Here is a 72,089-nt window from a genome sequence, read left to right as displayed (position 1 = left end):
GAAAGTTGAAAATATCAAAGCAACAGAAAACCAAATTTTTTCCTAGGGAAAGAATTTGGTTGTCCGTTTCTGTTGCTTTGGTATTTTCAGCGCTGTGGTGGAAAGTTACAGGTTGGGTTCAGGTAAGTGTGGGATTGAGTGTGGGTTAGGGTAGTTAGGGTTAGGGTGCGGGTTAGGTATGTGTGCGATTGTGTGGACGTGAGGGTTAGGTATGTGTGTGATTGTGTGGACATGAGGGTTAGGGCGGATTAGGTGAATTAGGGTTAGGACGCGGGTCAGGTATGTGTGCGATAGTGACAGACCTTAGGATTAGGGTTTGGGTTAAGATAAATGGATAGTGGTGTGTGTATAGTTTAGTGTAGGGTTAGGTGTAAGATTTTAGGTGTATGTGTGTCGATTGCTGTTTGTTTGGTGTGCTTGTGTTGTGTGTATGTGTTTTGGAACAAAAAATGTTTTCCCTAGGAAAAAAATTCACTGTTCTGTATGTTCGATGTTTTTAACTTTCGCATAATAGGGTTCGCTATTAGAACATTCAAAGTTTTCAAACTTCGATGTTCTAATATAGACCCATCATCCAAGCTAACCCAGCAGTAACATTTGATATTAACTTAAGAGGTCTCTCAGAGAGAGACTGTGTGGATTTTGTATTTGTCTTTGGATCTGACAACATCCACTCATCATAATCAACATCTGCACTTGCCTTGCTAATAGTAAGTAACTAGGGTACAGTAATTTCTTTTAGATATAGATAGGAATATACTAAAGATTTGTTTAGATATTTTCTGTATTTATCTGAGACTGTCCTGAAATGTTGTTTTAAAATATTTCCTGTGATTCTGAACTCTTTAGTTACTGTATTGATTGAGTATTGTCGTTTTCTTTTATTATTATTAAATATATTTAAAACTTTTAATTGTGGCTGGTTTGTTTAGAGATATTTAAGCTCTTATTGTATTTGCATATGTATTTGGTGACACTGTACACGCCACTCCTAAATAGCCTTGGTCATGGTCACACTTACCATTTGGATAATAGTAACATTATACAGTTGGATTGGTCACCCATTGTAAGGCCCTAAGAGTAGCTGATAGGTAGGGGTTGGTGGCAGTGATATCTACCTTATAGTCTGGACAGAAGGTGGCATAGCTAGTAAACCTGTTCCAGCCTTTCCCATGAGTGTCTGTGTGTTTGTATATAAATCAGATTTCAAAGTGTGTGTGTGTGTGTGTGTGTGTGTGTGTGTATGTGTGTGTGTGTGTGTGTGTGTGTGTGTGTGTGTGTGTGTGTGTGTGTGTGTGTGTGTGTGTGTCAGCTATTTGGGCAGGGACATGAAGCACTGGTTGAACAGAGATGGTGCTGGAGGTCTTGGCTTGACCCCTCAGCTGAGATCTTAACCCTATAACTGTGCCAGTGGGGAGTCTTACTGGGGATCTGGAGAAAGAGGGAGAAACCAGCCCCAGACTGACTGTGATCTTTGTGTACTTTTAAGGGAAATTATACTATGTGTGTACTTGTCATCCTCCCATTGTGTACATCCCTCACTGTTGCCAGTGGTGAGGCTTGAGGATCCTTGATTAATGAGCCAGTGCAGGGGCGTCACACCAGGTATGGTGGAAGCCAAGTTCAAAGTGTGCCGTATAGAAAGAGAGGTGTTAAAACAAGTAGAAAAAAATAGAGGCCATAGAAAATGGCCTATACCCTCTAGAAAGGGACAGATGAAGGCTTTCATTGGACCAGCTGGGTACAACAAAAAGTTTATGCCTTATTTTGTGACTATTGTTTGCCCTTTGACAGATCTCACAAGAGGAAAACTCTTATCAAGATGCAGTGGTCTATTGCTACAGACAGAGTGTTTAATAAGAAGGCTCTTATTGTATGAATCTGTCATAATAACTACTGATTTTGCTAACTAATTTACCTTCCCTGCAGATATGTCAAAGATACATTTGAGGGTGGTGCCGTATCAAGAAATTGAGGGTATGGACCACCTGGGTAGGGTCTATATTAAATCATGCTTAGAAAAGCGAACACTGATTTAGCGACCCCATCTAAGCAAAAGCTTACAATCCAGAACACTCAGAACAGCGATTTTTTTCCCAGGGAAAAAAAATTGCTGTTCCAAAAAAGATCTTTAAAACATTACATAAAGTGGGGGGCTTTGCCCCCCACACCCCCCTACTTAAATATACCAACTCTGAGATCACACTTCAGTGACGAAAATGGCAAAATAACAAAGGCGGCCAAGTGATTTCTTTCCCAGGGAAAGAATTTGCTTATATGCCATTTTGGTATTTTGTTGTTTCGCACTTTCATGTTCGATCAAGACGCATTCTTTCGAATGCGTCTTCGATCATGTAATAGGGAGCCTCTGGGTACCATACCAGCAGGAAGCTGGCCAGTCCCAAAGGGTAAAAAAGTGGTCTTTGTATACCTTGCAAAGCTGTATTTTAGGCAGACACATTAATTTGGTAACAGATGATGTTTCTTTGCAATGGCTTAGTAATGCAAACTTCTGATGATGGCTACTAGCAGTCTGACTCTTTCATTGTACAGCAACCCACAGCCCCAGTGTAGACAACAAAAATGCTGATGGGTTATCCAAGTCATACAACTCATCATTCTGGGTCCAACATTTCTGGATTTGTGCAAGGAGAGGAGTACTTGTAACACACTGAATGGAAATATGTGAGGTGTCTTTAAATGTATCACAATATAGAGAGTGGAAATATTCTCACAACAGTTAGCAAGATATCAAGATGTTAATGAATATTAAGGCTGAGTATAAGGAGGTTGCTTGAAAGCAGCAAATCTCTTGACCTGGAAGATTATGTGAGGAATACCATGGAATGGGAAAACCCAGTTGGGGCTAAACTGCAGAGTACACCACATGAAGGTAATTGTAAGCGAAGCTATACGCTGGGGCTGGAGAGGCCTGCAGCCTTGGACATTTGTTTATAATGCAGCCTATATCCAAAGGGGCTGAGTAGAACTGAAATCTTGGCTAAAGGATTTTGCAGTACTACATATTTTGTTTAGATCTGCAAAACTAAGTGGTTTGGGCATTTTTAAAAATAAACTTGTATTTTTAAATAAGTCATAGCTCTTGTGTTTATTTGGCATTACAACTTATATACAAGAATAATTTACTGAAATTTAATTAGTGATCCAATATGTTGATGTGATTAGTGTGGTATCTGAGTTTAATGGTGCTAAGTTTACTGGCACTTGTTAAATAGGAAGATAAAAGTGGGATAGAGGATTGTTTTCTGTGGACAGAAAAAGCACTTTGATGAAGATATCTTGCGTAAACATTAAAGATAATTGAGCAGTAACTTCTTGAGCTGTGCTTAAACCAGCTTACACTCTCTTCAGGCTGTTGGGGGTAGGCATTGAGTGCCCTGCTTCTGGTCTATGCCCAGGAAGCCATAAGGCAAAGACTTTATTTTTCAGTGTGGTTGCTGCATTTAAAGTTTGAAATTGTACCTTTTGCTGGAATTTTTTTTGTGCTTAGGTTAGTTTGTTGTTCTGTGCACCAGGGCAGCAGGGGTTCAGACAGCTACAAGTACATTTCTAAAGTAGGAAAGTGCATACTCAGTCAGGGTATGTTAGTTATGGTGCCTTTGATCAGTGTTGATGTGGTTATTAATAGAGCTTAGCTTAAAAAGATAATTATGGAAATTAATTTCATAGGCTAATAAAGAGTTTGAGCTTAATAAAATAAAGATGAAAGATCAAATTTAGAAAGTAATAGTTTGGTGGGGAGCCATTGGGCTTTCTGCACATTACCTTTAGTGTATGTTTCAAAAGCAAACTAATTGATTAGCTTTTGCCTTATAAACAGCGGCAAAGTAGCACAGTCTGTTTCACCACTTATACCTTGTACACAAGTAGAAGGATTCTGTTATGACTGAAAAAGGCTAACAGTCACATCCTGCGTACCTGATTGGTTTACAGTGGGTCTATATTATATCCTCGAAAAGGCGTTCCATCGAATGCCTCTTCATCAACCCTTAAACAGCAAAAGCAGAAAACTCAGAACGTTCACATCAGTGATTTCTTTCCCTGGGAAAAAAAATTGCTTGGCCATCCCTGTTAGTTTGCCATTTTCCCCATTATAGTGTGATCTCGGAGTTGGTATATTTAGTTAGGAGGGTGTGGGGTGCACATCCTCCGACATTGGGGGGTGTGGAGGGTGAAGTCCCCCACTTTGTTATGTTTGTACTGATGTTTTTATTTTGAGGGCAAGTGATTTCTTTCCCGGGGAAAGAAATTGCTGATGTGAATGTTTGGCATTTTCTGCTTTCTCTGTTTAAGGTTCGATCTTTGAGGATATAATATAGACCCGTTTACAATCACTCTGCTTTTTGATCATTCCTTTAGCTTGATCAGAATTATGCATTTTTTAAAATGTACCATTATCCTTGCATTTTTACCTGATGCATCATTAATATATGTTTAAATTATCATTTTGATGTTTAACTAACTCTTCTTCTCTGGAGCACTGTATTGCCTTTTCTAAAGTCAGATTAACTTCAAGGTGTAACGTCAACATTGGACAGCCTAGTCACAATTCTGTCACTTATTTCTTTATTTTTTGTTCCATTAAAGCCACAGTTTTCTGCCATTTCATAAAGTTATCTCACAAATGGTTTACAAAAACAAACAATGGAACAAACTCCCACTTGAAATCAGATCCCTTACACATCCTAAACAATTTACATCAGCCACAAAAGAGTACTTTAAAAGGCACTGGACCTGCAGCTGTTCTCGGCCTCCCTGAATATATCTGGGCTAACAAGCTAGGCATCATTGACTTCTCTCCTTACGTTTCCCTGTCACAATCATCCTCCATCCTTTCTAATCTATTCCCTCCTTTGACCTCTAGCGACCTCTTCAGTCTCTTTGCCTTTCCTTAGCTGCGAACTCCTTTTATGATACTGGTCCGGTTCATGTATCACATAACAGCTAGTCTATACTTTAAACTACCAATGCTTTCCATGTAACTTTGTAGGCATCGTTATGTGTAATTGGTATCACGGTGCCCTTGTCATTTTCTTTGTACCTTTGTCTTTTAAGCATTATGTACCACTGTATGCGTTCATAAACTACCTTGGAATTGTAAAATCCTTTGTATTATCTGGAATTTTAGCTCAGTCAGACACTCTCAGTTAACAAATGTAAAAAAAATAATAATAATAAACAAATAAATAAATAACAAATAAAACCAAACTTCTTCTGTTCCTTCCAAAGTCTCTCACTCATCACAAATCCACCTTTACCATTCCCTCTCTTGATAACACAATCATTAAAGTAGAATTCCACACAAAGCTCCTTGATTCTGTTATAGATCAATTAAAATTTAACCTTCACGTTCAACAGTGCATCAAAAAAAATAACTGATCAAAAATTGGGTTTACTTTATAGGAACAAAATATTCCTTACTTCAGAATCTAAACTTTCTCTGGCTCAGGCATTCCTCCTACCCAGCCTACTCTATACCTCTCCAATCTTGACAAACTTGCAATCCACTTTAATTGCTAAGCTGAAACAAACCTATAACAACATTTCAAAATTTGCCACTAATCAGCCTCACACCTGTCACCATTGCCTTGCACTAAAGAAACTGCAGTGGCTAGAATTTTACTTTCACAGCCACACATAACTCACTCAATACTTAATGAACTCACTGCCCGCCCCTCACTCTTTACTTTTGTGTCGTACTACATCCCAAACCATTCACTCTGAAGCTCTGACCATCTACTAAATATTTACAAGCCCAATAAAGCTACTGGCAAACTTTTATACAGATACTCTGTTTCTAAAGCCAGGAACAAGCCCCCTATTAACATAAGATCCATCACACACATAAGTTGATTCAAAAAAGAGCTAAACAATTCTTACCTGACTCATGGATCTGCCCCTGTCAGGAACGTACATGAACCTTCTACCCCTTCTTTATTTCTAATAATTTGTTTACTTTTTTACTTTTGTTACAGCGCTCACTCTTATGAATTCTCAACTTGGGGATATCTCTGAATCACTCAAGTGATACATCTATCTGTACTTCAATTTTAAATTTGATACTCTGTTTCAACTTATTTAATATTTGATGTTTCTAGTTTGCATGTCTTTCATACTGTGTCATAACTTAAGCTCTTTAGTTATGTTTCATGTTTCCTATTTTCTTAGTACGTGCCATTTTATGTAACAACTTATCTATGTTTATAAAATGTCACCATCTTCTCACTGTTTATTTTTAGTTTTGCTTTTATTGCACTAGAGCTTTTCTCCTCAGGTCTCCACTGAAAATGGGCTTTTAGCTCAATTGGACCAACCTGGTTAACAAATGTCAAATAAAATAAATAAATGTTTCCACACATTCAGCCTTTGCTTGTATGCAACTGTGGAAGCAGGCCCTTTCATGTATTGCATTCCTTTTTGGTGCAATGTTTTCACTGAGTTTGCCAATTAGAGACTTAGATATAGCATTGTGTCCCTTTGCAAATGAGAAGGAACTGTACGTATCCTCCTGTTCAAGACCCACAGCACACAATAAGGTATTTACCTGGATTTCCATTTCTTCACCTAACTTACTTGTCAAATGAAATTGTGTGTCTCCAGGCTGGTCAGCCAATAAGTTCTTGAGAAGGCAAATAACTGTGGTGTTTTAAACATTTTGATTGTTAAAGAAATTCATTTTTTTCTGGGCTAAATGGTTTAAATTCAATAAAATCAGAATTTTATGAGGAAAAAAACATTTATTTTTATTAAAAACGATTAATCTCAGAATTTGTGGATTCAGCCAAGATGGTGTTGCAAGTTTTCAAAAATGATAAGGCATTTCTTGAGTTTTCCTTTATCATATAGATTGTATTTCTGAAACCATGTCAGGAAATGCACCAATGGTTTCAAGGTCATATTTGTTGGACAAGTTAGAAATGCCAGCATACTCTGTCACACAAATTAAACACATAACTTGTATACATAATAACATAACAGCTTAGCATATGTCAACACTTCAGCAACTTAACTCAACTGGCAATAGGTTAGAAATTGCAATGAATTATGGGATACATCCAATCTTAAAAGAGCAACAACACATACTAGTTTTAAATGGCTATGGTTCTGATACACATAAACAATATCTAAGGACACTTTAGCAGCTATATTCCACTTATTCTCAGAATAGTTCATTTGTTGCTGAGATGTAGGGATTCTATCATTACATCATCCAAGTTTTCTATCAATAGCATAGAACCTGAATTTGTGGGCCCCAAAACATTGCAAAATAAACTGTTTCAAAATAAATAAATAACATTTTTTGAAACTCACTGCAATGTCATTATATCATTTTTTGCAGGGAAGTTTATGCTGTGTAGCTCCCCATCCCGTCCCCTTACATATTCTAATTTCAGAATGTTGAACCTTGAAGTAAGGGAAACATGTTGAAGTGCTATAACCCCAGGCTTTGCATATGTTCCATCCCTTTTGGACCTGTTGCTGCACTATTCAGAAGACAACTACAAAAAATGGACAAAATTGATTATGAAGACAAAATGAATGAGCTTTTGGGGATCAAAAGAAATACAACAGAGTTTTGATAAATGAGATTAATTTGGCATATAAAAGGTGGATTTGGCCATTAGTGACTTATTACAGGAATGCTTTTTATGTTTTTTTTTTGTCATGAAAGCGTGGGTTTTTAATCTGAGTTGAGCCTGTGGTGTCCTTTTTGGTGCTTTATTTTCATATTTTGGTTTATTGGTAAAGCTGAGCACATTACACCTTTTTGTTTTCAAGTTTTGGCTTATTTATGGAGGATATGGATGAGCAGGCAGCAGGAATGGCTTTTCAGGCTAATAATGGATGGGAGATCGCAGATATACCCCCAGGGATTACCTCAGTGTCACTGCTCAACAGAGGCACAGCAAAATAATGGGTATAGTTCCCCATACTAAAGGGGTGGCGTAAGCCACAAAACTATGGGCTAGGTTTGTAAATGCCCTCGGGCAGATAGCCTAGTATGAACCTATGAACCTATGAACCTAAAGAAAATATTGTTGATCTCTGAAACATATATATAATGAGAGAGAGAGAGAGAGAGAGAGCATTTATTTATTTATTCCATTTGTTAGCCAGTTAAATCCACTGGACAGAAGTGGTGGGTGGCTATAGTCACTGATTAGGTAACTATACCAGCATTACACAGGGCAGGAACAAGAAGTGGTGGGTGGCTATAGTCACTGATTAGGTAACTATACCAGCATTACACGGGGCAGAAACAGGAGGAAGAAATCAAACTGTGCTGTAGACAGCAGCAAGGATCTCCCTAACAACACAGGACCTTATCTCAAGGATCTCCCTAACAACACAGGACCTTATCTCAAGGATCTCCCTAACAACACAGGACCTTATCTCAAGGATCTCCCTAACAACACAGGACCTTATCTCAAGGATCTCCCTAACAACACAGGACCTTATCTCAAGGATCTCCCTAACAACACAGCACCTTATCTCAAGGATCTCCCTAACAACACAGCACCTTATCTCAAGGATCTCCCTAACAACACAGCATCTTATCTCAAGGATCTCCCTAACAACACAGGACCTTATCTCAAGGATCTCCCTAACAACACAGGACCTTATCTCAAGGATCTCCCTAACAACACAGCACCTTATCTCAAGGATCTCCCTAACAACACATGACCTTATCTCAAGGATCTCCCTAACAACACAGGACCTTATCTCAAGGATCTCCCTAACAACACAGCATCTTATCTCAAGGATCTCCCTAACAACACAGGACCTTATCTCAAGGATCTCCCTAACAACACAGGACCTTATCTCAAGGATCTCCCTAACAACACAGGACCTTATCTCAAGGATCTCCCTAACAACACAGCACCTTATCTCAAGGATCTCCCTAACAACACAGGACCTTATCTCAAGGATCTCCCTAACAACACAGGACCTTATCTCAAGGATCTCCCTAACAACACAGGACCTTATCTCAAGGATCTCCCTAACAACACAGGACCTTATCTCAAGGATCTCCCTAACAACACAGCACCTTATCTCAAGGATCTCCCTAACAACACAGCATCTTATCTCAAGGATCTCCCTAACAACACAGCACCTTATCTCAAGGATCTCCCTAACAACACAGCATCTTATCTCAAGGATCTCCCTAACAACACAGGACCTTATCTCAAGGATCTCCTAACAACACAGGACCTTATCTCAAGGATCTCCCTAACAACACAGGACCTTATCTCAAGGATCTCCCTAACAACACAGCACCTTATCTCAAGGATCTCCCTAACAACACAGGACCTTATCTCAAGGATCTCCCTAACAACACAGGACCTTATCTCAAGGATCTCCCTAACAACACAGGACCTTATCTCAAGGATCTCCCTAACAACACAGGACCTTATCTCAAGGATCTCCCTAACAACACAGCACCTTATCTCAAGGATCTCTCTAACAACACAGCATCTTATCTCAAGGATCTCTCTAACAACACAGCACCTTATCTCAAGGATCTCTCTAACAACACATGACCTTATCTCAAGGATCTCCCTAACAACACAGGACCTTATCTCAAGGATCTCCCTAACAACACAGCACCTTATCTCAAGGATCTCCCTAACAACACAGGACCTTATCTTCTGTGTTAACTGCAAGATCAAAGGACCAGATTCATATCTGATTTTTTGAGTTCCCATTTTTTCATTTTCTCATTAGAAATATCAATTTTTATGTTCCTTTCTTCAATAATAACAATTCTGTAAACAGCATGGAGTACTCCATGGTCTTCATAGCATTTACAGGAAACCTTTGTAATACACTATTTTTAAGAGTAACAGGAACACAGGAACATGCCTAGTGAAGATGTCACAGGGACTATATGTTACTTAGCCATATATACCTTTAAGCTGATGCACTTAAAAGTTCTAGCCACTGTTTACAGGGATCAAATTGTGCATACGTCAAAAATTGTGCAGGGCCATACATGATGGCATAAACTTGTTTCTACTCATTAATTATCAAGCCTGAAAGGTAGACAAAGTGATATGTTACTTGAACTGTGAAGATAGTTTATTCCACAGGATAGAAATTAATTGAGATAGAAGCCAATCCTTTCACTGAGTCTTTTGTTGTAGATTTAGCTCCTTTGTGCAAATGTTTGAAAGGCCTCGGGTTTTACTTAGAAATAATAGGTCAAAAAGCATTGGATATTTTATGGATACTGAGTATATGGACAGCTGTGCTAATATACAGGGATAGCTGGAGAAATAAAATACTTTAATTTCCTTGGTTAAAAATTGTTGGGGCATCTCCAATTGATCAATATGCTTGGATTAGTATAGAAAAAAGAGGCACTATAGTCAATGATGGGTTTAATATATGCTTGGATTAGCACATACCAAAGGGGCACTGTAGTCAGTGATGGGTTTTATATATGCTTAATTAGCACATACCAAAGGGGCACTGTAGTCAGTGAAGGGTTTGATATATGCTTGGATTAGTACAGACCAAAGGGGCACTGTAGTCAGTGATGGGTTTGATATATGCTTGGATTAGTACAGATCAAAGAGGCACTGCAGTCAGTGATTGGTTTGAAAAATTCTTGGATTAAAACAGACCAAAGAGGCATTGTAGTCAGTGATGGGTTTAATATTTGCTTGGATTAGTACAGATCAAAGGGGCACTGTAGTCTGTGATGGGCTTCATGTATTCTTTAATTAGTGCAGACCTAAGGGGCACTGTAGTCAGTGATGGGTTTGATGTATGCTTGGATTAGTACAGACCAATGGGGCACAGTAGTCAGTGATGGGTTGGATAAATGCTTGGATTAGTATAGACCAAAGGGGCACAGTAGTGAGTGATGGGTTGGATAAATGCTTGGATTAGTATAGACCAAAGGGGCACTGTAGTTAGTGATTGGTGTGATATATGCTTGCATTAGTACAGACCAAAGGGGCACTGTAGTCAGTGATTGTTTTGAAAAATGCTTGGATTAATACAGACCAAATGGGCACTGTAGTCAGTGATGGGTTTGGAAAATGCTTGGATTAATACAGACCAAACCGGCACTGTAGACATTGATGGGTTTAATATATGCTTGGATTACTACAGAACAAAGAGGCACTGTAGTCAGTGATGGGGTTGATATATGCTTGGATTAGTAGTAAAGAAAAATGCTGTAGAACCCACCACGTTGGAAAAATCAGTCAAAGTACATAGCATAAATCCACAATGCAGTTTATTTAACGATAAACCAGGATGAGCGCTTTCGCGTACTATTATCGTACGCTTCTTCAGATCAAAGTTTAAAATAAAGGCTTCCCTTTTTATACTAATACAAACAGATCTATTATTCAATTAGCCATTTAATCATTCAGATAATCCTCTAAGCTGACCATTACCTTAAAGGCACATACCCACTCTCTAACTACGTTACGTGTCTTTCACATATGGCTACAAATAAAATATTATATTACATTAGCAGCCAATGTCAAAACCTGACATGTGAGCATCCCGATATTACAAAAAATTTATTACAACACTTCTTAAACTCCAAAACAAATAATACAAATACAACTTCCAGTTGAGGGATGAAGTTGGGTAGCTGTTGCAGAAAATACAAACTAAAACTACATGGCTAATGTAGAAAATACAAATCTAGCTCTTTACTGTACTTTGACTGATTTTTCCAACGTGGTGGGTTCTACAGCATTTTTCTTTACTGCTTTTCCTGTTGTTCGCTAGTAGACCTTTAGAGCGTGTGGCATCTGTTTGGATTATGCTTGGATTAGTACAGACGAAATAGCCACTATAGTCAGTAATGAGTTTGTTGTATTCTTGGATAAGTACAAGCCAAAGATGCACTGTAGTCAGTGATGGCTTTGATATATGCTTTCATTAGTTCAGACCAAATGGGAACTATAGTCAGTCATGGGTTTGATGTATTCTTTAATTAGTTCAGACCAAAGGGGCACTGTAGTCAGTGATGGGTTTGATAAATGCCTGGATTAGTACAGACCAAAAAGACACTGTAGTCAGTGATGGGTTTGATATATGCTTAGATTTGTACAGACCAAAGAGGCACTGTAATCAGTGATGGGTTTGATAAATGCTTGGATTAGTATAGACCAAAGGGGCACTGTAGTCAGTGATGGGTTTGATATATGCTTGGATTAGTACATACAAAAGAGACACTGTAGTCACTGATGGGTGTGATATATGCTTGATTAGTACAGACCAAAGGGGTACTGTAGTCAGTGATGGGTGTGATATATGCTTGATTAGTACAGACCAAAGGGGTACTGTAGTCAGTGATGGGTGTGATATATGCTTGATTAGTACAGACCAAAGGGGTACTGTAGTCAGTGATGGGTTTGAAAAAGGCTTAGATTAATACAGACCAAAGGGGCACTGTAGTCACTGATGGGTGGATATATGCTTAGATTTGTGCAGACCAAAAAGGCACTGTAATCAGTGATGGGTTTGAAAAATGCTTGGATTAATACAGAAAAAACGGGCACTGTAGTCAGAGATGGGTTTGATATATGCTTGGATTGACACAGACTAATGGGGCACTGTAGTTAGTGATGGGTTTGATATATTCTTCGATTAGTAAAGAACAAAGGGGCACTGTAGTCAGTGATGGCTTTAATATATGCTTGGATAAGTACAGACAAAAGAGGCACTGTAGTCAGTGATGGCTTTGATATACGCTTGGATAAGTACAGACAAAAGGGGCACTATAGTCAGTGATGGGTTTGATATATGCTTGGATTAGTACAGAACAAAGGGGCACTGTAGTCAGTGATGGGTCTGATATATGCTTGGATTACTACAGAACGAAGGCGCACTGTAGTAAGAGATGGGATTGATATATGCTTAGATTAGTACAGACCAAAGCAGCACTGCGTCAGTGATGGGTTTGATATACGCCTGGATTAGTACAGAATGAAGGTGCACTGTAGTCAGAGATGGGCTTGATATATGCTTAGATTAGTACAGGCCAAAGGTGCACTGCAGTCAGTGATGGGTTTGATATACCCTTGGATTAGTACAGGCCAAAGGTTCATTGTAGTCAGTGATGGGATTGATATACGCTTGGATTAATACAGACCAAAGGGGAACAGTAGTCAGTGATAGGTTTGATATAGGCTTGGATTAATACAGACCAAAAGGGCACAGTCGTCAGTGATGGGTTGGATATATGCTTGGATTACTACATAGCAAATAAGCACTGTTGTCAGTGATGGGTTTGATATATGCTTGGATTAGTATAGACCAAAGGGGCACTGTAGTCAGTGATTGGTTTGATATATGCTTGGATTAGTACATAAAAAAGAGGCACTGTAGTTACTGATGGGTGTGATATATGCTTGGATTAGTACAGAACAAAAAGGCACTGTAGTCACTGATGGGTTTGATATACGGTTGGATTAATACAGACCAAAGTGGCACAGTAGTCAGTGAGAGGTCTGATATAGGCTTGGATTAATACAGACCAAAGGGGCACAGTTGTCAGTGGTGGGTTGGATATATAGGCTTGCATTAGTACAGATCAAAGGGGCACTTTAGTCAGTGATGGGTTTGATATACGCTTGCATTAGTCCAGACCAAAGGGGCAATGTAGTCAGTGATGGGTTAAATATATGCTTCGATATGTACAGACCAAAGAGGCACATTAGTCAGTTATAGCTTTGATATATGCTTGGATTAGAACAAACCAAAGGGGCACTGTAGTCAGTGACTGCTTTGATAAATGCGAGGATTAGTACAGACCAAAGGGGCACTGTAGTCAGTAATGGGTTAAATATATGCTTCGATATGTACAGACCAAAGAGGCACATTAGTCAGTTATAGCTTTGATATATGCTTGGATTAGAACAAACCAAAGGGGCACTGTAGTCAGTGACTGCTTTGATAAATGCGTGGATTAGTACAGACCAAAGCGGCACTGTAGTCAGTGATGGGTTTGATATATGCTTAGATTCGCACATACCAAAGGGGCACTGTAGTTAGTGAAGGGTTTGAAAAATGTTTGGATTATAACAGACCAAAGGGGCACTTTAGTCAATGATGGGTGAATATATGCTTGGATTATACAGACCAAACAGGCAATGCAGTCAGTGATGGGTTTGATGTATGCTTGGATTAGTACAAACCCAACAGGCACTGCAGTCAGTGATGGGTTTGTTATATGCTTAGATTAGTGCAGACCAAGGGGGCACTGTAGTCAGTGATGGATTTGAAAAATGCTTGGATTATTACAGACCAAAGGGTCTCTGTAGTCAGTGATGGGTGGATATATGTTTGGATTAGTACAGACCAAATAGGCACTGTAGTCATTGATAGGTGTGATATGACTGAATTTCCTGTTTGCACTTATTTTTAAAATTGTTTTTTTCACAAAACTTGCATTTTATCTGTCTTTGGCCTAGCACTCTTGTGTGGGGTCATTTACTGCACTGTTATAACTTGTTGATACTTGTGAACCTCTGCTATATCTGAAAAAAAAAAAAAAAACAAAAAATCTTGCTTTTTTCCCACTTTTCTGAGATTTAAAAAAGTTCAGTTACAGGCTTGCTGTTCTTGAACTGTTTGTAAGTTTCTGTGAGGCCATTTTTTGCTTGGGCTAAAGGGAAGTCTCTCTGTTGATCAGTGGCAGTGAAAAACATTGAGCAGCCTGCCTGCCCCTGTGGGAGTGGTTACTGACTTGAAACTGTAGCTTTATTGGCCATTTTGGGTCAATTCCAAAACTCCATCTTCCTCTCTTAAAACCCTCTTTTGCGCGTTTTTGCGCATTTTTGAGCATAGCGCAACAGCGGGCAGCGCCGCCTAATTAGGTTTAAACTATTCCTGGCTCCACAAAGTCTGCTCTTCACTTTTTCCCTTAGAACTGCTCTATCTCTCAATTTAAACACCATATTCTCTTTCTAAGGCCCTTCACTGGTCCAATTAAGTAATCCTACAAGTTAGCACTATTAAACCATAAGCACTACTTACTCTTATACTCTACGATTACCCTATCCTCTATTGGTCCGTCTTAAATTCAGTTTACCTATATTACTCTAGCATGTCCAAAGGTCATTCAATGGTTTCCTCTCCAGTCCAGCTGGTGAATCTGGGAATTTTGAGGCAATGTTACAACTGTCTCATGTACACGGACAACCCTCTCCTCCTCCAAACAGGTTCAAATATATGTGAGAGATGCAACTATTCAGCCAAACTGGAGGCTGAGCTCTCTCATCTCAAAACTGGTGTAACCAGTCAGGAGGAGAAGGTAACCTCACACAACACAATTCCAGTATAACATAGTCCCACCACATCAATGAACCAAACACATAAATGCACAAAAACATACTCGGAGACTCTAAATAAAAATCTACCTAAGCAACAGAGACCTCCAAAGCAGACATCCAAGCAAACGCTACCTCAAAACAAAACACGCACAACACATAGCCCACAAAGTCAGTGTGCCAAGCAGCCACAGCCCTTAAGGCTGAATAACACACCTGATACTCTTGTAATAGGTGACTCTATTGTCAGACACACTGACATCCCGCTCACCAGGCTGAATAAAGAGAAGGTCATGGTGAGCTGCCTGTCAGGTGCTAGGATCCACCACATAACGCAAGCACTCAGGTCACTCCAAAGCAAATACAAATATGACTCAGTCATTGTACATGCTGGTGTGACTGACCTGAGATACCTCCCTGGACTACATGAAAAGAGACATAGAGGAGCTCTCTGATCATGTAGCCCAGGCTGGTATGACCCTGACCTTGAGCAGCATCTTACCCTCACCTAGAATGATGCCACAGTACAAAGACAAAATGATCGATTTTAACAATTGGCTAAAATGTTGGTGTCATTCAAAGGGGATCCAGTGTCTGTCAGCCTGGGATGACATGCTCGACAAGCCACGTTGCTTCGCTAGGGACGGCTTGCACCTGTCACCACTGGGCTTTCAGATATTGGCAAAGGCTCTTGCCACCCCCATAGTGCCTTTTTAGGCAAGGCTCAAAAGTCAAACCCACCCCCATAGACAGCACAAGGAACAAGAAACTAAGGGTAATGCTGCTAAATGCCAGAGGTCTTAACCTCAAGATGCACGCACTTGAAGCTCTCCTCAGTATGGAGAACATCGATATCTGTGCAGTGACAGAAACCTGGTTCAAGGCTCCAGAGAGCTCCCCAGCAATACCAGGCTATACCTCATATCATGCTTTTCGGCCCCAAAACCCGGACCGAACCACAAAAGGAGGGGGAGTTTCCATATTTATCAAGGATATCCACACCACCAGGTTAGTGGCATTGCACGAAGTATCGGTGACCATCCATGTGTAACTAACAGGGGGCAAGACTGCTTTTCAGTTTATAGCATCCAACAAACCACCCTCTCAAAGTCAGGAATCCCACTCGGCTTTCCAGAAAACATTGGAGTACATGAATATCTCTCCGAACACCATTATAGTGGGCGACTTCAACTACCCAAACATTGACTGGGAGCACTACTCAAGCCCCAGCACCTTAGCCCAAAGGTTCCTGGAAATTATAAACTCAAATATTATGGAACAACTAGTGACCACTCCCACAAGAGGCGACAACATACTAGACCTGATCATTACCAACATGGGGACTCTAAGCTCCACACCAGAAGTATATCCCTCATTGGTAAGATCAGACCATAAATTAATTTCACTGGATGTCCACATCCCAACCCCACCCCCAGCCCAGAAAACCACAGTGAAAATCTTCTCAAAAGCGAACTTCTCACTTCTCAAAACTGAAGTGGAATCCTTCAAGGCCCCAGGGCCAGTGGAAACTACGGCCCAAACTGCAGAATCCTATATAAACGCATTCTATGGACATCTCCAGGAATGTATGGATCATGCTATCCCAAACAAAACCAAGACCCAATCATCCAAAGGCAGGCATCCAGTCTGGTGGACCCCTGCCATAAATAAACTGTACAACAGAAGGAGGAAGTTACTACATGATAGAGCAAAATCCCTAATAGGGAAGGCATCTCTGATCAGTACTAGCAAAAAATTACAATCTCTCATAAAATCCTCCAAGGCCAGCTTCGAGAGAAAAATTGCACAGGACACCAAAGGCAATCATAAGGCTTTTTTCAGTTATGTTAGAAACCTGGGATGCAACTCCCAGACTTGTTCTGAGTTGATTCTAAATGACAAAAAATACACTGAACCCACAGACATCGCCAATATCCTGGCAGACAGGTTCAGTGCAAACTTCTCCACCCCCTCCACCCCAAAAGAGCAAGTATCTATCATGGCAGAAGGCTGCCTCCCAAACATCTCTGATGCTCAGGTGAAGGCTGCCCTCTCCAAAGCAAAAAACACTGCTTCCATGGGACCAGATGGCGTCCCAGGTTGCGTCCTACATGAACTACAAGAGGAACTAATCCCACAAATAAAACAGCTATACAATCTCAGCCTCACTACAGGATATGTGCCCACAGAATGGTGTACAGCAACAGTGGTCCCACTCCACAAAGGTGGAGCCTCTATGGACCCTGGAAACTATCACCCCATAAGCCTGACTAGCTTAGTCTGCAAGGCTATGGAGAGGATCATCATGGAGCTCATACACAAAGACATCGGGGACCTACAGACACTAGATCCTACCCAGTTCGGCTTTGTCAAGGGCAGATCCTGCCTTTTGAACCTGGTGGACTTCTTCAAAACAGTCACCAAAGCCATAGATGAAGGAAATGTAGTCCACACAGCCTATCTGGACCTTGCAAAGGCATTTGATACAATACCCCACTTGGGCATCATAGATAAGCTATCCAGCTTAAATATAAACCCCTATGTCACAAGATGGGTTGCAAACTGGCTCAAAGACAGAACCCACAGAGTGAGAGTTGCTGGAGCCATGTCAGACTCGAAACCGGTCACAAGTGGCATCCCACAGGGTTCTGTCCTGGGACCACTCTTGTTTGGTATATACTTTTCTGTGGTACAGGCAAACGTGGGAGGACTATGGCTCACCAAGTTCACAGATGACTGCAAACTGGGCGCCATAATCAACTCTCCAGCTGACACAAACATCCTTCAAAAAGGTCTCACAGAGACAGATAACTGGTGCCAGCGCCATGGTTTAAAGCTAAATGCCAAAAAATGTATAGTCATACCCTTTGGCAAAAACAATGTGCCCACAAATTACCACATAGGCGGTAACCCATTAAGTACAGAGAAAGTTATTAGAGACCTGGGGACCCAAGTTGATAGCAATCTCTCCTTTGAAAACCACATTGCCAAAGTGGTTAGAAAGACCTTCTAAATAGCCCACCTCATCACGAAGGGTTTCACATCTAGATCAAGAGAGGTAATCGTGCCCCTTTATTCATCCCTCATCAGGCCCATCATAGAATACAATGCCCCTTTTGGGATGTACCTTACCCGACACCTGCAGCAATTAGAAAGACCCCAAAAGTATCTCACCAAGAGGATCAAGGGTCTCAAACAGATGCCATATGCTGCTCGGTTAAAAAAACTCCAACTCTACTCAGTTGCATACTGCCTACTTTGAGGCGATCTATGCCTGACATACAAAGCTATGTCAAATCCAGAATTAATGGACATGCTCCACCTCTGTAAATTTAAATCCCTTAGAGCCACACGCTTGAGGGACTTGAACCTCAGCACAGAAATAAATAGAACTTTCTGGAGGGACAGGTTCATAACCCAGGGGCTCCCTTCACTCTGGAATAGAATTCCAGTTCATGTGAGACAGAGCACCTCACTGAATCTCTTCAAGAAGAATCTCGATAGGTGGATGGGGGATCGTAGGTTTGTCCCAGGGATTACTCCCATGTCACTATTAGACAGAGGCACAGTAAACTAAACCGTAAAAAGGGCACAGTATACTCAAATCAAGGGGTGGCGTAAGCCATACAGAATCGGGCTAGGCTTATAATTGCCCCAGGGCAGATAGCCTAGTATGAACCTATGAACCTATGAACCTATGAAAAGAAAACATGCTTTGCTATGTAGGGAGTCAACTGACGTACTTAATTCTGTAGGTACTTGGTTTGATAATTCTGGAATATAATAACAATCCAATACAGACTCCTCAATATTCTGAACACGTTGGCCAATATCTCTACATCAGGAATGGAGCTAGAGAAATTAGGAAACCTCTAGAGTTTGCCAAACTTCAGATATGAAGAGCTGCTGTATGTTGGAGAGTTAAAGTGCATAGAATTAGGCATGAAGTAAGCAATAAGTCTAAATCTAGACTGCAGCATTAAGTATATACCATTACAGCTTCAACAAGTGATACTGGGTGAACAATAACACAGTGAATCTAGTTGGCAGATATTGGACTGTACATGATATTCATGTTATAGACATCAGATAGCACCTGTGAGAGGTTTCTTGCTGAACACAGATTTGTTAGGCATATATAAGGTAATCTTAAACCCTCTGTCTGGTCATTATGCTTTTACATTTTATTGTACAAGTTCTCAACCATGATCCTTAAAAACAATCACATCTGTTTGTAAGTTATATTAATTGGCTTGATTTGACAACATTCTGTGTGATTTTTTTGAAGATTTTTATAAGCGTTTATTTTAATCACGGACAATAATTTATTGATTATCTATTGAAAATACAAATTTAAAAGTGCATCAGGAAATTCCATTTTCATGAGCTGCAGTTCAGACAATTATACCAGTAAGGGTTAAATACAGTTTCTGGTAAAGCTCATCACCACAATTCGAATATAACTTAGTAGTGTGTTTATATATATGCAAAAATGAGACGATTTCTAAGTCAAAATCAAGAAGTAAAACAAAATGACAATTATACTACATACAATCTTAGCCAAAAGACTTTCAAGTGATGCAAAAAGTAAATATAAAAGAAAAATAAAGTATACGGTGAATGAGAATTCTGGCCTAAAATGAAAAATTCAGTGAAAGCTGATGTTTCATTTTCAGTCTGTAAACAGCTCAATTTGAAGAGTTTTATGGAATTTGCCTGGAAACAATTTAAAAGAAAAGGAAAAATGCTGATATTAATAATACTAATTGGGTTGTTGGATTTGAAGACCACCTTGAAGTTTGGTCAAGTAAGTTCCTGAAGTCCATGAATGAAGAGTTCATTTTTATTCACAGAATATTAAATGTAGGAAATGTTTTCAGTCTAACAACTCACATAACAGCTGTAGGTTATGATTCTACAAGTATCATACCTTTTAGAAGAGCTACTTTTGAAACGACTCTAAACCAAATTCTGTTCTATGTCCCAACAAGGCTAAGAGAAGTTAATTAAATAACTGCTAACAAAAGAAGTGCAAGAAATATTTTTGGCGTAATCTGCTCTGCCAGCAATGGTCATAGTACTGCATGAATACTGATGCCTTTAAAATGCAATATCAAGTAATAATGACTCAAACAGGAAAGGGCACTCTGATATAGATTCAAATGTTTTTAGAAGTGCTCTGTCTTAAAATATCGATGTGGGCTGAGTAAGAAAAGTTGACATTGCCTTCTGGCAAGCCTAGACTAATGAACACCCTTTCAAAAGTATAGCCTTCCCAAATATTTGACCCAGATGTAGTCTATACAAATTTTATAAGAAACTTCCAGTACAGGTGAAACACTTGCAGTGGAAAATCTGTCAAAGAGCAAACATTTAGACCCCCAGCTTCATGGAGCCAAGCCTTTGTTTACATTCAGAAGCACAGAAAAGTTCCAAGACCTTATAGACATATATCGTTTTAGAGTAGTGATGTTAACGGGAACTAAGGTAGGGTGGAACTATGCCAGGGTAATCCTATGGCTAGGCTTCTAAAGGCCCCAGGGCCATTAGCCTATGACACACCTATGAACCTATGAACCTGTATATGCCATTTTGTCCTCTGGCTTGCCGTAGTTGCTGGCAATGCTGATAGGTGTAGATCAGTATGGGATAATAATACACAAGTCCAGGATGAGGTAAGAATACTGGCAGCTTCGTTTTCAGAGTCTCAGTCTACCATCTATAGCCACTGGTTGGATGGTGAGAAACCAGTCATTAAAATCTGTGGGATTATGAGTTTAATATATCCTACAACATATGGATTTCCTAAGTTTGCTGACCTTGGCTTTTCATTCAGTATACTTTAAAGGCTTTGCATGCATTAAAATGGATAGTTTTATATATATAATGTGCTTCAAGTGTAAGAATTAAGAGAGCAATACCTGATATTCTAATATTGTTTATTTTACTAAACACGCCTCAGTTTTTCAAACAGTGAGGCTACTCTTTGATGAAATGAACCATCTTTCCCCCACCCAAACTTAGGTCAATGTATTTTTATTTATATTTATTTGTATTTTTATTTGGCAATGACTTACCTTTATTCTTCTTTACCATCCAAACATTTTCCACCATTTATTTCTTTAATTTTTTCAAGTTCTGTGATATTGCAGTACCCTTTCAGGCTACACTAGTAACGAGTTGAAATCCAAAGTGCTTTTGCCCATAGTTCTCGAATAATTGCATTATTCCTGAAATACCCTATATGTATAGAACAAATTTTAGCATAAGTGAGGTTTTGACTCTTTCATAGCAATAGATTGCACTTCATTCTAATATTCAAAACACTAAACCAATATCATTCATCATTGTTAGGAAAATGTATAACTGCAATGCAATATGTAGGCTTAGTGTATTGAAATATGTAACTGCAATATGCAGGTTTAGTGCATTAAGGATTAAAAGGAGTTAATACATTTATTCTGCTTATTCTGTGTGAAAATATGCAGCTGCTAGAAACTCTGAAAAATAAACAATGGATGTCTGTAAATCTATCATGGTCAGCAGAATGTGTATTGAGGCCAGGACTGTACCTTGAATGTATCATATCAGAACTAGAAAAAGAATTGTGAGAAACTAAGGAAAGCTGAAACAAGTCCAAGGCCAGGCTGTTTTTTCTAAAAACATGGTTTTGCAAGACAGCAATTATCTGACCAAGTCAGCAGTAAATCTAATAATAGCATCTTTCCGTGAACTTGCAGAAAACTGCATAAAAACTGTAGGCTGAACTATGGAAAATCAGACAAACCTTGTACCTACATGCTTTGTCTCTTTGCTGCAAGTAATAAAGGGTGCCTTGCTTGAACCTAACGTGCATTGATCTTTGTGTTTTCTTTTACAGATTGGTCCTTCAGACCGGAAACACTCTCTTCACCTCGGATCAGACGGCTAGGTGGCTGAAACCATACGGGGAAGAAGCCAAATTGGTTCTTCTTATATGTAAAGTCCTCCGACTGAATTGTCATCAAAAAAGGCCAGCCACTTTCTGATCTGTGACTGAAGGACGGGTTTTCCGTGAATCGACTATCAATCACATGGGCTCAGGTAAGGTGAATCTACTTCTTTTCTGTTTCAGGATCAGGGACTAGATGTGCATTGTTTTTTGACAGATTGTATTTTTCTTACAGTCGGGGATAGAAAAGGTACTGTCTTGTCATAGATCAGGAGAAACAGAATAAGTAGACTTTAGGCAGTCATTCTGAAAAGACTATAACAAAATCCATGGTACACGTTAAAACTAAAGAATCAAGGTGAAGTTACGTATCAAAGGTAAAGGAAAATGGGTAATAACTGCACAAAAACACTCCGAGACCCACCGTTAACGGAAGATGCAAAATATATGCAGTCACAGAGCACAGACAATGTTAGATACTTTTCAAAATGGGTTATTAAATACGAATTTGACGGAAAATTAGAAAAATCCTCACTTATCAAACTTATTAAACAACTTAAAATTGATTCTAAAGGTCAGGTAAAAAAGCAACGACAGTTAGGAATTTCCCAGGCACACAGGTGGCTGGAGGAAGTAAACCGTAGGGAGCAAAAGAACAAGGATTCAAAGACAATGTTTTTAGATAGGGAGGATAACAACCTAGTAATAGCATCAGCACCTCTTCCTCCCCCTCCCTTACCAGAATATGGAGCAAGTAGACAGGTTGATCCACCCCCACTATATCCTGTGGTCACTGAGGATAGGGACGCTATAAAACTGAAACTAACTAAAATAAGGGATCCCATTGAAACTAGGTCCAGAACAAAAGCAGGTAATCGAGAGTCATGGCAGAAATCTAAAGACACACAACCTGCGGGAGAAGAAGAGGAAATATGTCCACTCATAGAAGTACTGAACCCGCAGGCAGGGCAGGATAATCAGGATCCAACCATCTTAGTATATAGGCCCTGGACTCTGGAAGATATCCGGAAAGCTACAGAAGGGATTCCCCATCCGAAAATTAATTTTAGAAAATTTTCAGATGATTTACAAGGAATGAGGCTAAGTTATCATTTAAACGGGGAAGAAATAGGAAGGGCAGTTCGACAAATTGTAGGGCCAGACTGGTACATGATTTGTGGCAATTGGAATCCTCGTGATGCTGAACAAAGGCCCCTTCCTCATAGCAGTGTAGATTTAGATGCTGGAGTAAAAGGACTTACAGACCGCATTTCTGAAAACTGGAAACCTCGGGCAGACTGGACGTGCATTAATCAATGCATCCAACAGGAGGGTGAGATAGTTGACCGATATTTTGCTCGGCTGCTGGAATGTTTTAATGATCACTGTGGGATGCAGGTCCCCAAGAACCAAAAACAAGATTCCCCATATGAACAGCAGTTGAAAAATGCATTTTTAAAGGGTAGTAGTGTACCTATAAGCAGTTTCATTACAAAACATATGTTTGATCGAACTAGCAGGCTACAATCGCTACTCGAATATGCTAGGCATGCTGAAAGGCATTTCAATAGCAAAAAGAAAAAGAAGGCTCAAGTATTTTCTGTAGAGGACGGAGCGGAAGTTTATGTAGTACACCCCGGAAAGAAGGGCAGGAAAAATGCACAGGGAGGTAGGCAGTCTGATCAACGATCAGAAGTTTATGTAGTACACCCCGGGAAGAAGGGCAGGAAAAATGCACAGGGAGGTAGGCAGTCTGATCAACGATCAGAAGTTTATGTAGTACACCCGGGAAGAAGGGCAGGAAAAATGCACAGGGAGGTAGGCAGTCTGATCAACGATCAGAAGTTTATGTAGTACACCCCAGGAAGAAGGGCAGGAAAAATGCACAGGGAGGTAGGCAGTCTGATCAATGATCAGAAGACTTTGAAGGACGTAAAAAAAGGGGTGAATGTTTCAAATGTGGTAAAAAGGAACATTTGGCAAGGGATTGCAAGAAAAATAAGAAAGCAACTACGGAAGACAAGGAAGGTGAAGGCTGACTATATGATAGTCAGGAATCATTAGAAGGGGCTAGTGCAGAAAGGACAAATGAGAATGTGAAAAGGGAAATACAGGAAGTGAAAAGGGAAATAGAGGAAGTGAAAAGGGAAATAGAGGAAGTACAGGGAATTGATGACGGTGAAATAGAAGATGAAGTACTAGACTTGGCTTTATTGAGCTGGGAGCTCTACTTAGCAGATACTAAACCAGAAGTTATACTTTCAGTGGAAGGCAGGGAAGTCAAATTTTTGTGCGACTCAGGGGCATCACGAACCCTGATACACCCCTCCAAATTACCATAAAACTCAGAATCACCCGACTACATATTAGTCAAAGCAGCTAATGGGCAGCTATATCGGGAGCCCCTCTCCCGCAATATTACAGTAACTGATCCTGTTTCAGGATTGACACAGAAAAGTAAGATTGTAGTTTCTGCAAAGTGCCCAGTGAATCTCTTGGGCAGGGATCTCATGCAGTTATTTGGCATAGCAGTAGTCCCAACCATGCAGGGAATGGAAGCACAGCAACAAACTGACACCTTTACGGTGCAATCGGGGGTGAAATATTTTATTGGTATAGTCAGGACTTGGTCACAACTGGTCCAGGGACTGTGACCAAGGAGCTGATGAACGTAGCCATCAGTAAGTTTCCCTCCCTCGACATTGATAAACAACACCTGTTACATTGTACCCTATATTTTTGTAATACACCAGGACCCGATAAGGAATATGAAGAAATATTTAAGAATCATACAAATAGATTGGTATCGCGTAACCTGTACTGGGACAAAGAAGGGATAGTGTAGCCAGCTGTTCGCTGCCCCAGGAATTGAACACTTTACAAATCTAATCGATTACCACATGTTAGCTTGACCAAGAATAAAAATATACAGTGGGCAGACCTAGGGAGAGAAAGCCACAAGATGGGAGAAACAAACAGAACTGGAGCTGTCAGGACAGGAAATACAAGTACAGAAATTGAATTGGGTGACACAGACCAACCCAGCTGTGCACCTGCATTCTCTCGAAGACAGCTGATGGACGCTCCTACTGAAGGAGGAAGAAAACGCCTTGTGAGATATACCAGAGCCTCTCTGGTCAACAGGGAAATCAGATGTAGGACTTATCTATACAGCAGGGCCAGTTAATATCACACTGAAATCAGCATTTAGACCACAGAAAAGACAATACCCCTTAAGGAAAGGTGCAGAGGCAGGGATAAAACCTATTATAGCAGCATTACTTAAGGGAGGGGAATCTCCTGATTCTCTGTGTAATACACCTCTATTTCCAGTTTAAAAAGCCAATGGAGAATGGTGTATGGTCCAGGATTTGCAAGCTGTGAATGATGCAGTAGCAACAAGGGCGCCTATAGTACCAGATCCACACACTCTGTTAAATAACTTAAAACCTCAACAAAAATATTTTTCTGTGGTGGATATTAGTAATGCATTCTTTTCAATATCGATACACCCAGATAGCCAGTATTGGTTTGCATTTACATTTCAGGGAAAAAGATACACATATATGCAACTACCACAAGGATATTGTGAGAGCCCTATGATATTCTCACAAGAAATGTCAAGTAACTTGGCAAGGTTTAATCCACCAAAGGGTAGTCAGGTCTTACTTTATATTGATGACATTTTGTTGGTGGCCCCCACCCTGCAGGATTGTAGGGAAGATACTGTAGCACTTCTGCGATTTGTAGCCACTGAGGGACATAAAGTAAACAAAGATAAGCTGCAGCTTTGGAAAAAACAAGTTAAGTACCTTGGATATGTGATATCCAGGGAAGGTAGAACTCTAGATGAAGACAGAAAAGTGGCAATCTTGCAGTCACCAAAACCCACCACCAAGAAGGAAATGATGTCCTTCTTGGGAATGACTAATTTCTGTCGAAGCTGGATTCCAAACTATGCCTTGGAAACTGCACCCCTAACTGATTTTATATATAAAAAGCCTATGGCAGTGCAGGAGTTGTTACAATGGACATCAGAGGCAGAATCTGCCTTTTGTAAACTGAAACAATTAATAGCGTCCTCTCTAGTTCTGGGATTACCAAATTATCATAAATGATTTTTCCAGACTGTAGATTGCAAGCAGGGTTATATGACATCAGTACCAACCCAATAACATGGGGATAAGCAACTGCTTACTATTCATCACAATTAGACCCAGTGGCATGGTCCTTAACCCTCTGTGTGCAGGCAGTAGTTGCAGCAGCAATGGCAGTGCAAGCTTCGACCTCAGTAGTCTTGTTCCACCCCCTCACTCTGAGGGTACCCCACGCAGTCACAATTATTTTGCTACAAGAAAATGTGGCATATCTTTCCCCTGCTAGGCATATCTCCTGCATGACTATATTGTTGAGCCAACTTCATATGACAATTGAACGATGCACGACTTTGAACCCTTCTACTCTGCTCCCGACCCCTGCAGATGGCACACCGCATCGCTGCCTGCAGGTAATCAAACAAAAGACGTTGCCTAGAAAAGATCTCACAGATGTCCCCTTGGAGGATGCCGAGGTGACATACTATGTGGATGGCTCGTTGAAAAGGGGTCCTGCAGGACATAACCTAGTAGGATATGCAGTAGTCTCTGATACTGAGGTTGTAGAAGCAAAATCCTTACCACACAATTTATCTGCACAGGCAGCAGAACTGATTGCCCTGACACGGGCATGTACCTTAGCAAGGGGTAAATGTGTAAACATTTTTACTGATAGCCAGTATGCTTTTTCCACTGTACATGTGTTTGCACAACAGTGGAAAAAACGGGGAATGATAACATCTACTGGCAAACCTATAAATCATGCACAGTTTATTTTAGATCTTTTAGAATCTATTCAGTTACCTCAGAAGGTGGCCATTTGCAAATGTGCAGCTCACACCAAGCAACAAGATAGGATTTCAAAAGGTAATGCAAGAGCTGATACAGCTGCAAAACAAGTAGCTACAGAAGTATTTCTTTTAAACAAGGAATTACAACCCTCTGAAATTCTGAATCTGGATATGTTAAAAACAATGCAGACACTCACTACGCAAGCTGAAAAACAGCAATGGATAAAATGAGGAGCAATCCTCAAAAAGGGGTTGTACATCTCTAAGGAAGGGAAACCAATACTGCCCTCTAATTTGTTCCGCTATGCGGCATTGTTGAGCCATGGGCAGTGCCATGTCTCAACAGGGGGGATGATACAGTTGGTAAACCAGGTGTTCACAACGTACGGATTTACAAACTATTCTAAAAAATGTTGTTTAATGTGTCAGATTTGTAACAAACACCATGCACAGGGGGGGTGATAAAGCCCAAGCAAGGGAGTTTTCCCACACCACCATATCCGTTTCACACTATCTGTATGGATTTCATAGAATTGAACAAATGTGAGAATAAGAAGTATTGCCTTGTCATTATAGATATGTTTTCCAGATGGGTGGAAGCCTTTCCAAACAAAAACCAAGATGCAGCTACGGTGGCAAAAGTACTTGTTAAGGAAATTATTCCTAGGTTCGGCATTCCGGAGAGAATCTATAGTGACAATGGTACGCACTTTGTAAAGCAAACCATACAGCAGCTGAGTAAGTTTTTTGGTATTTCTTTAAAAAATCATTGTGCATATCATCCACAGTCTGCAGGGCTGGCTGAAAGACATAATGGTATACTGAAAAGCAAACTGAGGAAATTGATAGCTGAGACAGGGAAAACCTGGCTGTACTGTTTACCCCTGGCACTGTTGAACATGAGAACCATCCCTACAGCAAAAGGACTGACTCATTTTGAGAAGCTGTATGGGAGGGCTTATTACACACCCCAGTAGAAACCTCTCATGTCATTAGACCAGGAAGCTGATTTTATGTTAGCTGAATATATGAAAAAGTTGTTGAGTTCTAAATATTTGTTGCAGTTTAATTCTGTTTCAGGTCAAAAACAAACCGAAACATCAGAAGTGGCAGTGACGCCAGGAGACTGGGTGTGGATTAAAATCGTGAAGCGAAAGAACTGGGCATTGGCAAAGTGGGAAGGTCCCTACCAGGTGCTTCTTTCAACACCTACTGCAGTCAAAATAGCAGAGCGAGCTTCGTTGGTGAAGAACTTCGAGCTGGACAAAGACCTTACCTCTCCATTGGGACCTTAGGCACAAAAATCTGGCTACAAAGGGGGGGTCAGATCAATAGGAACTGATCCGTCTCAAACCCAGTGAAGCAATCACCGGCGCTAAGGTCCTATAGGGCAGAGAGTAAGATCACGTGTCCTAGGCAAAGATGACGGAAGCAAGAAAGATCCAAATGCATCTGTTTGGAGGAACCGGAGAAAACAGGAATGCAGAGCAATCATTCCCGCAGAAATATTGCATGACCATCCTGTTAACTGTACTGGTAGCAATAATCTTTTTATTGTGGCCATTTCTCTTCTCTGCCACACAAGCAGAATGAAGTAAACGTGCAAAGTGGCACCCAAATTTCAATACTTATCAGGCTATTAAGCACGCTTATGCAGACACCCTCAATATCTCCAATTGCTGGGTCTGTGCAGCTATTCCTACTGCACATGGAGGAATACCCTTAATACAGATTCCCTTAAATAGGAACCAAACCTGGCAAGCACTGCTGAAAGATGCAGTGAATGTGACATCAATTAGAAGAGTGACTCTATTCTTACCCAAGGCAAAAAGATGAACAGTGTACTTTCAAAACTACGGAAAAACAGAGGTTGGAAATAGCACCTGTAACATGACAGTGATACATTAATGTACTGGAAATTCCTGCACCATGATAAACGAGGGCCAACAATTGCAAGTTGGCAATAGCAATGACTCCACTGAAAGAAAGAAGATGGTTGATGAAAATCAAATTGTGTATAGTAAAATGTTCTGGGCTATGACCCAACAAAAGCCCGGCAACTATAAATTCAGCAACATCTCAGTCGCAATTCCTGACTGCTACTTTGTGTGTGGTGATAGAGCATATAAATGGCTACCAGGCAATTGGTCTGGAAGCTGTTTTCTGGCATATCTGATTCCAGCAATACGACATGTATCGACACTACCCCAGGGGAAAATTCGAACTGTTCAAGAGATCAAGAAACCCGCTAATCTGGTGGGATATATCACCATGATTTAGCCCATGTGAATGACAAAGGACTATCGCACATGGATCTGGGTGATGATGTCATATCTTGGGCGGGCATAATACCAGCATACGAAGCAGTAAAATTGATCTGGGAGCTGAGAAAAATATCCAAACTTCTTGAAACAATGAGTAATGCTTCTTTTTCCGCCCTAGAATTGGTGACTGATGAACTCACAGCCATGAGGACATTGGTGCTTCAAAATCGCATGACTCTCGACTTTACCCTAGCGGCGAAAGGAGGTTTGTGCGCTTTAATCCAGGAGGAGTACTGTTCGTTTATTCCTGACAACAAACATGAAATAGACAGCCATCTCAAAATAATTCAGCAAGTGTCGGCTATGACCAAACCAGGACCAAATCCATTGACAGACTTTTTCCAAAAATGGTTCGGGGGTTGGAGCAGCATTTTGATGAACATTCTGATTGCCATCTGTGTAGGGGTAGCCTTACTGATGGTGTGTGGATGCTGCTGCATCCCCTGTATAAAAGGACTAGTTGAAAATTTCATAGACGCTTCAATTTCAAAGACTTTATATCAAAATGCTGAGTTAGAGGTACTGATTAAAAGCTGAAGAAATATTTTCACAAGCTTGAACTGAATGACTCCCTAACTGCAAATCCTGAGTGGGAAATGGTTAAGGGAAGAAAAAACTGTTTATGCTTGTTTTGAAAGTAGAATAAAGTATTAAAAGGGGGAAATGTTAGGAAAATGTATAACTGCAATGCAATATGTAGGCCTAGTGTATTGAAATATATAACCGCAATATGCAGGTTTAGTATATTAAGGGTTAAAAGGAGTTAATACATTTATTCTGCTTATTCTGTGTGAAAATATTCAGCTGCTAGAAGCTCTGAAAAATAAACAATGGATGTCTATAAATCTATCATGGTCAGCAGAATGTGTATTGAGGCCAGGACTGTACCTTGAATGTATCATATCAGAACTAGAGAAAGAATTGTGAGAAACTAAGGAAAGCTGAAACAAGCCCAAGGCCAGGTTGTTTTTATAAAAATATGGTTTTGCAAGACAGCAATTATCTGACCAAGTCAGCAGTAAATCTAATAATAGCATCTTTCTGTGAACTTGCAGAAAACTGTATAAAAACTGTGGGCTGAACTATGGAAAATCAGACAAACCTTGTACCTACATGCTTTGTCTCCTTGCTGCAAGTAATAAAGGGTGCCTTGCTTGAACCTAGCATGCATTGATTTTTGTGTTTTCTTTTACAATCATGTAAAACACCAATGTCTTTACATTCCACAATGTTAAGATCTCATCATCTGAGTGTGCCCATTGCATTCAGTGATGTGGAAGATGAAACATGGGCAGTTAATCTCATTCCCACCAATACCCCCCACTACTTATATAGGTAAGATCTACTTCCTGTTGTTGGAGTCTCCTGTCTCCACTCCTCACGCATATTATTTCACTATAATTATGCACATGCACTGGTTCATTTAGTACTGTTAACTAGGGTGGCACACTTCTATAGTACACATATTTCTTCTGTGATTGCTTTATTTTTTTTCCAGTTTCCCTATCCTAATGCCTATGATTTCTAGCACCTATCATTCCATGTTCTCTTTTACTGTCTACTTTACATATTTTTGTATAGCTTATATTATTCACTCTCAAACGTTCTTTAACAATCTTATTTCCATCCTGTCCTGCATTCTCCTGTCATTTATACTTTCAGTAGAATTCCTCGGTCCGTCTCTTCCTATCTGCATTTCATTATTTAGCTTATGCTATATTATCCACTCGCATACTCTGTCTTAACTGTCTTTACCTGAAGCACAAGCTGCCACATTTTCACCAGCCAGCTCGCTCTTCAGCAATACCTTATCTTCTACCATTCTGTACCTAACAAGACTCTCAATCACCTTTCTTAGTGTAACCCTAACTACCATGGCCTGGGCAATGTTTACCTTAGTCTATATCTCCCCATTTCTCCAAGCTTTTTTATATTTATTCCTAACACAGGAAATCAAAAACTGTCATTTTCCCCTTCAGGATTTAAAGAGTATTAAACATATAACAATCCAAACTAACAAGAAATACTAGTATAAATGCAACTCATTAAGAAGTCTCATGATGATGCCACTTAATGCCTCAAACAGACGTTGCCTATCTTGCTCAGTTCTTTTTACATATTTTTGTATCTACTATTCTGTTTTGGGGTCATTGTTTTGAATCCTTCATCCTTTCCACACACACATGTAGCATGATAGCACGATCCTATTGACCCATTTATGTCAAGTGTGCTGGTGTGAAACTATTACATTTAAAGGAAAACTCCCCCAAAGTGAAAAACTGTATAGTCTTCATTTTATTTTTATATTTTCTGTGATACCAATACATTACAGACATTGTAAGTATTTCTTAATATATTTTATTTTCTTATGCTGCAAAACAATTAAAATGCATTTGCTAATTGGGGACAACTTAATTTAGCAATGTTTTGAACCGTCTCAGTACATTGCTACTGATTACCTTGTGAGGGTGGGTAATTTGTTGCAGATCTGGGAGTTCAAGTTTCTGCTGGCCTGTTAGCAAGTATAGCAAGTTGCATTCTGATCGGCTCTTTGAGTTTTCTAATAAGTGTGTGTGTGTGTGTGTGTGTGTGTGTGTGTGTGTGTGTGTGTGTGTGTGTGTGTGAGAGAGACAGAGAGATATTTATATTATATATATTGCATAAAGATATAGATGGATAAAGATGTAGGTATATAGGTACATAGATACATCTCTCCATTCGTTATTATAAAACAAACCTATGGCTTTATTCTTTGACTCTCCCCTTCCATCTTTTCTCCCATTGGCTGTGTACACAGCCAATGGGAAAGTGGGAGAAGCAAACAAATGCAGCTTCCATAAAACAGATTTGGAAAAATTCGGGCATCTTTTGCTGGATGTGATACACTAATGTCAGAGGGTCTATGTACTGAAAGGCATAATAGTGTGGCAAGACTGTTGAATTGGGATTGTGGAAACACTACAATATAAAAGTAACCGAGAAACATTGGAGTCATGAGCTGGAAAGCATTGTCAACACTGATGGAGTCTATATCATGTAGGATCATCTATTACCAACAGTTCAGTCTATATCATGTAGGACCATCTGTTACCAACAGTTCAGTCTATATCATGTAGGATCATCTGTTACCAACAGTTCAGTCTATATCATGTAGGATCATCTATTACCAACAGTTCAGTATATATCATGTAGGATCATCTATTACCAACAGTTCAGTCTATATCATGTAGGATAATCTATTACCAACAGTTCAGTCTATATCATGCAGCATCATCTGTTACCAACAGTTCAGTCTATATCATGTAGGATCATCTATTACCAACAGTTCAGTCTATATCATGTAGGATCATCTGTTACCAACAGTTCAGTCTATATCATGTAGGATCATCTGATACCAACAGTTCAGTCTATATCATGTAGGATCATCTGTTACCTACAGTTCAGTCTATATCATGTAGGATCATCTGTTACCAACAGTTCAGTCTATATCATGCAGGATCACCTATTACCAACAGTTCAGTCTATATCATGTAGGATCATCTGTTACCAACAGTTCAGTCTATATCATGTAGGATCATCTGTTACCTACAGTTCAGTCTATATCATGTAGGATCATCTGTTACCAACAGTTCAGTCTAGATCATGTAGGATCATCTGTTACCAACAGTTCAGTCTATATCATGTAGGATCATCTGTTACCAACAGTTCAGTCTATATCATGTAGGATCATCTGTTACCAACAGTTCAGTCTATATCATGTAGGATCATCTGTTACCAACAGTTCAGTCTATATTATGTAGGATCATCTGTTACCAACAGTTCAGTCTATATCATGTAGGATCATCTTTTACCAACAGTTCAGTCTATATCATATAGGATCATCTGTTACCAACAGTTCAGTCTATATCATGTAGGATCATCTGTTACCAACAGTTCAGTCTATATCATGTAGGATCATCTGTTACCAACAGTTCAGTTTATATCATGTAGGATCATCTATTACCAAGAGGTCGGTCTATATCATGTAGGATCATCTATTACCAACAGTTCAGTCTATATCATGTAGGATCATCTGTTACCAACAGTTCAGTCTATATCATGTAGGATGATCTATTACCAAAAGTTCCGTCTATATCATTTAGGATCATCTGTTACCAACAGTTCAGTCTATATCATATAGGATGATCTATTACCAACAGTTCAGTCTATATCATGTAGGATCATCTGTTACCAACAGTTCAGTCTATATCATGTAGGATCATCTGTTACCAACAGTTCAGTCTATATCATGTAGGATCATCTGTTACCAACAGTTCTGTCCATATCATGTAGGATCATCTATTACCAACAGTTCATTCTATATCATGTAGGATCATCTATTACCAACAGTTCAGACTATATCATGTAGGATCATCTGTTACCAACAGTTCAGTCTTTATCATGTAGGATCATCTGTTACCAACAGTTCAGTCTATATCATGTAGGATCATCTATTACCAACAGGTCGGTCTATATCATGTAGGATCATCTATTACCAACAGTTCAGTCTATATCATGTAGGATCATCTGTTACCAACAGTTCAGTCTATATCATGTAGGATCATCTGTTACCAACAGTTCAGTCTATTTCATGTAGGATCATCTGTTACCAACAGTTCAGTCTATATCATGTAGATCATCTGTTAGCAACAGTTCAGTCTATATCATGTAGGATCATCTGTTACCAACAGTTCAGTCTATATCATATAGGATCGTCTGTTACCAACAGTTCAGTCAATTTCATGTAGGATCATCTATTACGAACAGTTCAGTCTATATCATGTAGGATCATCTGTTACCAACAGTTCAGTCTATATCATGTAGGATCATCTGTTACCAACAGTTCAGTCTATATCATGGAAGATCATCTGTTACCAACAGTTCAGTCTATATCATGTAGGATCATCTGTTACCAACAGTTCAGTCTATATCATGTAGGATCATCTGTTACCAACAGTTCAGTCTATATCATGTAGTATCATCTGTTACCAACAGTTCAGTCTATATCATGTAGGATCATCTGTTACCAACAGTTCAGTCTATATCATGTAGGATGATCTATTACCAACAGTTCAGTCTATATCATGTAGCATCATCTGTTACCAACAGTTCAGTCTATATCATGTAGGATCATCTGTTACCAACAGTTCAGTCTATATCATGTAGGATCATCTGTTACCAACAGTTCAGTCTATATCATGTAGAATGATCTATTACCAACAGTTCAGTCTATATCATGTAGCATCATCTGTTACCAACAGTTCAGTCTATATCATGTAGGATCATCTGTTACCAACAGTTCAGTCTATATCATGTAGGATCATCTGTTACCAACAGTTCAGTCTATATCATGTAGGATCATCTGTTACCAACAGTTCAGTCTATATCATGCAGGATCATCTGTTACCAACAGTTCAGTCTATATCATGTAGGATGATCTATTACCAACAGTTCAGTCTATATCATGTAGGATCATCTGTTACCAACAGTTCAGTATATATCATGTAGGATCATCTGTTACCAACAGTTCAGTCTATATCATGTAGGATCATCTGTTACCAACAGTTCAGTCTATATCATGCAGGATCATCTGTTACCAACAGTTCAGTCTATATCATGTAGGATCATCTATTACCAACAGTTCAGTCTTTATCATGTAGGATCATCTGTTACCAACAGTTCAGTCTATATCATGTAGGATCGTCTGTTACCAACAGTTCAGTCAATTTCATGTAGGATCATCTATTACGAACAGTTCAGTCTATATCATGTAGGATCATCTGTTACCAACAGTTCAGTCTATATCATGTAGGATCATCTGTTACCAACAGTTCAGTCTATATCATGGAAGATCATCTGTTACCAACAGTTCAGTCTATATCATGTAGGATCATCTGTTACCAACAGTTCAGTCTATATCATGTAGGATCATCTGTTACCAACAGTTCAGTCTATATCATGTAGTATCATCTGTTACCAACAGTTCAGTCTATATCATGTAGGATCATCTGTTACCAACAGTTCAGTCTATATCATGTAGGATGATCTATTACCAACAGTTCAGTCTATATCATGTAGCATCATCTGTTACCAACAGTTCAGTCTATATCATGTAGGATCATCTGTTACCAACAGTTCAGTCTATATCATGTAGGATCATCTGTTACCAACAGTTCAGTCTATATCATGTAGAATGATCTATTACCAACAGTTCAGTCTATATCATGTAGCATCATCTGTTACCAACAGTTCAGTCTATATCATGTAGGATCATCTGTTACCAACAGTTCAGTCTATATCATGTAGGATCATCTGTTACCAACAGTTCAGTCTATATCATGTAGGATCATCTGTTACCAACAGTTCAGTCTATATCATGCAGGATCATCTGTTACCAACAGTTCAGTCTATATCATGTAGGATGATCTATTACCAACAGTTCAGTCTATATCATGTAGGATCATCTGTTACCAACAGTTCAGTATATATCATGTAGGATCATCTGTTACCAACAGTTCAGTCTATATCATGTAGGATCATCTGTTACCAACAGTTCAGTCTATATCATGCAGGATCATCTGTTACCAACAGTTCAGTCTATATCATGTAGGATCATCTATTACCAACAGTTCAGTCTTTATCATGTAGGATCATCTGTTACCAACAGTTCAGTCTATATCATGTAGGATCATCTGTTACCAACAGTTCAGTCTATATCATGTAGGATCATCTATTACCAACAGTTCAGTCTTTATCATGTAGGATCATCTGTTACCAACAGTTCAGTCTATATCATGTAGGATTGTCTGTTACCAACAGTTCAGTCTATTTCATGTGGTATCATCTGTTACCAACAGTTCAGTCTATTTCATGTAGGATCATCTGTTACCAACAGGTCAGTCTATATCATGTAGATCATCTGTTACCAACAGTTCAGTCTATATCATGTAGGATCATCTGTTACCAACAGTTCAGTCTATATCATGTAGGATCTTCTGTTACCAACAGTTCAGTCTATATCATGTAGGATCATCTGTTACCAACAGTTCAGTCTATATCATGTAGTATCATCTGTTACCAACAGTTCAGTCTATATCATGTCGGATCATCTGCTACCAACAGTTCAGTCTATATCATGTACGATCATCTATTACCAACAGTTCAGTCTATATCATGTAGGATCTTCTGTTACCAACAGTTCAGTCTATATCATGTAGGATCATCTATTACCAACAGTTCAGTCTATATCATGTAGGATCATCTGTTACCAACAGTTCAGTCTATATCATGTAGGATCGTCTGTTACCAACAGTTCAAAAATATATGCAAGAAAATCAGATGTAATCGTCCAGGAAAAATACAAAAGTGTCGCTGATCATTACAATCGATATAACCAGTCATTACAGTGAATTACATATCAAGAGACACAAAGTCTTGAAATACCAGCATTTGCAACAGAAGAATGAGAGCAAAATGTAGAAGCAGATAGCCAGACAGTCAGAGTAACAGGAGCAACAGCGCTAATACAAACGAATGTACAATCATATTTAAATACACTACCAATACTTGTAACCCTGTATGAACTGAGGAAGGAGGCAATTCTGGGCATATTGTGGGGGCTGAGAAGAGCACTCTTGGGTAACATCAAAGACTGGAACAATGCTGATGTCATGAACTTAAATTATGCCCTGACTTAGGAATGGGGTTCATTCCCATCAGGTATGTAAAAAAACCTAAGAATTTAGAGAACTTAAATAGACAGAATCACTTCTAAAAGTTCAATATTGACTGAAGAAAACTGTAGTCTGTAGTCCATTGGTTCCAGAAGTTGTCTTGATTCAGTACAAATGACATTTTATACTATTTACAGTGATCTAATGTTGAATGGAAGGACCACAATAGATTGAACTTTCTGTTTTTCCCACAGGAATATCAGAGCAGTGGCTCACAGTGATAATATATCAGTTTTCTAGGTTGACGTCATTGTATGGGCAATTGCATGCATATCTGTTAGGTGTTGTAAATTTCACAGATTTAGTACATATTCAAAAGACATTAAGTCATGCTAGTGCCCTCAGTCATATAGCACCTCCTTTCTCCAGGAGGCCCATACCAGTCAGCAGAGGAGAAACGTTCTGTCAGTCAATCCAGTCATCTTGGTTATGTTTAAAGATAGACAGTGAGACAGTTGAGGGCTATTTATTTCAAGGGTGTTTGTAATAGTAAGTAAGAAACCTAGCCCTTCACCATATTTTATTTATCTGTTGGTGAATCAGGTCCCTTGTCCAAGTACTGGTGGAGATATTAGGCTTGAAGAGATACTTTGTTTTTGCCCTTTGGCAAAATCAAAGTGCCCACAAATTACCACATAGGTGGTAATCCATTAAGTACAGAAGAAGTAATTAGGGACCTGGGGACCCAAGTTGATAGCAATCTCTCATTTGACAACCATGTGGCCAAAGTGGTTAGAAAAACATTTTATATAGCCCACCTAATCATGAAGGGATTCATATCTAGATCAGGGGAGGTCATCGTGCCTCTTCACTCATCCCTCATCAGGCCCATAATTGAGTACAATGCCCCTTTTGGGATGTGCCTTACCAGACACCTGCAGCAACTGGAAAGACCCCAAAAGTACCTCACCAAGAGGATCAAAGGGCTCAAACAGATGTCATATGCTGCCCGGTTAAAGAAACTCCAGCTCTACTCAGTGGCATACCGCCTGTTCAGAGGCAATCTGTGCCTGGCGTATAAAGCCATGTCAAACCCGGAATTAATGGACATGCTGCACCTCAGAAAATCCAAATCCCATCGAGCTACGCGCTCGAGAGACTTGAACCTCAGCACTGAAATAAATAGGACATGCTGGAGGGACAGATTCATAACCCAGGGGCTCCCTTCACTCTGGAATAAAATCACAGTCCAGGTTAGGCAGAGTCCCTCATTGACTCTCTTCAAGAGGAATCTTGATGACTGGATGGGAGATCGTAGGTTTACCCCGGGTATCACTTCTGTGTCACTGTTAGACAGAGGCACAGTATACTAACCTTGAAAAAGGGCATAGCAAAATAAATTTAAAATGGGTGGCGAAAGCCAAACACATTCTGGCTAGGCTTATAAATGCCCTAGGGCAGATAGCCTGGTATGAACCTATGAACAGGCTCTCCAGAACAATGATGTCTCTAATAGTATCCTAAGTGAGACAGAGATCTACCCTCAAAAGTCTATAAGATACAGAATGAAGTGGTAGCGCTTCCATCCTCTCTTTGTAGCTCAGCGACTTTATGCATGTGAGCCTTTTGGTTAGGAACATTTGGAGTCTTTCTATTTGTTTGATATCTTATAGGTTCATAGGTAAATACTAGGTTATAGCTGCCTTTGTGGGACATTTTAAACCTAGCCAGTTTTCATCAAAGGTGAGAATCAAACCCTGTATCTTGTGTCTGTGAGGTAAACAACTTAACCATTATGCCAACCCTCCAAAAGTAGACATTGTACTCGACAAGTGAGCGGATCATTGCATTACATCTTGTTGCTATTCCTTTTGAAGTTAGCTGTGCTAAACATAAGTAATTCCAGACAACTGTTGTCACATGATGGTCAAAAAAAAAGGAGTTATCTAGCTAAGTCCCTAGTTCCCTGATTACATTTTTGTATAGTTGTGGTGTGTTGTCTATAGAATATGATGATGAGAAGGGTTGTCAACCAAACCTGATGATAATACACTTTTTCAGCATTCAATTTGAGTCCACTGCTTGTACACAAATAGGTTACTATGGAGAGTTCTTTCTGGACAGTTTGGGTATCATATGGTGACCTTCAAGGTCCCTATGTTTACAGTAATTTGCAGACTGTGCTAACCAGAGGCCTTGGTTCTCTGCTTGGAGAACTGAGACGTAAATGCCAAAAAGGAGAGGTCCTTGCAGAGACCCCTGAGAAACACCTCTGCTCAGTTTCATACTTTCTGATGTGGAACTTGCACCCCTCACTGTGTGAGTTCTGTGCTTCAGCTAGTTTGCGATCAGTTTTACCACATATGAGTTTATAAAAAAATTGTTTCTGCAAGATACCAGCCTGGGCAATTGTGTCAAAATCCTTGGCCAGATTAAGAGATGCTCCGTGTACTATGTGGTCATTGTATACAGCCTCCATAACCCTTTTGAAAAAAATTACCAGGATTTACCCTTCACAAAGTCAAACTATTGGGTGTCAAGTCTAATAAGACTGTTATTTTATTTTATGAGATCAGTTATAATATGTTCCATAATACTGAAGGCAAGGCTTGTGAGACTAATTGGTCTGTAATTACCTGCATTGATTGTAAGATAACCCTTACAAAAGGGCATCACCACTGCAGTGTGCCACTCATTAGGAAGAAAACCAGGAACTGAACTTATATTAAACCATTTAAGGAGTGTGTCTGCAAGGACATATTTAACACTAAACAGCAAAAAGTAGCAAACCAAACCATAAAGGCAACCAAAAAAACAGGAATTGATATGATTAAAATTTATTCTTCAAAATTCCACAGAAACACAGATTTAGCGCACAATTTCGTAATCATAAAACAATTCAAACAAGCACCACAAGTGCTTGTTTGAATTATTTTATGATTCTGATGAAGTTTTGTATGAAAGCGTGTGCTAAATCTGTGTTTCTGTGGAATTTTGAAGAATACATTTTAATCATATCAATTCCTGTTTTTTTGAGCACCTTTGTGGTTTGGTTTGCTGCTTTTTGCCATTTGGAGCTTTTCGTTGGTTCTGGTCTACTTCGTGATTACATATTTAACATTCTCAACTAAACAACCAACTACATTGTCGGGTCCCATGCATGAGGTATTTTTGGCCTTGTTTAGCACTTTCAGTAAATAATCTTTAGACATAATTGGGGGTGAAAGGGAATCAGATGTTTCAGGAGATCTGATAAAAGTCTTGGGAGTGAAGTTAGCACTGAATTTGTTTGCAAGGATATTGGGAATGTCTGTTGAGTCAGAACAGAAGGCATCTTTATGAATAATTCAGAGCAATATAGGGTATTGTTTCTTTGTTTTCTAAAATACCTGAAAAGTACTTTACAATTATCTTTAACTTCAGTGGCCAGCTTACGTTCATGGTCTGCTTTAGTGAATGTGATCGGGTTTTTCAGTTTTTTTTGCAGTACTTTTGATAGTATTCTTAAGAAGCGGATTATAGATCTCTTAAATAATTTAAAATCTTTCTTTCTTTCGTAACATAGTTTTATTTTTGGTTCTGTGGTCCTCACACATGCTGTTTTGAGGTGTGGCCATTCTTCTTTAACCTCTTTACTGCTCTTCTTGTCTTGGAGTGCTAGAGCCCTGAGTAATTTGTTGTACTTTCTCTCCAGTCTATTTCCATATCTTCGGTTCATGGGTAAGTTTGAGATGGAAAACACTCTGCACATTTTGGGGGAAGACCCCCGCAGAAACACAGGGAGAACATGCAAATGCAAAACAGGCATTGTCAGGAAGTTAGGTTCAAACCTTGTACCTTGCGCATGGGAGGCGAATACCTTAAACACTATGCTAAACAGTCATTTATAATGGAGGATCACCAGGGTAGTATGTTTTTGAATTTATCTTGATACTCAGTTTTGGTAGGGGCTGCGAGCTGTATGCTTTTTCTAAAATCAATGTTGTCTCTTGCTGCCGTGTCCAAGGTGAGAGAGGTTATAGTACATTGGAAGTACAGGTGTTTTGTTTTATTGAATGACAGTTAAATTCAGCAGATATAATAAAGCTTTTGCTAAGATAATTTAGAACACTGAGAAATCTAAGCCCGCATTTTAGAATCAGCCCCACCCACCAACTCATCTTTGTTACTCACTCCACCATTTGTGACGCAGTCACCTGCCCCTCCCTCTGCCACACCTGCCTCCTCCCTACCCTTTACTATTATTCTTTTTCTTTCTTCTTCCTTTCCATCCTACATCTACCCCACTCCACACATACTACCCCATATATTTCCACCACTTACCAAACTCTAATTTCAACATGCTCTAACCTCTATATTCCAATCTCTCTGTCTCCTCTACCTACTTCACCTCACCACTCTCCCCCAATTCTCTTATTCTCCCCCTTTTCACACAACCTCTATATATCTCAAAAAAAGAATTACCCTCCACAACCTACACCTCTACCCATCTCTACTTCCATAGTAATTCTCTCCTCTTTATCAGAAAACTCTTTCCTATTGTCTGTAATCCAGTTCCCATACCAAATAACCCAGGCACTACACACTCTGCTACCCCAACTTCCAACCCAAAACAATATAAACACCTAGCCTTCCTCCACTCTCACTAACATCCCTCCTCCTCTCTGGTGACATACGCCCTAACCTTGGTCCCTCATACAACCACTCCTCCAACCCAAAATTGCCACCCACCCACCCACCCAAGCTAGCCATAAAACTGTACTCTTTTCTACAATGAATACCCGGAGCCTTTGTAATAAAATTCCTGACTCTCATGCCTGGATCTCCCATAATAACCCAAACATTCTTGCCATCTCTGAAACATGGCTAAAACCACACATAAAAGACACTGAAATAACCCCACCCATCTATAGACTCATAAGAAATAATAGAGCCCAGAAGAAAGGCGGTGGGGTAGCCCTATTCTTCTCCTCCTCAACAGTACCACCCTATACTTAATCCCTACCCCAGTTTGCTACTGCTGAGCTAGCCTCGGACATCCTAAAAGTTAATAACCATAAAAGTATATGCATAGCTACTTTTTTCATACCTCCAGGTAACAATGTCCCTATTCTAGAGGACATCCTATCATGGATCACCAACAACATAAATAATGAAACAATTATACTAGGTGACATTAATATTAACTGGTCACTCACCTGTGCCTTCTCTGTCTATCAATTTATATAATTTTACCCAGCTAATCAACACCTCTTCTAGACTAAACAAAAATTACACCACAGGTAGTATCCTAGATCGGATACTAGTCTCCCACCCAAACACTATTTCTGATAGTGGTACCCTTTCTGACTCCTTCAGTGATCATCTTACTGCTTCCGCATACCACTCTCCTTCTCCCATATATCTACAGCACAAATACATCTCTACCCACACCTTAAAAGATTTCAACCCTCAAACCTTCTCTGACTCTTTAAAACAGACTAACTGGAACCCTCTAAAAACCCTTCCTCTGGATACTGCTGTCTCTTATTTCAACACAGTATTCACTAATCTACTCAACTGCTTTGCCCCCTTCAGAACTAAAAGAATCAAATCCAAAACTGTCCCTTGGCTAACCAAACAGCCCAAAGCCCTTATGCATCTCCAAGACAAATCATGGAACTGCTATCAAAGATTCAAAACACCCAACTCCCTGATCGAATACAAGCAACTTCGTAATCAGGTGAAACAACAAATAGCCATTGACCGTAAATCCTACTATTTTAAACTTCAAAATAACCATAAATCCAACCCCAAAAAAGTCTGGACTAGTATCTCCTCAGTCCTCTGTCCTGGCAAAAAAGATAACCTATGCCCTGACCCAAACTCTCCTGACCATGACCTAGCTACTCAATTCAATTCCTTCTTCACTGACTCCATAGCCAAACTCATGTCATCTTTCCCAAACAATACCACACCCATCACACCAAATCCTGCCCTCTCATCGTCCAACAATACTCATCTCCCTCCTTTTACTCTCAAGCCTATTTCTATGCATACCATAAAAAAAACTCTTACTTAAAACCATGTTCTAATGCCCCTAACAGTATCCCACCTAACTTCCTAAAGCTAGCCGCTGATGGCATAACTCTTCCTGTCTGCATTCTAATAAGTCGCTCCATTCAAGAGTCTTGTGTACCCCTCCTTTGGAAAAAAGTCTTCATCATTCCCCTCCACAAAGGGGGTAACAACTTTACAATCTCCAACTTTCGCCGAACAGCTATCCTGACACCTATCTCTAAAATTCTTGAAAGATGTATCCACCTCCAACTCTTATCCTACCTGTTAGATAATCATCTGTTGACCCCTACTCAACATGCCTTCAGACCTGGTCACAGCACCACTACTGCCATGCTCTCCTTTCTTGAAATCATTAACTCTGCTCGTGATACTGGTAACATAGTATCTACCCTCTTTCTTGACTTATCTAAGGCCTTCAATACTGTATCTCATATTCTTCTCCTGTCCAAGCTCTCTCATCTCAACGTTTCCTCTTCTTCCATCAACTAGTTCACCAGCTACCTCTCAGAGGGAACAAGCCGTAAAGTGGAACAACTGTATTTCTTCCTTCCTCCACACTCCAACAGGTGTTCCACAAGGCTCTATATTGGGCCCCTTATCATTCAACATTTTTGTTAATGACTTCCACCAATACAACCATAATGCTAAACTCGTCCAGTATGCAGATGATGCAACCATTATCTGCGCCACCAAATTTCTCCCCAAACTTATGAACTTAACCCAAGAAGCTTTCTCCTGTATTGAGTCTTGGATGCCTGATAAACATTTAGCTCTTAATGCATCATAATCCAAAATTATGATATTCACTCCCTTTAGACACACCAAAATTGGCAAAGCATCATTCTCTATTTTCAGTCATAAGAAGACCTCCATCGAAATAGTCCCCCATACAATACTGCTGGGTTTCCTTATTGATGACCAATTAAAATCTGACATACATCTACAAAGAAATATTAAAAAAAACACCAAAAGCTTGGAATGCAATATCACCATAGTCGCTACCTTACTCCTGCATCCAAACAACTTCTATCCACCACTTACCTCATTCCCTCTCTCCTATATGGAGCCCCTCTCCTTACTAATCTTTAATCAACCCTCAAAACCAAACTATCTTCCTGCTATAATAAAATATCAAAACTTGCCACCAGATCCAAATCCTCCTCTCATCACTGTAACTCGATCCATTCCCTAAATTGGTTAGAGCTCCCAAACTATCTGACATATCTTCAACTTACAACAGCCCATAAGCTCATTTTCAAATCATCTAATTGTCCTTCCCTTTCCTCCACCCTAAAAATGCATCAGTCTCAGAGTACTCAGATTCAACAATCAAAACCTGCTCGAACTTTACAAACCCTTACGTACTCCAGGGCAACTCTTACTATCCTCCCTTTCCAGGTCATTGAATTCACCCCCCCCCCCAAATTAGAACCACCCACAATCTCTCTACCTTTAATACCTTACTCTACACTTACCTCTCCTCTCTCTAGTAATGCTCCTGCTCCCACCCCACCTGATACTTTCCACTCTTTCTCACCCCTTCCTATCTCTAAATCATCCTAAAACCTACCCTTGCTCAATACATTTACTTCTCTCTACAAATCTCCACATATTTCACAAAAAAACCTGCTGATTGCATATTTCAAGTTGAACTATTGGTTTCTATGCCTTCTTCATATTGTCTATTATTTGAAACGTATTTGTGTTTCTTCCTTGTCATTGCTGTAAATATAATAATGCTGTATTTTGAGTTTTAATGTAGATATAGAATTACTGCTTTAAGGAGCTTTTCTCACCAGGTCTCCATTGAAAATGGGCTCACATTACCCAATGGACTTTGCCGGTTAACAAACTGCAAATAAAACTAAATAAATAAATCATTGGTAGCAAAGACTATGCTCTGTAATAAGTTATGAGTTGATATTTAATCCGATGCATAGTGATCTGAAGTCCGGTGAGTTCAGTTTGTGGGTCCCTGTTGATCTGCCTGAGGGAGTAAGGTAATTTTCAAATTTGGAACTTGATAGATTTCATGGGGTCTGAAGGCACAAAAAGCAGAAGACCTAGTATATAGGGAATACTCTTTTAATATTTAAACCAATTACCAGGAACTGCACAGCCATGGATGTTTTCCATATGTAGGATCACCTCACGATCAGGAAAAATATTGTTTAGACAGCTGGAACTGAGGAAAGTCACCTTAATTTATTCACTCTAATGGAACTCTGGAGGTTTTTTCTATGACTTTATAGGCTTGCAACATGTGCTTTTACACAAAGTGAAGTTATGTCCTCAAATTTCAAATGAATGTTTATATCTCTAGAGTCATATAAGTGACTAATGAAATGTAAATGGTAAACTATTCACCACAAACAAATCTTTTCAGTGACAGTGCTTATCAGATTCTAGGTTTTAAACTAGATTTTATAAGTCATAATGAACACAGTAAATATTATTTTGTTAAATATTTTGTAAATTACTTACAATATCTCAGTAGCCACTAATATTACATACATTCTGTCTGCAGCATTTTGTTCAACCATCTGTTTGCTTTCATATGAGACTATGCCCTTATGTTAGTGTTACTTGGTTGCTGAGATATTTAGAAAAAAAATAAGAAAAATATGACAATATAAATAAATAATGTATCTATAGCAATTAATATCTATTTAGCAGTACTAGACAGAAATCAAATATCAGTGCAATTATGTTGTCCATCATGCAAGCTTTGTTAGAACACCTTTCAATAGCTTGTATGTAACACGTTTTTTGAATTATTAGTGTCCATATCAACAAGTTATATTAGTTGCCAAGCGATGTCAGCAGTATGTAACTGCAGAAGTGCCTGGAGGTGTCACTAGGCTTTAATGATTTTTGTAATCTTATTCCAGGATTGATATTTTAGTTTCATTGAAATGTTGATCAATGGGACCCTGCCTAAAAATGGCACTGGGGGAAGCAAAGGCTTTAGGCAGCACGTGGCATTCTTGAAATGAGAGATGTAGACCATCCTTAGTGAAGCACGCTGGACCGTTGAGCATCACATTCCATGCTGACCCATACAAGGTTCTCATTGAATAACACCAGCTATTTAACCAGTTATTGAAGCAATCATGTTTTCTTTGTCTCTAGACATCATTCAAGGTCATAAAAGCAATTCACTCAGGACTGATGCCACTCCCCAATCTGGCCCCCCTCAACACTAAAGTGGGGAGCAAAAAAAAGTCTCAGTACTCCAATGAAGTCACTTCTGTCTTCTGAGGAGTGTCAGATCCTATCCACATATTTATGTGAGAAGCAAAAAAAAAATTCTGAAGTTCTGATCAACCGCTCCTCCCTTCTCTGAGTGCCAGGTCCTGCCCCCATGTTTATGTATGGAGCAAAAAAAAAAGTCCATTCTGCAAATTGTTAGTCCTCATTAGGCTCCTTAGGAGAGAAGGGAAGGGCACTGGGTCCTCTGAGCCCCATGCCTATGCTTACTGGCTCCTTAGGAGAGAAGGGAGGGGCACTAGATCCTCTGAGCCCCATCCTTATGCTTATGTGAAGAGCAAGAGCAAAAAATAAATTTACAAAAACAATGGATCTGCTGATTGTGCCCCCTAAAACTTGTGCCCAATGAGGCTACTCCCTTTTTCTCACCTTAGCTATACTTCTGCTAGATTTACATGCACTTATAACATGCATGAAAGTTCTCCTATGTCTCTCTGTGTGTCCATCAGGATTTTCTGTCTCAAGTCATTCACTCCTGTGTTCACCACTACCAGTTTGCAGTCCTACTTATCAAGAGTTATGATCCTTAGGGGTCGTGTAATGTCAGAGATCCTGATGGCTGAAAGATGACTCACTGTCACCCTCTCATTGTACAGACTTGTGAGTAAAGACTCGGTGTGCCTGATAACAGAGCCACCAATGTTTCTGTTGTTGCTCTGCTTTAAACTGGCAGATTTGGAGTATTTTTTCACAGATGGCTGCATGAGATGGATGAATAGTCTGAGTTTCACTTAAAGGAGAACTGCACTCACAGACTCAAAAAAAAAAACATGTTTATTTCCTCGTGGTTTGGTGTTTCCTACATTTTAACACCATTCTGGGACTATTTACACATTTTTAAATATTTGTATACATCATTTCTGGGTCTGGCCACATGGGGTCTGGCATCCTGAAGTAATTCTGATTGTTTAGTCAGCCTCTAGCTATCCCACAATACAGTGCTTGTCTGTAAAAAATTCATTATGCAGTCATCTTTCTTCCTAAAGCTCCTGTCACTGCATTGATTTTACATGCATATACTGCTGTCATTCAGTCAGTCAGTTTTAAGTAACATTTCATGCTGTTCAGTGACTACTTAAAACACAAACAGTGCAAATGCCACAGAACAGACTTTCAAGGTGCATTTTACTGCTGCTGCTTTTTAGAATGGCTAAATTGCAGTCTTTTGTGAAGCCTGCATGGTATTGCTTTGACTTATCTCCCATCTTCCTTTCCACTTAACTTCCCTAGATGTTAAAGAGCTAAGGCTAATTTGAGCTGTTACCTGTTGTGATTGACAACTCACAGCATGAGATTTGACTCATGTACTGTTTCTTTGTTCTAGCCTTTACTTTCTGTATAGGTAGGGGAAGGACCAGGGAGCTGTGACATCACAGTATGGGTGGGTTTTAGGACAGTTGTGGTGATGTCAGCTTGGGGATGGAATTGACCAGAAAACTACCTGTATTCATTGGCCTTGATGACATCAATGAATTGGAGACTGTGGTAAGCTTTTCTTGGGTAGGATAAAAGTTTTTTTGAAGGTGAAACCACCACAGTACAGTAAGGTACTGTTCTAGTGAAGAGAAACAGTTGATTTAAAATATTTTAAATCCTGTATTTCTGTTTATTCATAGCAGGGACAGTAAATAGGGAGAAACAGGACCAAGAAGTTGGGCATTTAATAACAGAATCCTGCTGTTGTACTTTAAACTTAATCTTGTTGTTTCTAGGAAGGCTTTGAGAGTGATTATTTTACAGCCGCAGCATGTGATATTTTGGTGTGATTAGTGAAGAACTGCAGAGGAGGTATATGAAGCTTACAGGGCAAGTTTTTAGGTGAGATGGAAGCCTGTACATTACTTGGATATTTACACCTCTGACAGCTAGAATTATTAGTTTTGAGTACAACTACTTCATTATCTAACATAAGGCAGTTTGTACCCTGTTGTAAGAGACCTAGTGCTAAAAGACTGGCAAAAGAGGTGAAACTAGCAGGCTGATTTTCATCTTGTGCAAGTGCTTAGTTGTTTAGATGATGAAAATAAATACAACAGAGGTTATTTGTAATTATGGAAGAAATCCAAAAATATGCTGAAGACTCACTGCTGATTTGTAGTTTTGTCCCTGATGTTGCTCATGCACTAAGCAGGTAGGAAGATATGAAACCAAGGGTAACTCTAAATTTAGTAGTCCAAGGAGAAAAACTTCTCAATCTGGTCTTCTAGAACTCATTAGTACAAGCAAATGAGATGAGATCAGGAGGGAGATCCAAAGACAAATGTATAGGAAGAACAGGCACCTCAAGAGCAAGCAGGTTTAAAACAACAGCATGGATTTGCTTGGTGCACCCTCAGTAGAATCAAATGTGTGTTAATTGATACAGCAGCCCACATCTATGGAAGACATATGTGAATACTTCAGCTCTACCTTACTAGAAATCACCAATGTAACAACACCCAGTTAGTGCCACATTCTTTAACATCCATCCAAGCCCTTTTTAACTGTGGATTTAAAATTATCCATGGCTCAGTATGAATGACTGTTCAAACAGTTCCATAAACATACCTTGATGTAATCAAACAGGAAGCTGAAAATGCTGTGGTGCTACTCAGAGATGCAAAACAGCTCTACTTTCAGCAAAATGCAAAATAGGCTGGCCAGCTACTAAAACACTTAAATGACATTTATAAAGTACCATTCCTTCATAAGATAAACACTTCACCTCTTTTTTCTGATGGGTTGAGTGATATTACAGCTTTATTGAAGTCCCACTTTAAGTATGTCATACCTAATCAGCCTAACCTCTTAGATAACACTGTCATAGCAGTTCAGGAGTGACACTTGAGACAAAAAACATAACTTGATGTTAAAAATATATATCTATATAAACAACAATAGGGTAGCAAAAGTCTGATTTGAATTGAATTAACAAAAGAGATTTTATATACTTTATATTTTTGCATGCTATTTTTTTGTATATGCTTTGTTTGTGTATGGCCCCAGCAGAGCCAACCTAGTCAACAAAATGTACAAAGTAAAACATAAAATTAATTTCTATTACTGACGGAGGTCTCACTATTTGGGTGAGATTGATGCGCACTCAGTGATTATGTTCACTTTTTCTATCTGTGTTGCAACACTGGAGTTGGTATATATAAGTTTAGAGTCAGGGGATTGTCTCCTGTGAAAACGTTTTTTTTTTCATGCCTTTTGCTGCTTCCAAAGTGCATTTTTTACATTAGGAAAATGTACAAAATATAACTTATTTTGGTGACTAAAACTAACATATGTGAATAAAGTTGTCACATATCATCTGTGGCTTTGCACTTTCCTGTCGCAGATTTCACAACCACTACATGGTCTCATTCACATAAACAGGTATGAAGGAACAAATGGCTGTTGGAACTGAGACGGACTGCTGAGCTTGAAAGTTACTATCTGCAAAATCCCACTGTCATGGCAGATACAGAAACAGTGCACTGTGTAGTGTGCATAGCTTCAATGTGCAGCCCCTCTTAACACACACAAGCACACCACACACATGAACAGGTCCCTATCAGTTTGTCGAATCACTGTTTAGTGAACGCCTCTTTGTCGCACAACTATTCAGTGAAAACACTAATCAAACTAACTTTTCAGTGAAATCTTTTGTAGGGCAAAATGATGGTTGGCTGTCATCTGGAGTTTGCCCTTTTACCCACTGTAGTGCGATCTCAGAGTTAGTATATTTAGTTACTGGAGTTGTGAGTGCAGCCCCCCCACTGCATAGGTGTTAAGTTTTTTGTTTTATTTTTTTTAGTCATTAGGGCGGACTACTGTCCGTTTGCCCAAGGAAAGTTTTTGCTGAAAAATTAGCTCAAAGATTAGTGTTTTCGCTTAATAGTTGTTCAATGAAGAGGGATTCACTAAACAGGGATTCGATAACAATAATATAGACCCCACACAAGCACATACACACACACATTCTACAACAGGATCAGCAGGATACTGGCTGCAAAATTCACATTACATTCTAGTGCCGTAAAAACACAGGAGATGTGGATGAGTTTACGTTTCACTTACCTGCTAATAAATGCGGTTCATTTGCAGTTTTGTTTGCACATTTATCTGGATAGTGCTGCAGTGTTTCTGCCTCTCTTTGAAACTAACCACTGGTGTTTTAATTAAGCATTACTGATATTCCCCGGGTCTACCTGAAAGGATTGAAATGTCACATCATCAAAGACCACTTTATTGAGATGACATCGCTGAAACCTATAAACATCGAACACCCAGAAGAGCGAAAAGTAACCCCGGGAAGAAAAACCACTTGGCCATCATGGTGAACCTTGCCCTTTCCCAGTGTAGTGCGTGGGGGTGTGGTGGTGGTGGGGGTTGCTGCATTATTTGCTTTGTTGTTCTGGTGGCCAAGTGGATCTTTTCCAGGGGTTACTTTTCACTGATCTGGGTGTTCAATGTTTAGAGGTTTACATGATGTCATCTCAATAAACTGGTCTTCAATGCATAGCTCTCAACCAATCAGGGACAAATCCCAACAGAATCAGGGACAAATCCAGAAAAAATCAGGGACTATCAGGGACACTTTTAAAATATTAGTTCTGTTAACTTGAGGCATTAACATTATTGGAGAATATGAATTAATATACATTTCCTGAAGTAAAATAAGTGTTTAGTTCTTTATTATTGTCATTATTTATTAAGAATAACTCACCACCTTTTGTCCAAAGGGTACCAGTGTTAAAGAGGGATTAAGAGGGACAGAGCTAAAATTTAACTCAAAATCAGGGAAGTCCCTGAAAAACAGGGACAGTTGAGAGGTCTGCTTCAACGATGTGGCGTTTCAATCCTTTAAAGCAGACCCTGTGCCCCAGTGTGAATCCCAAAGAACTGCCACAATTCATTAACATGTTATTCTTTGCATAGCATGTATGGAACAATTTATTTAGAACTAATGATTTGTTAGTGGAGCACAGAGTCTCTTAGTAGACTAAGGTTGAATGATATAGTGAAGAGTTGGGGATTTTTCAGGGGTGTGAGGTACTTTGAAGGTTGTAATCAACTGACAGTACAGTGGAGCATTATTTAGTTTGAGGCAGTTTGTTGTTGTATAGAGATACAGTGATGTGATCTATATTGCTGGTTGTTATGAATTTGGCTACTTTATTGTGGCATTGTTTTAATTTGGCTGATAGAGAGGAGTTGAGATTGGTTAGGATAGGAGATGCACATATAATAGAATGCGTAGTATAAAATAAGTGACTATATTGCCTAGCAGAGTCAGTAAAGTAGTGTTTTACTCCATACAGCCAACCTAGCCTTTGTTGTGTCTTCTATATGGCTTGCTGAAAGTGGAGGTCAAATTTCAGGTGGTCATCTATAATCACTCCTAGTAGTTTAGTGTGGGATACCAGTTCTGTATTGGGCTTTTTGGATGATAGTTTATAAAAGTGAATTTTTGGAAGGACAGAGAGTTGGAGGTCAGTTGTAGTAGTTTATGTTTTTTTTAGATTCAGTAGGAGTCAGTAGGAGCCATTTCTGGGGGAAAGTTTGGCACATGGGTAGAGTCCTATCAAGATATATTAGAATGGAGTCATTGGTATATTCTGCTATGGTGGCAACATTGGGTGCTGTTTTTATGTCATTGATAAATAAGTTAAACAGTGGTCCTAGGATGGAGCCTTGTGGGACTCCAATGGATATAGGAAGGAAAGAGGAGAAATCAGCCTGCCCTTGGACTGCTTGGGACCTATTAGTGAGATAACCAAAAAACAGTTAAGTGAGGAGGGTGACAGCCCATAGGAAGAGAGTTTAGTTATGAGAATTTGATGATTGACTATGTTGAATGACTTGGATAGTGCCAGAAATAGGACTGGAGTTAGAAGACATGAAATTTTGTTGTGATTTATTATATTTTTGAACTTTTGAAAGGCAGTGGTTTTATTGTGATTGGGTCTGAAACCATGATGTGGGGGAGAAAAGAGGTTATGAGAAGTAATATATGCAGTAAGTTGAGAGTGAATATATCTTTCCAAGATTTTGGCTAAGAGTGAGATAATGCTGACTGGTCTATTGTTTGTGAGTTCAGTTGATGAGCTGCATTTATGGAAGAGTATTATATAGGATTTTTTTCCATAAGGATGGGACATATTTTTCTTGGATAGAGCAGTTTATTAGAATCAAGACAGGATATACAAGGTTATCTGCAGTGAGTTTTAGGTATTCAGATGGAAGATGGTCAGGGACAGTGGTTGTTGTCTTAAGGGTGCGTATATATTTTTTAATTGTAGCTGTTGGCAATGGAAATCATAGGTTCATAGGTTGGTACTAGGCTATCCAGCCTTAGGGCCTATACAAGCCTAGCCATAACAATTCCCTGGCTATTTCTTCCTAGAATATTTACTTCCCTAGTCCTGTGTAGCAGGGCGATTGACATGATCCCCGGGGTGAATTTCCTATCTCCCACCCAATCATCAAGGTTCCTTTTGAAAATGGCCAAAGAGGCACTCAGCCTGACATGTATGGGCAGTCTATTCCAGAGTATGGGGAGTCTCTGAGTCAGGAACCTATCCCTCCAGCATGTTTTGTTCATTATGATGACCAGGTTTAGATCCCTGGAGCATGTGGCTCTGAGGGATTGGGATTTCTTTAACTGTAGCATGTCCAACAGCTCTGGGTTTGACATGGCCTTGTATGTTAAGCAGAGATCATCTCTGAGTAGGTGATATGCAACAGAGTATAGGTGGAGTTTTTATAGATGATCAACATAGGGCATCTGCTTTAGGCCTGTAATTCTTTTAGTGAGGTATTTCTGTGGCCTTTCCAGTTGTTGCAGATGTCTTGTGAGGTATATGCCAAATAGGGCATTGTACTCTGTAATGGGTCTAATGAGGGATGAGTACAGTGAGACAATGACCTCCTTTTTTCTGGATGAAAAGCCCTTAGTGATGTGGTATGCCACATAGAAGGATTTCCTGACTGTTATGGCTATGTGGTTATCAAAGTTGAAACCAGTGTCCACCTGTGTCCCTAAGTCTCTTATCACACTTTCGGTGTTTAGTGTACTGCCACCTATGTGGTAATTCACGGGTACATGTTTTTTTCCCAAATGGGATAACTATACATTTCTTGGCATTGAGCTTGAGCCCATGGCTCTGGCACCAAACATCTGTTTCTGTAAGGCCCTTTTGTAGAATATCCACATCATTTGGGGATTCAATAATGGCTCCCAGGTTGCAGTCATCTGTGGACATTGTTAGCCAGAGTCCCTTAGTGCTGGCCTGTACTTCAGAGAAGCAGATGCCAAACAAGACCTGTCCCAGGACTGAACCCTGAGGTACTCCACTTTTCACTTGTCTGGAGCTGAAGTTTGAGTCGGCTACTTTTACAGTGTGGGTTCTGTCAGTAAGCCAGTTGGCAACCCATTAAGTGACATGGGGATTAATGCCCAGCTTAGTAAGTTTATCTTGATTCCATAGTGGTGGATGGTGTCGAAGGCCTTGGCAAGGTCCAGATAGGCTGTGTGGACCACCTTACCCTCATCCACGGCTCTGGAGACTGATTCAAAGAAGTCAATCAGGTTGAGGAGACAAGATTGGCCCGTTACAAAACCAAACTGGGTGGGGTCCAGTGTTTGAAGGTTGCCAATATCTTTGTTAAGTTCCATGATAATGCGTTCCATGGCTTTGCAGATCAGGCTAATCAGACTGATGGGACGACAGTTCCCGGGATCCAAGGTGGATCCCCCCTTGTGGAGTGGGATAACTGTAGCTGTGCGCCTCTCAGTGGGCACGAAGCCTGAGGTGAGGCTATGAGTAAACATGACACTTTGGTGAGGTGCCAGTTCATTTTGTAGTTCATGTAGTACACAGCCCGGGATGTTGTCTGGTCCCATGGATGCTGTATTCTTAGCTTTGGAGAGTGTGGTTTCTACCTGTGTGGACATGATTACTGGAATTTGGAAATCTTTTGGTATTGAGATGTGTCTTTTAGGGGCTGAGAGGGGGGGTTGAAGTTGGCACAGAATCAATCTGCCAGGCAATATCCTTGGGATCAGTATATTTAATGCCATTCTGTTGTAGCTCAGAGCAGATCTGAGCATTGCCCTTTAGATTCTTGTCATAACTATAGAATGCCTTGTGGTTGTCTTTGGAATCTTTGGCAATTTTATTTTTGTAACTAGATTTGGAGGATTTTATGAGGGATCTTAGCTTCTTACTGAGGCTGGTAAGGGAGATTTTGCATCCTGGGATTTTCCTCTTTTCCGCAACAGCTTCTTCCTTCTGTTGTAGTTTGTTTATGGCAGGAGTCCACCAGATTGGGTTCCTTTTTTTGAAGGAAACTGTCTTGGTTCTGTTTGGAATGGCATGATTCATGCACAAGTGGATGTGCTCGTAAAGTGCCTTAGTGTAGAATTCAGCAGTCGAACTTTCAGTTTCCACCTGCATAGGTGTCATGAAGTTTGTCACTTCTGACTTGAGTAGCATGAAGTTGGCTTTGGAAAAGTTTTTTATGGAGGTTTCCCTACTGGGGGGTGGGGGTGGTATGTGGACATCAAGAGTGATTAGCTTATGGTCACACCTGACCAATGAGGGGGTGACCACTGGTGTGGAGCATCGATCTCCCATGTTGGTAATGACCAGTTCTAGGATATTTGAGTCCCTGTTGGGACTGTGGATTAGTTGGTCCAGGGCATTGGAATTTAGGAATTCCAAGAACCGTTGGTTAAAGGTGTTGGTACCCAAGTAGTTTTTCCAATTAATGGCAGGGTAGTTGAAATATTCCAGTATTAGCGTGTTTGGTTGTATCTTAATATTTTCTAGTATGTTTAGAAAGGTGTAGTGAGAATCGTGGCTCATGGTAGGGGATCTGTAGCAAGCTACAATTTGGATTGCAGTCTTACCTAGTGTTAGTTGCACCTGTAGAATTTCAGATGCATTGTGTTGGGCAACTAGCCTGGAGGTGTGAATATCCTTGGTGAATATGGACACTCCTCTGCCTTTAGTGCTTCGGTCCTGGTTTGGTGGCCGAAAAGTGTGGTAAGAGTTGCAGCCTGGTATTGCAGGGGTGCTGTCTGGAGCCTTGAACCAGGTCTCAGTTACTGCACTGATATCGATGTTCTCCATTTTTAGGAGTGCCTCGAGGGAGTGCATTTTAAGGTTTAGACTTCTAGCACTGAGTAGCACTACCTTCAGATTTGGCATGCCTATATCTGTTATGATGGTGGTTTTGTCCTTTGAGCCTTGCCTAAAAAAAGCACTATAGGGGTGGCAAGAGCCTTAGCCAGTAACCTGAATCCCAGGGGCGACAGGTGCAGATCATCTCTGGCAAAGCATCGTGCTTTGTCGATCATGATGTCCCAGGCAGACAGATACTAGATCCCCTTTGAATGACACCAAAAACTTAGCCAATTGTTGAAGTCAACCATTTTGTCCTTGTACTGTGATATCATTTTGGGCGAAGGCAGGATGCTGCTCAGGGCTAGGGTCATACCTGCCTGGTCCACATGATCTGAGAGCTCTTCCATGTCTCGTTTCATGTAGTCCAGGGAGGTACGTCTGAAGTCATTCACTCCAACATGGACAATAAGAGAGTCATATTTGTTCTTGTTGTGGAGTGACTTTAGTGCATGCATTATGTGGCGGATCCTAGCACCCGACAGGCAGCTGACTGTAATTTTCCCCTTGTTCAGCCTGGTGAGTGGGACATCAGTGTGGCTGACTATAGAGTCACCTATGACTAAAGTGTTGGGTACATTGTCTTGCCTTAGGGGCTGTTATTTGGTGGCACATTGGTGTTTTGAGCTATGTGTCAATTTGGTTGTGATTGGTGTTTGTTTGCGTTTCAACTTCGGAAGTCCTTGTTGCTTGGGTAGGTTAATGTTAAGGGCCTCTGCAGTGAGAGGGAAGGTCTGCTGTGGCTTCAATGATTGGAGGAGGATGGCTGGATTTGTAGTAGTTTTGTAAGAGGGTGCATACTGCACTGAGAAAATATGAGTGTTACCAGGGTAAAGCTCTAATCTCAAATGACCAACTTCAAGCTCAACCTTGGTAGAAACAATAAGAAGATTAAGAAAACTGACAGTATTAACAAAGAAAAAACACCATTCAGCATATAATAAAGCTATATACAGTGTAAAATAAAGAATGTTCTCAGATAAGAAAACTCAGTGCCTGCAATCAAAGGATCTCTCTCGCTCATACATATATATATATATATATATATATATATATATATATATATATATATCTATAGGTCTACTTTGTTAAATCGAAAGTACAGTTCATCGAATCGTACTTTTGCTAACTCACTTCCACGAAAGTGCATTCCATCAAAAATGCACATTTGTGCAATAAATAACTAAAAACGAAATAAAAAAAAAATAACACACTACACACTATTATGCAGGGGGGTCAAGACCCCCCTGCACCCCACACATTCCTCCTACTTTAATATTCTCAGTCCGAGATCGCACTATAGTGGGGAAAAGGGAATATTCCCTTATCCCCACTGTAGCACAATCTCAACAAGAGTTTCCTTAGTTGTACATCAGCAGTATACGTTGATGTACAACTAATGGTACATGCAAACGGCATATTTTTTTGTTTGTTTTCTTTAGCGAAAGTGCATTTTCAACAAAATGCTCTTTTTCTAAAGTAATTTCAACAATGTATGGTTCGATGAACCATACTGTCGACAAAACTATTTGAACCTATATTAATATATATATATACATATATATATATATATATATATATCTGCATATAAATATATATATATATATATATATATATATATATATATACATATATATATATATACATATATATATCTATACATATATGTATATATATATAAATATATATATATATATATATATATATATATATATATATATATATATATATATATATACTCATATATTGTTCTACTTCTGTTCTTAGAAAACACACTTTACCGAGGAACAGAAAGATGAACCCACTTTAGCAAAAGTGCACTTAAACAAAAATGCACTTTCATGAGCAACAGTTTACCGATGCACAAAAACAAACAAAAAAAAAACAATACTAGAAACACATATTTTCAAGATGGCAAGCCGCACTGCACCCCTCCATGAGGGGGGCTGTGCCCTCCACACAGCCCTGCTACTTATATATACTAACTTTGAGATCGCACTACAGTGGGGAAAAGGGTATATTCCCTTATCCCCATTGTACCATGATCTATAGCAACACATTCCCTCAACATTATAGGTTCTCCTCCCATAAAATGCTCAACAGCAAAAACAAATGAACGTACTTGTACTACCACAGGAAACTGGAACCACTAACCATGTTTCGGTAAACTGTTGTTCCCGAAAGTGCATTTTTGTTTTAGTGCACTTTCGCTAAAGCAGATTCGGCTTCCTGTTCTTCGGTAAAGTGTGTTTTTGAAGAAGAGAAGTAGACCCACATAAAATATATATATATATATATATATATATATATATATATATATATATATATATATATATATATATATATATCTATATGTGTGTGTGTGGGTCCCCTTCACATGGTCGACTTTTCAGAAAGTCAGCTTTCATATGGCCGAGACCATATGATTGACTTTCGGTAAGCTGACCATGGGAACCGCTATCTCCGTACAGTTCGCAATGGGAAAATTTCCCTCTTTTGCACTGTAGTGCGATCTTGGAGTTGGTATATTTAAGTTACAGGGGTTGGGGGGGGGTTGGAAGTCGATCATATGGTCTCGGCCATATGAAAGTCAACTTTCTGAAAGGTCGACCATGCAAAGTAGACCCACTATATATATATATATATATACTCCACAACCATTCCAGCACTCAAGAAATGATGAAAACAACACCAGCAGAAATATTCGACTGTTTAATGGCAAACCTGCCCACAAAATACACAGACCGGTGGCCGGTTTCGCTCGCAGCGTCTTCAGTGTGCAAAATATCCTTGCAAAGACCCGTATTATATACGTTAGCTGCTCATGCCTACATATATTTAAAGAGGCAGCAACTAATCCAAACCTGATGTTATATATCTATTAAGGCAACAAGTACTGTGCCTAAAAAAGAAAAATGAAAATAAAATAAACACTAAACTGCCCTGTTACATAAACCATTATTAAGAGTAGATATCAACCAAAACTAGTGCAACTATAATCTATTTTCATATTAATAGTGAACCTTTACCAATACTCGACCCCTATCATTGCCAATGAACAGGACTCTAAACATATTACCACTATTAGAGTAAATAAATGGCCATAAAGCCCAATAAATTCCCATTTAATAACTAAAAAGGTTACCAATGGTCATTTAAACCTGGCTTAAATAAAGCCCCTAGGTTTACTATCCACCTTCTTTCCTTTTGTGTCAAAATAATGTGTCTCTTATTATCACTAATATTTGGTATGTCCACCATGTCTAATCCTATAAAGATAAAGTGTGCTGATGCATGTATTAATTTATGTTTATATAAAGCACTTCTAGTGCGTTGACATTTAATATCACTTATATGTAGGGCAATTCTTTGTTTAAATGAACAAGAAGTTTGCCCCACATAAAAAGCACCACATTGACACACTGCCATATATACTAACCGAGTACTATTACAGGTAATAAAATGGCGTATATCGAATACTCTTTTCGTATTTACCGAAGTAAAAGACTTGGTTTTTGCCATCACTTTACAGTGTTTACACATTCCACAAAAGGTACTCCCCACAGTGACAGTGTTTACATCTCTATTTATTTCACCTTTCTTAAATGTAGAAAAATACTGCCCCAGATGTTCTACCTCTCCTATATCCATAATAGTCAATAGTCTTTTACTTCCTAGGGAAAAAATTTGCTGTTCCAAAACACATACGCACAACACAAGCACACCAAACAAACAGCAATCCACACACATACACCTAAACTCGTACACCTAACTCTGCACTAAATTATACATACACCACTAACTATCCACTTACCTTAACCCAAACCCTAAGGTCCATCACTATCGCACAGTCACCTCACCCGCTCCCTAACCCTAACTCACCTAACCCACCCTAACGTACATGTCCACACAATCGCACACTTACCTGAACTTGACCTGTAACTTTCCACCAGAGTGCTGAAAATACCGAAGCAACAGAAATGGACAAGCAAATTCATTCCCTAGGGAAGAATTTGGTTTCCTGTTACTTCGATATTTTCAGCGTTCGCTGAAAACGGGTCGATATTAGAATACCCGATATTTCAAATGTTCGGTTTTCTAATATAGACCCATATACATATATATATATATATATATATATATATATATATATATATATATATATACATATATATATATATATATATATATATATATATACACACACACACACACACACACACACACACACACACACACACACACACACACACACACACACAGTTTATATAGTGCATTATGATGGTTTATTAAATGAATATAATGGAAGTTTTGCTAATGTCATCAGTTTGTCCTTCATACTGTAAACAGTATATGATACCAGTTGTCGGGGAAGTCATAATGAGGAAGGCAGTATAAGCATCGAAGTACAAAATGTGTAAGTGCAAGTTCTCTACATACAAAAAAACAAAATTCGAATGCCAGCAGAAAACAATGAATATTATTAATGGTTGCTGTAGTGACAATGAAGTGGTTTTGCTTGAGAAATTCACTCCCCCCTTCCACCAACCACTCTCTGGCAACTTACGCAGTCTAAATCTGAGATCTTTGTTCCTCACAATAAAGTGACTCCTCCAAGGCAACAGACCCTCAGACTTACTGAATAGCTCCTTTATTCACACTGTCATTCCTGTTTTCCAAAAGACTGCAGTTACAGTTCTGGAAATTTCATCATGCACCCTTCCCTTCATTTGATTTGAATATCAATCGTCGTACTGTCGAAAATGCTAAAGTTAATCTGCTTCCTGACTAGTTGTTTACATAGTGTTAGAAAGTTTACAAACAGAGACAAGTTAGGATTTTTTCAAAGATGCATGGAACTCTTTCAAGGAGCATTTTAATAAACTGCTTTATAGAACATAGAATACTGAAATCTGATGAATAAAACAAAGGCTTTTCCAGTGTTTATATTGTTTTCTTATTGTTTTTTTTCTCTCGTGTATTATATTCTGCACTTTATTTCTTTGGCTAGTTAATATGTTTTTACATTCATGCATCTTTGATGTCAATGTTTTATTAAATAGGCCAAGTTCACAACATGCTGTCTGACATTGTGCATAATGGACGATTGCCTGGAAAGTGGAGTTTAACCTGTACTACCTGCCAGCTGCTCTTAACAAAATCATTCTTTGATAAAAAAATAGAACCTAAAACTACCACTGGTAGGAGAAAGAGACTAAAAAAGTTTTTGAAAAGCAGACCAAGTGGGCTAAAATGTGGCAGTTGAAATGAAATACAGGCAACAGCAGAAAACTGAACTTTGGTCACAATGACTTTATTCCAAAGTGTCAGCTGACAGAAACTGAGCTGAAGAGACCAGAATAGAGAATGGATCCCAGAGTGTTTCTATCACTTGACACCAGCTTGAGCAGAGTGGGATACAACAGTAATGTGAAACAGAATGATGTGATAAATCCTCAGAGAATGAACTCCAGAAGCAAACAGGAAATGGTCCTTCTTTACCAGCCCCAGGCCAGGCCAGGCCATAACTCACTCAAAGCTGTGAAGAGCAAATGAGAAAAGTCCATCAGAATGCCGGAAAAGTCCATATGAAAGCTACCATAATACTGACCAGATTGTAGGCAATATTATATAAATAAAGACTTAAGGCCGTAGAGCTCTTCTTGTTGGAGACTAAAAGAGACATAGGGCATGACATCGGTACAGATTATCATGGCAAGAAAATGGGATGGCATCACCCTCAAGTAGAAAGACAGAAGATGGGAAGGTTTATATGCATTATACATATGTGTATTTTGAGGATGGACTGGATTTATGGAAAGGGTTGTGTTCTTACGGAATGACTATCATAATGAATGGTGTAGGTGGAAGGTATGGCTGCATTCAAGAGGGCATTGTGTAGGTGGAGAAGTGGTTGTAATAAAGGTAAAGCTGGACAAGAAGTAAAATCCAACTGACCTTAAGGGGCAGATTAGGCAGGCGTTTACTCTCCATCAGTCATCAAACAAGCATGATGCAATGCAGTGTAATGCCATAGTACTTATCCCCCATTTAAAATATTTTCCATACAAGAAGTCAGCTAATATCAGATTAACAAAACTCTCTATCTTTAGGTAACATTCCTTCAAATTCCCAAAATAGGCACTGAAATGTTCTCCCTACCTGTTACAAGATTCATTAACAGAAATGCAATCACCCTTCTGCATGCATTAGCCAAAGCGATGGAAAGACTCCAGAAGCAGGTACAATTGCACCTCGATATCCATTTCTACATTTAATGGTGCAGATCATGGCTTCTGAACACAGCATGCAGTGTAGTCTACATCCTGTCCACTAAATTAAATTATATTTACTGAAATCAAAAACAGGAAAGTGGCAGCAGCTATATTTTATGACATCTCTAATGAATTTGATTAATTACTTTAGGTGTGTGTGTGTGCCTTCAGTGAAGGTTGGGCACAGGGCTGGCAACTCAGCACTGTAAAACCTCCAATGCCAATCAAGCTGTGGACCGGTGATCTGGTGTGGTGACTTCTAACCAGGAAAAGTCGAATGAGAAGACCTTCTCTCTCTTCTGTACATAAAGGTCCCTCTCCCAGAAAAGAGTTATATTATCTCAAAATTCTGTAGTTGCTTTCTGTGATTATTCACTTTTGTGATGCTTTGTGTTTTCACTATTTATTTTATAATGGCTTTAAGTACTAACATATAACCATTAAATGTCCACAAACTCCAAATATCCACACAAATCAAAGGTTAAAGGACACTTTAATTGTGTGTCATGTAATGTGATTTATTTGGCCCAATGGGAAAAACCTCAAGGAGGTTGAGGGACAGGCTATATGAACATCTGTTGGATATTAAAAAGGGCAAACCCACAAATGCCTTATACAAATGTGTTGAATTTTTGAGCGCATAAATTTGGCTTTAAGGTGATTGATTTTATCAGAAGGGACCCTCAGGGACATACAATGGATAAACATCTGAATGTAAAAGAGTTAAAATGACAAATCAAATTAAATACAACTAGTTTTCCAGGTATAAATTAGGGTACCTCTCTAGATCCTGTTTTAAGATTAAACTATTGTGAATTGTTACTTCATAGTTTCCTTATGATAATTTGGTTAATTAAAAGCATGTGATTAAAAGGGTGGGTGAATGGTATATCTGTAGTTTTTGAAGTGATTGTTTTTCAGTTCTGAAGAAGTTCTTGGTATAGAATGAAAGTGCTTAACTGAATTTTTTAATGTTTTTATTATTTTAATAAATGTGTGAAGAATGGCGTATTTACGTGGTGGCTTTGTTGTTCCTTCCAATTTGTGTGGATATTTTAAGTATTAACATACTCTGGGATTCAGAAACATGCCTCCCATTTATTTATTATGTATTTATTTTATTTGACATTTGTTTACCGGGGAGGTCTGACTGGGTCTACAGAACCCATTTTCAGCAGAGGCCTGGGGAGAAAAGCACCACATACAGTATAATACAAGTACAGTATAATCCAATCCAATACAAATTACATCAGAAACACTATACAAAAATAAGGTGAAAAAACAAACTGCTAAAAGATGTTGTGATATATTACTACACATCTAAATAGTTCTATACAGTCAAAACATTACAGATGAGAACAGTCATGCTCATCACACATGATGTAGAAATAGCAGCCAGAAAGTTAGTGATGCAGACATATAGTGAGAGAGTTAAGAAGGATAGAAGCAGTAAAGCTAGAGCAGCTTAAGGATTTGGTATAAAAGCAGAGAAGGAGTTAGAAGAGCTTTATGATCTAGCAGTCTGTGAGGGATTGAAATGTGACACAAGAGGAAGACCTGAGCATTGGGCAGGCTTTATGCAGGAGAAGAGCCATGTATTTTTGCGATGATTTTTTAAAGAGGCTTTGAGGCATGGACTATGATGTTTGCAGATGACATTGTGATCTGTAGTGAGAGTAGGGAACAGGTGGAGGAGACCCTGGAGAGATGGAGATATGCTCTAGAGAGAAGAGGAATGAAGGTCAACAGGACTAAGACAGAATATATGTGTGTGAATGAGAGGGAGGATAGAGGAATGGTGAGGATGCAGGGAGTAGAGGTGGCAAAAGTGGATGAGTTTAAGTACTTTGCATCAATAGTTCAGAGTAATGGTGAATGTGGAAAAGAGGTGAAGAAGAGAGTACAGGCAGGATGGATTGGGTGGAGAAGAGTGTCAGGAGTGATTTGTGACAGACGAGTACCAGTAAGAGTGAAAGGGAAGGTCTACAAGAGAGTAGTGAGACCAGCTATGTTATATGGGTTGGAGACAGTGACATTGACAAAAAGGCAGGAGTTAGAGCTGGATGTGGCAGAGTTCAAGATGTTAAGATTTGCACTGGGTGTGACAAGGGTGGACAGGATTAGGAATAAGTATATTATAGGATCAGCCCAGGTTGGAAGGTTTGGAGACAAAGCCAGAGAGGCAAGATTACGTTGGTTTGGACATGTGCTGAGGAGGGATGCTGAGTATATTGGGAAAAAGATGCTAAGGATGAAGCTACCAGGTAACAGGAAAAGAGGAAGGCCTAAGATAAGGTTTATGGATGTGGTGAGAGAGGACATGCAGGTGGTTGGTGTGACAGAGCAAGATGCAGAGGACAGGAAGAAATGGAAACAGATGATCTGCTGTGGCGACCCCTAACAGGAACAGCCAAAAGAAAATGATGTTTTTTTTAAAGAGGCTTTGAAATGGGTTGGGCCAGGAATAAACCTGGTAGCTAGAGGTAGTGAATTCCAATGTATAGAGACAGAGTATGAATACAGAGAGTGACCAGGTCTTCTTGTTGGTTTTGAGATAGCTAAGAGATTTTTGTCTTCTGATTGTAGGGATTGATTTGGTGTGTAAGGTGTGACTAGACTGGCTAGTGCAGGGCAGGCAGTAGGCTTGAAAATAAGGTTGTGTAAGGTGGATGACTGAATAAAGGCAAGTTGGTTGGGTAGTTCAAGCCAGTTTAATTCTAGAAGTGGTTTACAGTGGTGTGTGTGATATTTAGAGTTTGTGACAAACTTTACAACTTTGTTGTAGCACTGTTCCAACTTGCTTAGGATAGACTTTTGTAAGTTAGTTAAGATAGGGGTACCATACAGAAGAGAGAGAAGTAAAACTGTTTTTGCAAGGGTAGCTTTGGTTACTGCAGTAAAAAAATGTTTGTTTCCATATGAGTCCCAGTTTTGATGAGTTTTCTTTATATTTTACTGTATATGGGGGTCAAATGAAAGTTTATTGTCAATGATAACACCTAGAAGTTTGGTTTCCTGCACTTTATCTATGGCAGTGTTGTCAGATGCAAGGATGTTGAAATGATCAGTGACAAGGGAGGTGTTTTTGGGATGAAAGAGTACTAGGTTTGTTTTCTTTGGATTAAGAAAGAGTTGAGCATTTCTTAGCCAGGATTCAACTACTGTAAAGGACTGTTGAGTTTTTGAGAGTAGTTCTGGTAGTGATTGAGCAGTGCAGATTATGGTGGAATCACCACCATATTGAATGAGGGTCTCAGGGTAAGAGGCAGTGTGAATGTTGTTTGTGAAAATGTTGAAGAGTAGGGGTCTGAGGATGGAGCCTTGGGGGACTCCAGTAGGATTGTGGAGAAAGGGTGAGAGTTCATTGGACCATTTCTCTGCTTGTTTATGATCATTGAAGTAGGTCTGAAACCATTTTGCTGTGTTATGTGAGAAGCCTAAGTTAGACAGTGTGTTAAGTAGTAAGAGGTGAAACACTGTGTCAAAGGCCTTGGAGAGATCAAGGAATACTGAGGCTGTATAGCATCCTGCATCTCTGGCCTTGTTCACAGTGTCTGTAAAAGATAATAGGGCTGTAGCTGTGCTGCGACTAGGTCAGAAGCCATGTTGGGTTTTGGTTAAAAGGTTGTTTTGTAATAGATATTGCATTACCTGCTGATGGATACCTCTCTTGAGAGTTTTGGATATGGGTGACAAGATGGATATAGGATGGAAATTGGATGGATTAAAAGAGTTGCCTCCTTTATGGATGGGGGCGATGTGAGATTGTTTCCATATGGTAGGTACTTCTGCTTCAGATAAAGACCTATTTATAAGGATACTGATTAGGTAGGCAACTGAGTTAGCAGCCATTTTGAGGTAGTACTGGGGGAGAATGTCGGCTGAAGCAGAGCTGGGGTTTTTTTTGTAGTAGTTTCTTAATAGTGTCAGTGGGCTGAAACGAGAAAATGGGGTTTGTATGACATTTGCTGAGTATGGGGGTTAGTAATGACAGGGTTAGAAGTAGTTGATGGCCTCTGGTTGATGTCTGGATATGTTGAAGGTTGGGGGGGGGTCCAGCATTAGGGGTGCTAGTTAGTAGGTCTGAAATTGATTTTATAAACTGCTTTTTAAACTTTTCAGCTATTTGTGATGGAGGGGTATCAGGTGATAGGGTGTGCTCTCCATTTCTTCCAGGGTTAATTAGAGAGGATATGGAGTGCCAGCATTTACCGGGGCTGATTTTATGCTGGAATTGAAGCTGGGAATAATATGACTTCTTATCTCTGCTGATTAGTGCTGTCACTTTGTTATGGAGTGTTTTGAAATTAACATGATTTTGTTCATGTTTGTTTTGTTTCCAGGTTGACCAGGCTCGGTCCCGTTGCTTCATCAGGTGTTTACATTCCTTAGACAGCCATGGTGCTGACTAGGCTAGGTCCCTTTGCTTCATCAGGTGTTTACGTTCCTTAGACAGCCATGGTGCTGACTAGGCTAGGTCCCATTGCTTCATCAGGTGTTTACATTCCTTAGACAGCCATGGTGCTGACTAGGCTAGGTCCCTTTGCTTCATCAGGTGTTTACATTCCTTAGACAGCCATGGTGCTGACTAGGCTAGGTCCCTTTGCTTCATCAGGTGTTTACATTCCTTAGACAGCCATGGTGCTGACTAGGCTCGGTCCCATTGCTTCATCAGGTGTTTACGTTCCTTAGACAGCCATGGTGCTGACTAGGCTAGGTCCCTTTGCTTCATCAGGTGTTTACATTCCTTAGACAGCCATGGTGCTGACTAGGCTCGGTCCCATTGCTTCATCAGGTGTTTACATTCCTTAGACAGCCATGGTGCTGACTAGGCTAGGTCCCTTTGCTTCATCAGGTGTTTACATTCCTTAGACAGCCATGGTGCTGACTAGGCTAGGTCCCTTTGCTTCATCAGGTGTTTACATTCCTTAGACAGCCATGGTGCTGACTAGGCTCGGTCCCATTGCTTCATCAGGTGTTTACATTCCTTAGACAGCCATGGTGCTGACTAGGCTAGGTCCCTTTGCTTCATCAGGTGTTTACATTCCTTAGACAGCCATGGTGCTGACTAGGCTAGGTCCCTTTGCTTCATCAGGTGTTTACATTCCTTAGACAGCCATGGTGCTGACTAGGCTCGGTCCCATTGCTTCATCAGGTGTTTACGTTCCTTAGACAGCCATGGTGCTGACTAGGCTAGGTCCCTTTGCTTCATCAGGTGTTTACATTCCTTAGACAGCCATGGTGCTGACTAGGCTAGGTCCCTTTGCTTCATCAGGTGTTTACATTCCTTAGACAGCCATGGTGCTGACTAGGCTCGGTCCCATTGCTTCATCAGGTGTTTACGTTCCTTAGACAGCCATGGTGCTGACTAGGCTCGGTCCCATTGCTTCATCAGGTGTTTACGTTCCTTAGACAGCCATGGTGCTGACTAGGCTAGGTCCCTTTGCTTCATCAGGTGTTTACGTTCCTTAGACAGCCATGGTGCTGACTGGGCTCGGTCCCATTGCTTCATCAGGTGTTTACGTTCCTTAGACAGCCATGGTGCTGACTAGGCTCGGTCCCATTGCTTCATCAGGTGTTTACGTTCCTTAGACAGCCATGGTGCTGACTAGGCTAGGTCCCTTTGCTTCATCAGGTGTTTACGTTCCTTAGACAGCCATGGTGCTGACTAGGCTCGGTCCCTTTGCTTCATCAGGTGTTTACGTTCCTTAGACAGCCATGGTGCTGACTAGGCTCGGTCCCTTTGCTTCATCAGGTGTTTACGTTCCTTAGACAGCCATGGTGCTGAGCTCTTTTTGATTCTTTTCATACGAATGGGAGCTGGTGTAGTAAGTATGTGAAGGAAGGTGTTATTAAAGTACAGTACAGCATCATTAAGGGGTAGTTTGGGAGCTGGGGTATTAAGGATGTGAAGGGAGGTGTTATTAAAGTATGGTACAGCATCATTAAGGGGTACTTGTTTAAGGGGTGTCCAGTCTATATCCTGTAGGAGATTATTGAATTTATGCTGACAGAAATTAATTGAGTTCCTGACTGATTTTACAGTCTGTACTCTTAGTTGTGTGGAGTTAGTTCTAAGGGAGTAAGCTGGCAGATGATCACTGAGGGAGCTAGGCAGTGTACCACAAGAGGGGTAGTTAGCAGGGTGGGATACTAGAATCCAGTCTAAGGTGGATTGGCAGCTAAGATATTTGCTGTATCTTGTTGGAGCATTGATAAGCTGAGAAACAACATACAGATTTATACTATTTGTGGGGGAGTCAGAAGCTATGGTTTGCCAATCTATATTTACATCTCCTCAGGTTATTGTTTCAAGGTTTATTGTTTGGGATGTCCAGGATAAAACATTTTCCAACACTGGTATATTGTTACCTGGTGGGATATATATTACTAGTATACAAATTCTTTTTGATATATTGAGGTTCAAAAAGGAGATTAGCACCTTAGCACTGGAAAAGATGGGAATATTACTGGTGTAGGGTGTGATGCTGAGTGTAGAGGGATATAGAAGTGCTATCCTTTCCCCTTTTTTGTTAGATCGATCTTTTCTGGTTATTGCAAAGTTTGGCCGTATTATTTCTGAGTCTTTTACATTGGGATGTAGCCATGCTTCAGTAAGGGCTAGTATGTCAGGTTTATTTTTATCAATCCAAGAGTGCCGCGGTGGTGCAGCGGTAGCGTTGTTGCCTCACAGCAAGAGGTTCTCCCATTCGATTCTTGGCTGGAGTGTGGGGAGTGCCTTCTGTGTGGAGTCTGCATGTCCTCCCCATGGTTGAGTGGGCGTTCAAAAGACATGCATAAATGGGCGTGACTTCGTTGAAGGTTAAACGTTGAGCTGGCACCTCGGTGTTCGTGAAAATCTACTACCAATCATTAGCAGACCAGAGTTCTGCTGTGGTGACCCCTAACCGCAAAAAGCCGAAAGACAACAGCAACAACATTTTGATCAATCCAAACATGCAGTGGGGCTATTTTATTACATGTATTTCTAAGGTTAAGTGTAAGTATTAGTAAGTCTTTGGGGTTACTATTGTTTTTAGGATTAGAGGGTGGGCCAGCATTAGGATGTATGTCTCCACATTTGAGTAGATAGGTAATGAGGAATGCATACCATGGGAAGTGTTTTTTATTCCTAGGTGAGAGTACTGGTGTCAAGTGTGGTTTCAGAGGAGGTGACGAGGACAGTTTGTGGCTTGAATAATATGGGAGGGTATAGGGGAAGAGATGAGAGGTGATATGTGAGAAGCTGTGTTGTTTATTGGGGTGATGGCTGGAGGAGGGTGTTGGTGTGTATTGGTGTGTGGGGGTATGTGAGGATATAGCTGTGGTGAGGTTGGGAATTAAGAGTAATGAGACTAGGCAAGTTAGGAGGAGCATGTCAACTGCAATAGTAGGTTTAAAACAGTAAAAGTGGAATTTGAGTGTTTGAATGTAATATCAGGTGTAAATAAAGATTGTTATCATGTGATATGTGTGCAACTGAAGGTAAGGTTGAAATGTTTTGACTTCAAAGTGGGCTTTGATAATGTGGTTAGGTGTTTTACCTTGTAGTTTGTGATAAGGATGGACGGGGTTAATGTGACTGGTTAGTAGTAAAATTATGGTGCAATGCTAGTTTGTGTGTATAGTATAAGGGAAGGTGGTAAGCCTGGAGTTAATTTAAAATAGTTTTAGGTGGTGATTGTATTGTGATGGTAGAGTAGAGTAAGATGCAAAAAAGTATAGTAGTAGGCATGCGAGTTCAAGGGGATGGATGTAAGGGAGAGCAGATAAGTTTGGCTAAACAAAAGAAAGTAAGTTGTGAATGAAATGTGGGTGTAGACAAGGTTCAGTTGTATGTAATTGGATCATAGGAATGAGGGGGAGTGGTTTGCTTAGGATAAGAGTAGAGATGTCGGGGAGGGTGGGATATGGGGGAAGGCAGCGGAGTGGGAAGAACCTCCCAGATGGTTTAATACCATAAACAATCAGTGAGGCAGGATGTTCATGGATACAAAAGAAAAGTCTGAGCTCTAAATACTTGTCTCGAGTCACAGCATCTAATTTTATAGTTATGGGCTTTTCAATGTTTTTCCAGGGATATGTTACACTGATTAGAGTGAAATATGCTGAAGTGTTAATGTAGCTTCACCTTCAGCAGTAAAAGTAGCAGTATGAATGTGGGTGAATGAGTGGGGGGTGGGGATATCCTTCCAGCAGATTCAACACTACAAAACAATGCAAACTAGACTTAACAAATTAAGTTATTTGCATATTGCCTTACATAGATTTAAATTTGTTGCATGTGTACTTTTTGCCAACTGCAGGTGAAATTCAGCTGTGCAAGTTCTTTAGGTAGTGCGATATGATAAGGCTGACTGCTGCTGCTGCAGAAGGTATATGTGCTTGTTTCACTGGGAGGGAGAGAGAGAGAAAAAGTGAAGGATTTCTTGATGGTTGAACTAGTTAGGTACAGTACTAGTTAGGTACAGTACTATTTGTCTGTACTCATCCACGTTAAGTAATGTTTGGCAAACAAGAGTAGTGCACTATTTTTCACAGTTTTTCATTTCAGCTGTCGACAGGACAATAAGCATACAGGAGATATTTGTAGGTATGCAAGTTTGGGAATACTAAAAAACAAAATGGGTTCCACAGTATAGAAGGACAGAAAACAAAATACACTAAACTAACAAGAGATATGTGTATGCATGCAAGTGTGAGGTTACTGAGATGTAGGTTTACAGATGTTAGAGGGCCAGGAGGCAAGCCTATCCGTTAGTTCCCACTCTTTGATACACAACATACAATCTGTAAATCTGATATTTAGGCACTTAGAAAAGGCAGCCATCTAGAGAGTGCAACATATATAAAAATAAAAAAGGAAGCAACTCTATAGAATGACATAACTCTTCACAAACAGAAACTCTCATATACTAACAATCACCTACATCATCCAGTAACTGTGCTGTTCATACAAACATAAAATCAGGTATTACATTAGAAGCCTTCAGTAGAAGTGAGTGGAAACATATATACACAACATACACATATATGTACTACAGATTAGCAGAGAGAAAGAAAAGAGAAAAAAAGAAAGAACACTTAAGCAGATAGCAACCAACTATCGACTTACTTGATGTAACTGCAATACAAACAACAAGAAAAATGTTGATGGTTACACTGAATCCTACTGTAAAACACCCAACCATCAGAAACTTGATAATTCAATTGCTACACATTAATAGCAGAAAGGCAAAATTTGATGATATTAATGCAACCGAGAGTAAAAAGTCAGTAGACGTGCTATGTGTACTACATATTAACAGCAAAGACACAACACTTAGCCACAATTAAACACAGTGAAATCTTAGCTATATACTTCTAGTACAAATATGAACCAAAATGAAATAAACCATAATGATTAAGAAAATACTAGAATCCACTGTACCTTTATGTAGAGCGAAGTGGCTGGATGGAGAGAACACTTGGGACACGGGGTAGTGAAGTGACTGAAGTTGGAACCACAGCAGCAAATTTAATGGAGAACAAGCTGTGATGCAGGGAGGAGCATTCAGTTCCTTCAGTGGAAAGCAGTCCCCCTCCCCGATGGTTTGCCACATAAACAATCGGTGAGGTAGGATGTTCATGGATACAAAAGACAAGTTGTCTGAACTCTAAATACTTGTCTAGAGTCAAAGCATCTAATTTTATATTTATGGGCTTTTCAATGTCTTTCCAGGGATATGTTACACTGATAAGAGTGAAATGTGCTGAAGTGTTAATGTAGCTTCACCTTCAGCAGTAAAAGGCCTGTGAGTGTGGGGTTGGGGATATCCTTCGAGCAGATTCAATACTACAAACAAAACAATGCACACTAGACTTAACAAATTAAGTTATTTGCATATTGCCATACACAGATTTAACTTTATTTGTTGCTTGTATACTTCTTGCCAACTGTAGGTGAAATTCAGCTGTGCAAGTTCTTTAGGTAGTGCGATATGATAAGTCTGACTGCTGCAGCTGCAGAGGGAATATGCGCTTGTTTCACTTTTTGTAGTGTGAAAGTAGTTGGATGGAGACACACACTTGGGACATGGTCGAATACTCGAAGGTAATCAAGTACGAAAGAGGCATTCCTCAACTATCAACTAAATATGAAAACCTGCTGACAG

Source organism: Protopterus annectens, chromosome 17.part0 (assembly GCF_019279795.1).
Source record: "Protopterus annectens isolate FY-2018-M chromosome 17.part0, PAN1.0, whole genome shotgun sequence".
Lineage (NCBI taxonomy): Eukaryota > Metazoa > Chordata > Ceratodontiformes > Protopteridae > Protopterus > Protopterus annectens.
The sequence above is the reverse complement of the archived record's forward strand: the minus strand, read 5'-3'. Positions refer to the sequence as shown.